This window comes from Manis pentadactyla, chromosome 12, assembly GCF_030020395.1.
Source record: "Manis pentadactyla isolate mManPen7 chromosome 12, mManPen7.hap1, whole genome shotgun sequence".
In the NCBI taxonomy this organism is placed as follows: Eukaryota; Metazoa; Chordata; class Mammalia; order Pholidota; family Manidae; genus Manis; species Manis pentadactyla.
In genome coordinates, this window is record NC_080030.1 from 35,858,698 (window position 1) to 35,930,583 (window position 71,886).

The following is a 71,886-nucleotide window of genomic DNA, read 5'->3' on the forward strand; positions in this document are numbered from 1 at the left end:
AAGCTTCAATGTTGGGACAAGCAGAAGAGGTGGTACAGGAGAGAATTTGTGATGATGAACTGATCTTGATCAAAAAGTAAGAGCTACTTTATAAATTACAAAGCTATACAGATTTTATTAGATACCCTCCCATTCATTTGCTGCCGTTGTCTTTCAGTAATACGAGCAGTTATACGCATGGGATAAAGTAGCCTTGGGCCATTGTAAATTGAGCTGGAGTGACTTTTTCATCTCTTCTACATGGTCTAGACATTGCTTTCATGTCTAAATGTGGCACTTACATTGATTTCTATGTAGACTTAACAAAAGTACTAATTTAAGAATTTTGCTTTATTTTTAATAGCACTAAGGCTCGTACATCTGCATCAGTTATCTTACGTGGGGCAAATGATTTCATGTGTGATGAAATGGAGCGTTCTTTACATGATGCTCTTTGTGTGGTGAAGAGAGTTTTGGAGTCAAAATCTGTGGTTCCAGGTGGGGGTGCTGTAGAAGCTGCCCTCTCCATATACCTTGAAAACTATGCGACCAGCATGGTAAGAATACCTAGAGACCCATTTTTTCTTTTCTGGAAGGCTGTGGGATATAATGTAACCGTGGGCAATTTGTTAATGTACGTCTGAGACCTAATTGCTCTGGTGGGTTCTCTGAAGTCGTCTCATTGTCTGTCCTCTTAGGGGTCTCGGGAACAGCTTGCCATTGCAGAGTTTGCAAGATCTCTTCTTGTCATTCCTAATACACTGGCTGTTAATGCTGCCCAAGACTCTACTGATCTGGTTGCAAAGTTAAGAGCTTTTCATAATGAGGCTCAGGTTAACCCAGAACGCAAAAACCTAAAATGGTAAGCATACAGGTTCCCTGTCTGCTGTTGTCTCCTGTGTATCATATATGATAATTCAGTTTTTATATTCATGAAGGATGACTAGTGATTCTATGAGCATTGGTGTGCAAACTTGATGTCCCAACTCTCCCTGCTGGGTAGTCCCTTTACCTATAGTAGTGTCCCACAGAGGTTGAGGGGAGATTATTTTCGGGTGACCTGTATCCATTTTTAAACAACCTCTGTTGTATAAGCTGTTAAATGATATTTGAAGTAATTTATTACTTTATACAACTCTTTCAGAGCTGAATTTGTTATTCATAATCAACTACTTTAGTTTTACCAAAGGGACCTACCCTAAGATTCCAACATTTCCCAAGAGTAACATTGGAGTGGAATAGCTGGGATCAGTGAGCCACCTAATCAACCTGTATGTACAGGGATGGAGTGGGTGTGTGTTGTGGAGGAAGCTAATTAATCGTTTTTTTCCCTTTATTACAGGATTGGCCTTGATTTGGTCAATGGTAAGCCTCGAGACAACAAGCAGGCAGGGGTGTTTGAACCCACCATAGTTAAAGTTAAGAGTTTGAAATTTGCAACAGAAGCTGCAATTACCATTCTTCGAATTGATGACCTTATTAAGTTACACCCAGAAAACAAAGATGATAAACACGGGGGTTATGAAAATGCTGTTCACTCGGGAGCCCTTGGTGACTGATTTATTTATAAATTGTTAAGATGTAATCATCTTGTACCTTGAGTATTACTCATTAAAATACAACAAGCTGTTGAGCCTTGAGTTCTTAGAAAATGGGACATGGTTTCCATCCTCACTTGGTCCTCTGATAATCATGTATTATAACTTAGTAAAGAGATGAGATTCATACTTAGTATAGGCATGATTAATTGTTAAGATTTCATCCTCTCTGAACACACACTGCTATTCCCATCCCGCCCCCAATGCACAGGGCAGCAACACCACGCTGTCCGCCCTTTCGCTCCATGGCATGTAACAGGGTAACGAGAATTCGGCAACCAGATGCTCCAATAGGGTGGCCCAAGGCTATAGCTCCTCCTTGAATGTTGACCTAAAGGAAAGAAGATTTACACCATTTATTCTGGACATAGGGTCAAAATGAACTGGCTTAGACCCCTGAAAGATCCATCCTGCCTGCCTCCCATGCTCCATGTCAGTCTGACAGATATTAAATGTCTTGTTTAAGTAAAAAGAAAAATAACAAGGTTCTTTGCTTTGGGAAGCAACAAAATACGTGAACTTCCAAGGCTGAGCAAGAATTTACCCATGTCCACCCATTGCTACATGGCCAATACTTGGGGATGATATGTCCTTTCACCATGACTTCATTTGCAAGCTCCATACAGGATTTATTTTGCTCATATTTACCTTCTCAGGGTTTAATCCAAGTTCTTTAGCTATTACAACAGAGAGGGCTGCAAAGGCTTCATTGATTTCAAATATGTCAACGTCCTCCAGGGACCAACCTGCTTTTGCAACCTAAAGAAAAGATTAATGGGACAGAGGTCTAAAAATTCAGTGGAACCCTTATTCATTGTAGATACAAAAGCAGAATGTACTCTGACATGGGTCTCTAGAAACTGCCACTTTGGCTTCTGCCATTAGCCTAGTGATAAATCATTTTGCCTTGGTGACACCAATTCTAAAAGATTAGGGTAAAGCCTCGGAAATTTTAAACTGGTAACAGCTAGGTGTAGATGAAGTGGTAGAGCAGAATCCAAAGGGCATATGATCCAAATGTTCATGGCTGCTCTGTATTCAAGTAGACTAGAGAGAGCTAAGGTTATGTAAGGCTAATGGGAAGACTGTTTAAAGAAATGAAGCAAATGAAACCTGATAGGATTAAGCAAGAATCAGTCATCCTCAACTCAGCATTTTGGATTGGAAAGAACCTACGAGGCTTAAAGACGGCAGAAGTTAATACAGGTTTACAGGTTACTGGTCTGGTTCAAAAGAGGTTTTATCAACAGCAGTGGACAGGCACGCACAAACTCACAGCTTGCTTGATGGCGGGGATCGGTCCTGTGCCCATGATGGAGGGCTCCACACCGACTTGTGACCACGAAACTATCTTTGCTAAAGGTGTCAGCCCACGCCGACCAGCTTCTGACTTCTTCATAAGAACCACAGCTGCGGCACCATCATTTATTCCTATAAAATATGAATGTCTTGATTTCAAATAATACTTGCTAACCTCAACTATATGCTGTGTCTACCTCCTCTAGCGCCTGAAGACACGAGTTAAATTATTATTAAACCATCTTGGCAAAGTCATTTGCCATAATTCACATTCTACAGTATAATTTGAAGAGGTTAAGTTTGGTAATAAGACACAATGAACCACAGAACATTCAAAAGAGAAATATTTGTGGGGGGGTGGAGGTTGATTAATGAAAAATGGAAGAAACAGCCCAGGCCTCACAGGAGGTATTGAGAATTTCTGGTTTTGGAAAAGTACAAAGGTGATATATAAACTTGGGGGTTCCCTAATTTGCTTTTTCATCTGTATGTTAAATTAGGTTGTTGGGAAACCAAATCCATTCTTTCAGTATATATAGATAAGGTCAATGATCAAATAATAGTTACACTTTTCCCTAAAGCAACTAAAACAAGGCTGTAGAATAACTATAATGAAATTGAAGTAACTGGGCAGACCTAGCAGAAAGTGGTAGTGCCCCAGCTGCCCTCCAGAAACTGACCTGAAGCATTAGCGGGGGTGACTGTTCCTGTTCCATCTGTAAGAAAGTAAGGCTTTAGCTTAGACATGGCTTCTATGTTGCTGCCATGGCGAGGAAATTCATCTGTTTTAACTTCAGTAAGACCTGAAAAGAAAAAAATTAACCCAAGATTAGTAGAGAGATGGCAGCAGTGTGCTGGGAATGGTGAATCCCTCAGGATACGTGAGGTTACATACTTGGGAGAAAGGTTTAATGAAACTCATTCCAACAGGAAAGTACATACTAATAAAAATGACTGTGTGTTAAAATGTAATGAGCCTTGTGTTTTCCATATCCATTGCCCTTTCTGAGGCAATTCTTGTGCAAAATGTTGCTATGTTGGGGGCACAAGACTTGGCTGGTTACAGCTGTCTGGGTCAGGGAGTGTCAAAGCCAACTGAAAGGGCTGAACAAATGAGAGGTCAGTTATCAATAACAGCACTTGACCGGAGCATTCCATCACCATAACAGAGACCCGAAAAGATCCACACTCAAGAAATAGGAAATGCACACAGAAGCAGCAAGTAATGGATGTTCACTCTGGAGATTAGCCTGAAGGGGTGAAAGGTCAACTGCTGCCTGACAACCACGAGCCAATACCCAGTTTCTCATGAAACCTGCTGTATCTACACAGTATGTGGACATTGGGGCCAGGAGGGTCTGAATGGTGGCACAGCTTCCCATTTCCTCACCACATGCAAAGCTCCCCCACCCTACTCTACTACCATGTTCAGAAGTAGCCAGGACCTACCTGTCCTTTTCAATCTAAGAGAAACCTCAGACAACTTACCAACGTTGTTATTTTTTGGATACTATGCTTATCTAAAAACAGCTATGTTGATGTTTAAACCTTATGATTTATATACCCACCTTTTCTAGAAGATACAAAAACTGGTACAATCTCTTTGTCAAAATGGCCAGCTTTCTGTGCGCTCTCCGTCCTTTTCTGGGACAGAACTGCAAACTTGTCCTGATCTTCTCTACTCACTTGCCATTTTTTGGCTACATTTTCAGCTGTGCAAGAAAAAAAAAACGTAAGGCAAAACCCAAACATTTTCAGGACCTGGCTTTTGATAGCTCAAGTTTTTACATTCACACCAGCACTGAACGCCCACCAGCAGGCTCTCTGGTGGGCTACAACGCACCTTGTGGCAATCTTGCCTCCCACAGGCAATGAATTTGGAAATGCCGCAGTGACTCTTCAGAAGCTATTTTCTTTCTTTGCTTCCTTCTCTTTTCCTTTCTTTATCATTTTAAACTTTCAGAAATTTCCTTTCTGCAGATTTCACCAATTTTTTAGTCTTTGCTCCATTTGCTTTATCATTCTCTTTCTGAACCATTTGAAAAACTAGATAGCATGTCTCCTTCTCTCTCAATTTTAATGTGTGTGTATCTCTCCTAACAAAGCAACTTTCTCACGTAACCACAGTTATCAAAATTAGGAAATTTAACATTGGTACAATTCTATCATCTAATTTTTGGCGCATATTATCCACATTTCCCCTAGTGATGTCCTGTGTAGCCAGATCATCGGTCAGCCCAGGATCCAACCCAGGATCAAGCAGTGCACTTCGCTGTCAACCTCTGTAGTTTTCATTTTACTTGGAACAGTTCCTCAGGCCATGTTTGTGTTTCTTGACCTTGATATTGTGGAATAGGGGGGCCAGTTCTTTTGTCAATGTCCCCAGCTTGGTTGGTTTGATGTCTCCTCAAGATTAGACTAGATTATGTGGAAAAGCAGGTATGCCACTGAATGATATGATCTTGGGAAATCTTACCAGGATACACATGATAGCAGTTTAGCGAAGGTGATGTTAGATCAGATCATTTGGTTAAAGTGGTATCCACCATGTTTCCACACTGTAATATTACTATTTTTCCATTTATAATTAATCAGAAATTTATGGGAAGTTATTTTGAGATTATGAAACTATCTTTCTCCTCAACAAATTCTACCCATTAATTTCAGCATTCCTTCATGATTTTCTTACTCCAACATTCCTTCTATATGTATTAACTAGCATCCTATTATAAAGAGCATTTCCTTCTCCATTTATTTACATCAGTATGTACTCATATATTTTAACTTTGTTTAATAAGTTATAACCCACTATAACATTATTTATTTTGAGCTCTAAATGTTCAAGATTTGGGCAGTGGAGTCCTCTAAACTGGCTCCTGTGTCCTTTTGACATTTTCCCATGTGCTCTATGCACTTCCTTATTTTTTTTGCACTTTTCTCCTAACCCTGGAATAAGGCATTTCTCAAAAGAGTCCTAGTTCTTTTCGATGGAGAAAAGCATTTAGAAACCTAAGATCTGGGTGGTAGGACCCCTTATTGTTACTAGCATGTCGCTGTTTATGTGCCTATTCATTAGCAACCTATATATACATATACAATTTACAAATGTCCATATATACACATTCATGGTGATCCCTTGAGTTCCCACTGATATGTCTGAATGCAATCTAACACCAACTACATTCTTCTCCCTTTCCATACTTGAAAGTCCCTTCTACAGTAGCAAGAAGCCTGGCTCCCACTGTCTTCAATATATCTACTCATTTGCCCAAACCTAGAATATATAGAAGGTAATTTTAAAATCTGTTAACCTCTAACCTCTGGGAAAACCAAACCTAATAACTAGAGCTCAATATTTGTTTACAGTTCTTCTTTCTTTTTTTAGTAAAATTTACACAGAGCATAATACAAAAACCTTAAGATTAAAATTCAGTAAGTTTTGGTAAATGCATACAGCCATATATCCCATATATATATATATATAACATTTCCATCACACATTTGTAATGAGTAGAAAAGTACAAATCTTTTGCTCAACATTATGTTTGTCATATTCATCCACGTTGTTGAGTTTATCATTGTTCCTTTTTATTGCTGAGTAATATTCCATGATATGACTATACAACTATTTGTTACACATTCTCCTGTTGATGGACACTTGAATTGTTTCCAGGTTTTGGCTATTGTGTATAAAGCTGCTATGAACATGCTGCACAAAGCTTTTACTGATCAATGCTGTCATTTCTCTTGGGTAAAGAAACTGACAAATCTTTTTCCAAAATAGTTGTGCCATTCTATATTCATGACTGCAGTGTATGAGAGTTCTAGGTGTTCCACATCCTTTGGTGGTGTCAGTCATTTTAATTTTTATCATTCTAGCAGGTGTTGGGTGGCATCTTATTGTAGTTTTCACTTGCATTTCCCTAATAAGTAATGGTGAGCACCTTCTCATGGGCTTATTATATGAGCCATCCATATATCTTTCTTTATGAAATGTCATTTTTTGATTGGGTTTTTAATCTTTTTATTGTTGTTATAGTCCTTTTTATATTCTAGAGACAAGTCCTTTGTCAAATATATATATTGTGAACATTTTCTCCCAATTTGTAGCTTGCTTATTCATTTTAACAGTGCCTTTGAAGATGGGCAGAAATTTAATTTATTAAATCTTTAAGGTTATTGTCTTCTGAGTCTTGTCTTTACTTATCCCCAGTTTTAGAAGCTATTCTCTTATGTTGACTTCTAGAAGCTTTATAGCTTTAGCTTTTGTTTTTAGGCCATGATTTATCTCAAATTAATACTGGTATACAGTGTAAGGTAGATTAGGGTCATCTTTTCCACGAGTAATCTATTGTTGCAACATCATTAGTTGAAAAAGCTTTCTTTCCTTTTCCCATTTCATTACACTGATACCTCCACTGAAAATCAGTGTAAGTCTAGACCTATTTCTGAACTCTATTCTGCTTCAATGGTTTACTTGCCAGTCTTTATGCCAAAACCACACTGTCTTGGTTACCACAGCTTTACAGTGTGAAAATCCAACAGTGTAAGTCCTTCTATTTTCTGCTTTGTCAAAATTGTTTCAACTACTCTAGGTCCTTTGCATTTCCAAGTATACACTTTAGAGTCACCTTGTCAATCTCTAAGAAAAAGTCTGCTGCAATTATGATGGAACTGTGCTGGGGCCATAATTCTTTGCACGCGTTAGTGATTGTCTAGGGATGACAATATGTATCTTTAACTTACCATAGTCTACTTAGAGCTAATACTATTTCAAAATTTAAGAATCTTGGGACAGTACAGTTCTGTGCTCCCCAATCCTTAGTTCTACTCCAACTACCTATGTTGTAAACCCTACAATACAGTGTTATGCCTTTTGCTGTAAACAGCCACATCTTTTTTTAAAAGTAATCTTTTATATTTACTTGCATAGTTACAATTTGTGGTACTCCTCATCCCTTCCTGTAGATCCAGGTTTCTGTCTGGTGTCAGTTCCCTCCAGTCTCCAGAACTTCCTTTAACATTTCCTATAGTGTAGGAGTGCTGGCAACACATACCGTTCCCCACATCGCCAAACCCTTCCTTCCCTCCTTGCATTTGCAAACACTGTTTCCTCTGCCTTTTCCCTCCTCATCCTTTTTGATATGATATACAGCTCCCACAGAACCACAGTGATTGCCACACACACTTAAGCAAGGTGCTTAACCTCTCAGGGTTTGTTTCTTTCACACTAAAAGTAAATGTCCCTTCTCTGTTCCCAAGTTTTACATTTATATATGGTAGAGACATGAGTTATTTTGATCTTCCAGTTGCTTTGCCAGTAAACCTAGACCACAGGTGCCTTCTAAATGGATGACTAATGAAGATCTGAGTATTTACAAAGAACAGAGTCAGGTGTAGAAGTACTAATGTGTCTGATATTGCCTCTGCCACAGGACCAGTATTTGTGGGCCCTTGTTTCTGCAGATGGTAAAATGGAAGACTGATGCCTCCCACCTCAAAATTCACTCATAATCCAGGAGTCACAAAGGAGAGAGGGGATGTTTCCTCAGTTCAGTCCATCCCAGAGAACTACCCCTGTTGTCCGAGGTACAAAATGATTAGTAGGATACACTCCCTGCCTTGAAGGAGAAGGCACCTGTGAAGCCAATAATCATGTGATCTTTTTTAGCCCCGCTTACATCTGACGGCAACTCCAGCAGCTCACCTGTGATGCCCATATGATAGCTGTGAAATGCATCTGTGAGCCCGTCACAGAGTATACTGTCACTTAGCGGAGTCTCCCCAAGCCCGACTCCTGTCCTCAAGTGAACCAAGTGGGGTGCCTGGAAACAAGAAACAGAAACGTATTTAAGGCTTCCTTGTAACTAGTCTTCTCCTCTGGATCCCACTGAAAACTATCCAGCGCTTCACCTGCTCCTTCCTGTGACTCTTCCTCAGTTCTGGACCATCCTCCTCACCCAGGGCCCAGGGTCTGGAGACCCCGGATAGCAGCAGACCACTCCACCCTGCCGACTCTTGGGAACCCATTACTCTCCTATCTATGCATTTCTTTTTCCATCAAACCTATCTATTCTGTGTCCTATTTCCTTAAATAGCTCATTTATCCTTTCCAAAGAGGCAGCTAGTTATCTGTTCAATGAGGAGCTCCTCTAAGAGCTTAAGTGATGCTAACAATGTGCCCCCCACTTCAATGGGAGACACCATGCCTACAGGAGCACAATCAGGATGCCTAATTAACAATGGAGAGTGATTGCTGGGTAGGAATCCTCTTAACTCCTACCAACTCATCAGCAGGTATACTAGAATGGAAACACTTGGAGTCACAAGATCTGGATTTGAATCCAGGCTCTGGGCCTCAGTTTCCTTGCCTGTAAATTGGGAATGATACCATCTTTCCTCCAAAAGCTGTTGGTGATGACACACATAGGCACACCTCGTAAACCACTATAGGTATGTGTGGTCCCATCAGAGTGACTCTGGTGTTTGTGGCCTTGAATGCACCCATCCTGGGCCTCAACAATGGCCTCTGCTTGGGGATCCCCAGGTCAGCCCCTGAATTGCCCATGGGAAGCAGGGGATATACTCTCTCCTTTCCACTGCTACGCCCATTTGAAGGCTGGGGCTCAAGGAAACAAAGCCCACCGGGCAGACCTCTGCAGAAGGGCTATCTCAGCATGACTCTTCTGCATATGCCCTAACTCTGAAAGGCCAACAATATCTGGTCTCTGGGGTCTTCAAGTACTGGAAGGTAAATGGCAACATGTGTTTCTGACTTTTCCTCACAATGAGAAAGAAATATAAGACCAAGGATATCAGCCAACTAATGTTATCAGTTTAATTCAGGAAATACTTTATGCTTCAGTAACATTTTAGAAAAAAAATGTATTCTGTTCCAATCACACTGACTGACAGACTTTTTCTTCAAGCTGATTTCCCACCCAATCTGAAGAATGATTAACATTTGGGTGGGTAGGAACCAGGGCTGAAACCATTTTTTGTTTACCGTTTGGTTTCAGCTGATATGCATCTATTTTCACCACAAGGGCCTGTCCCTGAGTTTACCAGTGAGATGTTAGAGCACCAACTCCTCAGAGGCCTTACCTTGCTCATGTTTTCCATGCCTCCTGCGACCACAATGCTGGAGTCTCCCATCCCTACTGACTGGGCTGCCAGGCACACGGCTTTCAGGCCTGACCCACAGACCATCTGGCAGCTCCATGCTGGAACAGAGTAGGGGATTCCCGCACCCACACTGGCTCGTCGAACAGGATTCTGCCCGCAACCTGGAAGAAGGAACACAGAGGCCTCTCAGCACTCAAAGAGAAAAATAAAATGTTTGGGGCAAAGTACATGCAGAATCAGGTGACTGCCAACTGGGTGTCCAGCTACTTCCCAGACAAGGCAAGTTCCCACCAGAGGCAAAAAGACCTGTGTACACTCTACACCTGTCAGTCTAGCCCTGGAATATGCATTATCTGATACATTCTACAGATATTTCATGAATATAAGCTTTCTTCTCCACAAAGAAGGAACTGTCTTGTTGAGCTTCCAATAGGGCTTGAATGAGCACACGCAGCCTTACAAACGTAGGGCAGAACTTGGGCATCATGCATGTTTCTAACGAGGGTTCCTTGGTTCCATGATCATGGCCTAAGACACCTGAGTATATAAGAGGATTATTTTAAGAAGAAAACCTCTGATAAGATGTACTTCTTTTCTTGCTTCATTCTCATTATACCAGGGTTAACTGGTCATGCAACAAGACGTGTATTGTATCAGAACTGACAAATAGCTTTCTCTAATTCAACTATGGGGACTTCCTTCAGGGAATGGGAATATAGCACAAACCTAATTCAATCAAAGTAGCAGAGAAGGGGGTGCAGCTGAACGTTTCAAGTATTCTCTTTCCCCAGTGTCTGTGATCAATGGATCAATGTTTATACAGTGGTCACTCTACTGCGAATTTCAGATATACCCATACCTAGGCACCTTTCCTTGGTGAGTTTGTTGGAAAAAAATAGCAAGTGGGTCATTGACAAAAATTTTTAAATTATACTCACATCACAGTGTTATTAATCTGGGACTATGCTGAAGGCTAAAAACTTGAGACTGAAAATAGATGCAGGAAAAATTATGAAAAAGCAGTATCAAAATATTCTCTGAATTAAACTCACAGAACACTAGTTAATAAAAAAGACATTAACGTTATTTAAGGCTCCTGGTTTTTAAAGCTACAACAAATTACATACGCATTTAAATAAATAACTCCTTTAAAAAAAATTTATGTATTTATTCATAGTTCCCACCCTCTGGTACTTAAGAGTTAATAAGTGAGTTTTGAACATAATTAACAGTCTATCATTTAGCAGAATATGAGCTCTGTGAGAATGCAGATTTCTAACCGATAGGAACATGACTTCTCCCAGCTGACAGAAGAGTGCCTGCTCCACAGCAGGTGCTCTGTAAATATTTGCTACATGATTGTGGAGGGAACCAGGCTTAAGAAGTAGGACAGATGTGGGTTCAAGGGCTACTTCCACTTCAAACTTGACCTCTCAAAATCTCACTTACTTATTTGTGAGAGTATGCCCCAAAGGGCTCGCTGAGAGGATTAAATGAAGTAATGAAAGGAAATCACTAAGCACAGGGCTTTAAAGGCCCTCAAGAAGCACCACTATTATTTGCACTATGATCACGTGGAGAAAGTATAGACAGTGGAGACGTAGAGACAGTATAGAGGTGAGGCGTGCAAGGCAAAGCAGAGGAACCGGCAGTGAAGTATCTCTGGCGTGTGAGTGAGTGAGTTCCGGGTTTGGGAAGGAAAAAAGGAGGGAGTGACCCGAAGGTGGCCAGTCTGAGGGTGTCACAGATTTTAAAGCCTTGGAGAGTCCCGAGAAGGACGGTAAGACAAGGAGAATTAGGAAGAAGAACCACAAAACTAGGAAGGAAATCCACAGAAAAAAGGGCCGGGTCTCAGGGTAATGACAAAAGATAGCTGTAAGAGAGCATTACCAATTATTACAAGTAATGAGAATTTATGCCGAGTGGAATTTCATGCTCATGAAATTCGTTATCAACAACTCGTTAGGAATTGTCAGTGATCACTGGTCTATAAACCAGGTGGCAATCGGAAGCACCCTGGTGGCTCGCCTGTGCCCACCCGGGGAGTGACGGGCCCTCGCTGGGAGGAGCAGAAGTGTGACCTCCCTTGCCAGCTCAGAAGGGAGCCCCGTGAGGCATGGCCCCTACCTGTGTCGGCGCGGTGGCCCCGCACCTGGAGCAGTGCAGGGCACAAGGGGGGAATTCAATCCGTGTTTAGCGAATGTGTGACACTTTGGGGTTATACGGAGGGCCGTGCACACTGTCCCACGCGTTGGGCTGGCCCTGCTTCTACGGAATGAAAAATGGTGGAGGACGGAGGTTTAGGTCCACTCGGTAAAAGCCCATTAAAGACGCAGCATGCTCAGCTGAGAGAAGCAACCTGAAGGGCTGGGCGGGGGGCGACAGGAAAAACTCCACAGGGAACTCCGCGAGCAAACACATGGACACAAGACCCTGGGCGTGGGTGTGTGGGTGTGGGTGTGTGTCGGGGGCGCGGGGGGAGGGGCGCTGATGGACTGCGTCGAATAAGCCTGACCTCTGCCAGGGCCACTGAGGAGTTACCTGCTGCCAAAACGTGCCCGAATATGACCTCCGACACCTCTTCGGGCGCCACAGCGGCCCTCTTCAGGACCTCTCTGATGACAGTAGAGCCCAGGTCGTGGACGGGGACGGTGGATAAGGCACCATTGAAGGAGCCTGGAACAGAGGCGCGCGAGGGTGGTGAAGGCGGGCGCCCTGGGCGCTGGGGAGCCGCACCCCGCCGCACCTGCAAACTCTCCCCAGGTCCGAGACACTGTCCACGCTTCCCAACAACAGGGCGACGCTTCCACGCGTCCCAGGGCTTTGAAGTCTCCGCAGCACTCCGGCCACGGGGGCAGTCCTCACTAACCCCCGCGGGCGCAGCTCAGCTCCCGCCCCGCGCGGAGCTCGCACGACCCGCCGAACCGCCCCTGCGGCCGCGGTGCTGCGACGGCTCCGCCCAGAACGGGCCCGTCAGGGGCCTCGCGCGAGAGCGCCTCTCCCCTCCAGCCAATGGGAAAGCCGGGAGGCGCGGTGGTTCTACCCGGAAAGCCAATCGGAGCACGGGGAGCGGAGGGGGCCAAACCGGGTGAGGAGGAGGGCGAGGCTGCCCGCCCGGCCGGGAAAAGGGCGAGGCGCCGGGTTCCGAGGTCCTACGGTTCCCGGGTTCTTCGCGGCTCGGATCCCCCACTGAGCCCGCCAGCCACTCACCTATGACGGTCCGCGCCGCCGAGACGATGACCACGGGGTCCGAGCCTGCATTCATCCTGTCGTACAACCACTTCTCGCAGTACTGAGCTCCGCGCCGCGAGCAAGTGAAGCAAAGACCCGGTTGCCGTTAACAAGCAGCGCCGGGGGGCGGAGCCGAAGGCAGCCCCGCCCACCACCTCCGCGGGTGCCGGTGCGCAGGCGCAGAGGCGAGTGCGTAGGGACCGGTGAACGGGGGCCACGGTCAGGGCGAGACCTCGGACTGCAGCCCTCTCACCCTGCCGCCACCTCACACCCTGTCTCAACATCCCGGGGTTGTAGTTTCCGAGTTGACGTTTTTATTTTCGGGTGCTGGGAAATGGGTTTTTGAAATTAGTGTTTTGGGGATCAATGAAAAGTGGGGGTGACAGTATCCCGCATGCAGCCCAGAACTCGAATCCCAGTGGTGAAATGTCGGGGCGAATCCCGGCACTGGGAGCTCGTGGCGTGCGCGTTTACCCTCGTGGCCTCCACAGATCCTCTGGGTGTGCCTGGGCCCCAGGAGCCATTCATTAAGTTAACAAGAGTTCTGCTGCAAGTCCGAGGGAAGGCTCCGCGCCTTGCTGTGCGGTCCCCCAGCCTGCCTCGCCGATCCCGGGAGCTCAGCTCAGTGGGGAATGTGTGAGGAAGGCCGAGTACCGAGTACCTTAGTATGTCCAGCGGTCAGAAGGATTTCCGCCGATTGGCAGTTTGGACCATCTGAAAGGAGAGTAGATGTTTCATGGCTATTTGGAATAGACTTGATACTTTTCACCTCCTTCCATGAATCCACTTTGACTGATTCCCAACATCCATTTTACTCTGAATAGTCTTAGCAGTGGCCAGTGGTTTCAGAATGGACATGTGACCTAGTCTGGGCCACAAAAATGTGAAACAATGCTTGCTGGATGGGTCTCGGGAAAGACAAGTCTCACGTCTAAGAAACAAAGATGAATCCTATTCCCTTTGCGGTGTCAGGACGTGAGGCCTGGAACCGCTGCACCCACCTTTTGAGTATGAGGGGGACCTGCATGGTTGCCAGGTCAACATGCCAGGGCAGAGATGTAAAGAATTATGGCCTTTGGGGGCATTTTGAGGTCAAATATAGAGTCCTTTCAACATCTGATCTTCCAATTATGTGAGAGCAATCTTACTGCTCAAGCAGTTGTTGGGCAGTCCCGTCCAGGGATGTCTCCCTGCTGGCGATGTCAGCGAGGTGTGACCTCAACCAGGAGAGGGTTCTTGGCTCTGATCAAGAAAGAATTCATGAGCAGTCTGAGCAGGTGCAAGCAGACAGGAGTTTATTAAGGCAAAAGTACACACTCAAGAAAGAAGTGCAGGCATGCGTGAGACTGAGCAGCCCAGTGAGGTTCTAGTCGGGTAGTCTTACAGCTGGACTGTAAGCAGGGGATGGCATATTCAGTGGGATAGGATTTTCTCCAAATAGGGAGGGTTAGGGGTTATGCCCTCTTTTTGCCCTGATAAGGTCAGCCTCAGAACTGTCATGGCACCAACAGATGTGATTTTTTGTTAGTAAGCATATAATGAACTTCGGGGTACCTGTGGGCTACCTTTGTTCCCCATCTAGAACCTAGCTGGTTTGCTTTCACTTAACCTGTTTTACTAGCTGGCCACATGAACTAGCTTCAAGCTAGTATCTGTGGTTTCTTGACTCACCCAGGGCCTCTCTTCCTGAAATACATCAAAGCCGGCTTGCGTTAGGTAAGCTGTGCTGTTACATGAACTGAAAGCATTCTGATTCATCCCGGCTGACATCCTGGTGGAAGTGAAGGATTTTAGATGTCCAGGAAGTCAGAGGAACAGTCGTGGATGCTAGGAAGGAGAAGGTTCCTAGGCAGGCTGTGCAGCTTGTTGAGAACACTGGAGCAAGAGAATTTTGTCCCAAGGTTGTAGAGGGAAAACTATTGCCAAGCTTGGGGAATTCTGAAAAGCTTTGGAGCAGACTGAACTGGTGAGGCGCTGGGAACCTACATTAACATTTTGCAGAGATTGGGATGGGGCAAATGAACCAGATAGCCAGAGCACAAGCCCCATTGGTGGGGTGGTAAAGAAGGAAAAGCTTGGTAACTGTTTCCCTTGGGAGAGATCATAGGGTCTGGAATAGTGATAAAATCAGCAGTCCTCCCTAAAAACTCAGCAGCACACTGAGATTCTTCTGTCTGGAATGTGTTCCCTCTCCTGAAACATGAGAGTCCAGATAATTTAAGGAACTTGTCCCTTGGCTTAATGCTCTATTCTATCCCAGTGTCCCTTTATGTCTGACCACTCCTGTCTTCTGGGCATACTTTGTCCTTTAATATATTCCCGGTTTTTACTTTGCACCAGTATCTGGGTAATACCAGTCACTCCCACAGCTTCTCTGAAATCTCTCTCGTTTTCTCCAGAGCAGACAAGCCCTGTCTACTGTTTCCTGTAAGCACATCACATTTGTCACATTTAAACCAAATTTATATCTACCTCTTCCAGCCTTGTTTCTTCTCTATTCAAAATCTCATTGTACCATTTGACCCAGGAATTGCACTCCTAGGAATTTACCCTAAGAATGCAGCAATCAAGTATGAGAAAGATCAGTGCACCCCTATGTTTATCGCAGCACTATTTACAATAGCCAAGAATTGGAAGCAACCTAAATGTCCATCGATAGATGAATGGATAAAGAAGATGTGGTACATATACACAATGGAATACTACTCAGCCATAAGAAAAGGGCAAATCCAACCATTTGCAGCAACATGGATGGAGCTGGAGGGTATTTTGCTCAGTGAAACAAGCCAAGCAGAGAAAGAGAAATACCAAATGATTTCACTCATCTGTGGAATATAAGAACAAAGGAAAAACTGAAGGAACAAAACAGCAGCAGAATCACAGAACTCAAGAATGGACTAACAGGTACCAAAGGGAAAGGGACTGGGGAGGATGGGTGGGTAGGGAGGGATAAGGGGGGGAGAAGTAGGGGGGTATTAAGATTAGCATCCATAGCGGGGTGGGAGAAAGGGGAGGGCTGTACAACACAGAGAAGACAAGTAGTGATTCTACAACAGGTTGCTACGCTGATGGACAGTGACTGTAAAGGAGTATATAGGGGGGACCTGGTATAGGGGAGAGCCTAGTAAACAAAGTATTCGTCATGTAAGTGTAGATTAATGATTAAAAAAAAAAAATGCAGTTCCTATGTGGTGACCTCTAATGAGTTCTACACAATGATATAAAGGACATATAAAAGTGTAGGCAAAGGGTCTGTTTGTGTTTATACAGAGGATCAAAGCCTAATTTGGCTACCCCGAAAATGAACTAAGATACAATATGAAAGAGAACTTCCAACATCAGCACTCTCGGGAAGACTCATGCCAGAAGATGATCATCAAAAAACCCCAACAAAGATCCACGCACTGCTACAGCTGTAGATGCACTCATCCCACCAGCTCCTGGACTTGCCATGGGAATGAAGGAGATATCTAAGCTGGCCTGTGCATACAGTAAAACAACAAATTTGACTGGATCTATACTGTTGGAACTCAACCAAGAATTAGGAGAAGTGCAAATTGTAGCGCTCCAAAATCTTACAACTACAGACTATTTACTGTTAAAAGAACATATGGGATGTGAACAGTGCCCAGGAATGGGTTGTTTTAATTTGTCTGATTTTTCTCAAACTACTCAAATTCAGTTAGATAATAACCATCATATCATTGATAAGTTTTCACAAATGCCTAGGGTGCCTAACTGGTTTTCTTGGTTTCACTGGAGATGGCTGGTAATTACAGGTATGCTTTGGTTATGTAACTATACTCCTATTATGTTAATGTGTGTGCGCAATTTAAGTAGTAGCTTAAAATCTATACATGCTGAAGTTACTCTACAAGAAGATATGTCAAAGAAATAATCAATCTTCCCATGTTTTCTCCCGCCTGCTACTTCTATAGCTTTTCTTCTTCCTTCCTAATTACAACGAATTCTTAAATAGAATTCGTGCCTCATATCAAATTTACCGAGTATCATAACTCCTCCAAGTGGTAAAGATACCTCAAGACAAATGCTGGGCATAGAAGCCACAGGGCATAAATATGCAAAGAAATAAAAAGCTAACCATTTCAAACAATAAGGCTTCTCTCTCACTTACCAACTTAACATTTCCCTGTATGGCCCCGGAAGATGACTGGTTAGCCAGAGACGGGTAAGATTCCTGAAGGGAGGAACAACCTAAGACAGGCACAGTCGCAGGGGGGTCATCAGGTGAGAAATTGGGGATCAACAGAGGTGAGGCTTAGAACCTCACCCCCCCCGTTCTGAGAGAAATCTTCTGCATATGTGGATGTTTTATTGCCCTGGTCTAGCTTGGATTAACACATAGTCTACAGGCACACCTGATCATCTACATTTGCTCTCTTACAACACTAAACTATGTTTTCTACCTTTATGTTGTATCTACCTACCACTTCAGCATTTTATTAAAAATAATAGAGAAATGTGGTATCCACATATAAATCAAGTATAAAAATCAAATGTGTATTCATATTTGAACTGTTTATAGTTCATAATGCATGAGCAAAACCAAAAGTTTCTGTGATGACTGCCCTTGTACTGTTCACCATGTAACTTAGTCACTATGTAAGAATTTGTTCTCCATGTAAGAACTTGTTCGTTATGCTTCAGAAGATTGGAGACTGACGAAAATTAGGCTTGGGGTGGATTAATGATTGTGCATTGAGCATTGACTCCCCTATACAGAATTTTATTGTTGTTAACAACCATTTGATCAATAAATATGAGATGCCCTAACAACAACAACCAAAAAAAAGTACACACTTCCAATTGTAAAATAAATAAGTAACCGGGATGTAATGTATAGCATAAGGAATATAGTCAAAATATTGTAACAACTTGGTATGGTGATAGCTGGTACCTAGAATTATCATGTATATAAATGTTGAATCACTGTGTTGTACACCTGAAACTAATGTAATGTAATACTGTGTGTCAACTACCCTTCAATAAAAAATAATTATCTAAAAAAAAAAAAAAAAAAATCTCATTGAGCTGTGTAATCTTCTGTTAACCAAGCTACCATGCAGCATCCTCTTCGACACCACTTCCTCCAGGAAGCCTTCCTGTCTTCTGCATTTGGTACCTCTTGGCATATTCTGACTTTATTTTCCTACTTACCATGTCAAAATTTCGAATTCCGTCTCTTTTACTAGACTATATAAGCTTTGCACGACCACCTTGTTATACTGCTTTATGCACAGCTCCTAGCATATCATAGTTGTAAATGAATACCAACATATTCTTTATGCCCAGTGCCTAGTACATGAGTGACCATTAATATATTCTTCTGGATGCAAGGAATGTATTCACTTGTTTCCTACACGGAGGCTCTAGCCAGAACCCACCTAAAAAACCAAAGAGCAAAAGTTGAGATCATTGCTTTTGTTGGATGGCTACCCAGCAGGTGTCCTCAGGAGAGTTCTCATTATAGTCACTCATCAGTATCTACTCAGAATGAGCAGGCAAGAGAAGAGGAAGAGAAGCACTTTATAAATCACTTCTCCATCTAGGACTGTATGCTACTTGGGCTGGTGAGGAGAGGATGGGTAGCCACCAGTCTCCAAGTACGAACAAGGGCATCTATTATAGCAGCACTACTGAGCCAGTTTCTCTTGAAGGGGCCTTGCAACACTTCCTGGCTAAGCTTCACAAGTAAGTGTTGCAGGAGCCCAGGCCAGGTTTTAGCCAGAAGGCAGAATTCACCAACGTCCCAGGAAGCAAACTCCATTGTTGGTGTGAAGGGAGCAATGAGTCAACAAAGTGGACTTACCACAGCTGGAGTTTGCTCAACACTTCCTTGGCACGACTCCCCTGGTGGTGGGTCCAGGTGAAAGGTAATGCCATTACCCAGGATTGTAATGTGTTAATTATAACCACAAGAACAAATAAACTCCCAAGAGAAGTGTCACCAGAGAAGAGCAGTAGGCAAGGATTGGGGACAGAGGACAAACTATTAATGAGAAATAAGGAGTATCTGGAGATAAAATTGTCAGAAAGAATGCTTTTGCATTGTTTGCGAAAGTGTCCTAGAAACAAGTTATCAGTTGCAACAATACAGCTGAGAGGCCAAGGGAAGCTCTATCAAGCTTTGTTGTTTTTGTTCTCATTAAAATCTTCCCAGCAGTGGTATGCATTCAACCTTATGTGAAAAGATGGCAACTGGTACACCCTCCAATAATGCCAGGTCTTTACAAATTCATTCCTGTTCTCCACAAACCGGTTATCATTTCTTTCAACGGCCAAATTAACCACTTTTAAGGAGACTGTCCTTAACTAAGTGTTCCTACCTTAGCCAGCATCTTGAACAATATAAAATCTTCAGGATGTCTATCTTCCTTCACTGCATTGCCATTGTTTCTAATGCCTACGTATTTAGCACAGCAACCATTCTGACTGCTTGCTGAGATGTCACCCTCAGCAGCCCAGGTGCAGGTCTGTCTGTTCCCAAGGATGATGATGGGAGGCAGAAAGACAGTGCCAAGAGTGGGTTCTTGGAATCAGAGGTGGTTCAGCTGCTAGCTTTGGGGTGGGTTCTGTCCAGGAAGCCTTAACAGGAGCATACTGGAGGCAGCTCCAAAGCTTACTAACCCCTTGGTACTTAATCCTTCGAAGCTCACTTCCTTTTCTGTAAGTAGAAAAAAAAAATTAACCCTCTCTGGCAGTATTTATCCTGCTTTTGCCAAAGCCTGGGTTTCTCCAGTTCCAGGAGTCTTTTAAAGAATGCTACAGCACCTCCAACCTGTCCTGCTTAAGAGGTAATACACTCTTAACAGAGGAAGTAAACATAGGCAGCTTTTTCCCTTTACATCAAAGCCATTACAATCTGTTTAATCAAAGCTTTAACTACCAGTTCTTTCAGTAGAAACTATCCCCCCCAAATTCTTATCTGGAGTAGTCTGATCAAGGATGGTCTGTCATCAGGACTGGAACTTAATTTCTAGATAATAATAGCAATGGCTAACATTTACTGAGCACTCATAATGTGCTTGGTACTGTCATAGGCACTTTCCATGGGGTACTCATCTAATGCTCTCTGCAGAGAAAAACTGAGCCATGGGGAGGTAAGATGGTTTTCCCAAGCCATGAAGCAGTTAAGAGGTAAAGCCAGGATTCAAACCCATCAGCTTGAGGTCACTCTTAACCAGGATTATGATTCACCACCTCTTTTCAGTCATACAGGTAAAGTATCAAATTCCAGAAGTGAAGAATACTGACTCCACAATCTGAAGTTCTCTCTGCCCAAGTTATTCAGCAATTAAGGTACGTGAAAATCAGTAACCACACATAATATGTCTGTATTGTTTAGCCATTGATCACCAGTTGAAAATTTTAATTTCCTACTGTACACCAATGATTATATAACACCAAAAGGAAAAGAGAAGCTTCATTTTTGGTTAAATTGGGCAAGTTAAAAGGACACACATTAACAAAAACCAAAACCAAAAAACTTGATAAATCAAGGCATTACTTAGTATTTTAGCACACACAAAAATGATTATCATAAGCACATTTAAAACTGTGTAAGATTTTTTACTTACTGGAAGACTGCACAAAAGGCTAATCAGAAGATAGAAAGTGCATTATTTTAAATATACCACTTAAGACCAGATGTACTTGTATGCCAGTTAAACAAGCAAAAAACCCAGCATTATTCTCAAATAAGTGGTGCCTGTTTCTAGTGTTAACTCCACTTGTGAGGTTCCTTGACTATTACAAGTTGTATCTAAAACCGAATATTTTGCATTCAGCAAAAATCACATTTCATGTCAGCCACGTACATGAAGTTAGAGATGTTAAAGCCATTCAATACCACAGAACTTGGTACTTAATGTTTAAGACAGAAAACAAAGCAAACCAAGTCTTACATCTTAAAATCATTTTCTCTCTCAAAATTCCCCACACAGCTTTTACTATGTAGTATCAGATGTTATTTGTATAAATCAGTAGTGGCAGCCAGTGTTTCATTCATCACTGACTACAGATGCCCTAATTACCTGAAATCATTTCACAATGTCTGCTTTTCAATCAAAACCTAACAAATACTTTAGGTCACTATTTTCTTCTTTATAAAACGTCTCTATTTTCAATATTATATAACAATTACTTTTACAAGCCAGGAAAAACACTTATCATCCTAAACTCCAAGTTCATCATATTATAAAACAAGCCATCAATTATTAAAAAATTAAGTTGCACAATCAAAACTTAGCATGGACTCCAGCTTCACCTTTGTGGTATGTTGAAGGATATTGAGCAGAAATTCCGCAATTCAATGAAAATAAATGCAAATGCTAAACACACATAAAAACAAAAAACGATTAATAAAAGGAGTTACAATAAAAATCTTTATTTAGGTTTGGTCAGTACAGATAAGATATACTGGAGTCACAGAGCAATATGCATTAACAGGATACAACAGTTCATAAAAACTGAGTAACTATGCACACAAATTTCTTAAACATTCAGTCACCTAAAGAGAAAATACACAGATGTATGGTGGAAAAAACTGTATCTAACACTGAAACTATTACAGGACTCCATCAGCAAGTCCAACTTTTAGTGATAAAACTACTGTACTGGGCAAACTTGGCAGTCATAAACCCACATCTACACTAACAGGTCTGAATGGTGCGTAAGTATAGGAACAGCATGAGTAAGAATGCCCTCACACAGCACAGCTTCTAGGATAGACACGGATTTATACAGACATCATTGTGTTATATTTAAGGAAAGATTTCCATTTACAACTTCACATTGACTCATATAAAAATAACTTGACCCTACACAAAATGTCCTTTTATCAACATTCAAAGTAATTAACTGTTATAATTTCCAAAGTAGCAGAGGTATTAAAGCAAAGAAAAAAAAAATAGGAAAGGGGAGAAAAAAAAAAACACACCCACAAAAAAGGCAGATTGTGACAAAAGTATGTGTTAATTTTCTGGACAGTTTCCCCTCCCAAATTAAATGACACTGTATAAAAATTTGCTGGAAAAACTATTACAAAACTGAACCCTGTACATTTACACTTGAGTCCAAGCCATTCTGAACGTGGCGGGAACCCGCAGTTCGGTTACCTTTCCCACTCACTGTCTTCTCCTCTTGAGGGTCATGATTGGAGTCTGTGTCATTTGACTGGTGTGTGAGAGAGTTCTCACTGCCCGTGGGAGAGTCTACACTTTCATACCCCGCACTGAGTTGGTTTATGTAACTACCACCTCCTCTGCCAGTTCTCTCCTCTGAGCTGTTGGAGGCCTTATTACCACTCCCTGGAGAAGGAGGGAAGTCATCTTCGGTTGGGTCCCCCTCCCTGTGAAATCCAGACCCAGACGTCCTCTGCCGGGAGGAACTGCCATTACTTGGTCCGTTGACCAGACGACTGCAGTCTTTACCTGTGGCCTCTGCCTGTGCTGCCGGCTCCAAAGACGCAGTCCTGCTGGCACTCGGGGCTGGGGCCTGAGACTGCTGCTGTTGGTACTGGGCCAGCTGCTGGCGTGTCTCCTTCAGCTGCTGCTGAAGGACTAGAATGGTACTCTGCATACCCTCTACTTCTTCGTCAAGTTGAATGATGAAGTCATTCAGCTCTGTGCAAAGGAGAGTCAAACCTACTTTATTATCTCTTAAAATACACTTTCAAAATATAAAATATATCTTAGTGCCTGCCACAAAGCCAGGCAGTCATAAATGTTTAAGTGAACAAATACAAATTCACAAAACAGTATTTTTAAATGCTGCTTGGAACAGCCATGCACGAATGAGCTTGTTTTGTTTTTGGTGGGGGAGAGACACATGCTAAAACTAGACATATTAAAACAACTAAGTTCAAATTGAATAATACCATTCAACCATATACAACTGATTACAGCCTGTGAAACCCACCCCATGACATCTACCTGTGGGATCGCATGGTTGGACCCCCTCGCCAGGGTCTGTCTCCACCGGGCAACAGGCTTAGCTACCAGGGAACTGTGCACAACTCTAACGCTCCAAGAGGCCTATGCTGTCACTACGGACTAGTCCACATTCCAGAACAAAAATTGGAGGAAATGACTCTTGAAACTGACAAAATACACATCTATTAAATCCTAAAAAGGCTTTGGGGGCTCTAAGTCTTTCACTACTTTACAAAATTTCCTACTGTATGTTTGTAAATGGTAAGAGCTAAGATTGATCACTTTGAACTGTTAATTTTTAAAGACACTACTTGACTACCAATCTGCTTTGCAATTAACGGTCAGAAATACTAATTCTCAATTTTCAGTTTGGATAGTTTCCTTACTTTAGTCTTGCTGACAGAGGAGAAAACAGCATAGATGCAGCTACACTTGCACCAACCCCTATGGTGGCTGACGATTAAGCTTGGTTTGGCTCAGCAAACTTAGGTACTTCATCTTATTCACTAAAAAGGACCTTAACAGGTACAATCAATTATTCATTTTTAAACCACTGGAAATAGCTAAATACCTCCAAGATTTACATTAAAAAAATCGGTAATACAACAGCTTTTCTCTCACCAAATCCCACCCCTGAAAAACAAAAACTTATGAAACTGCATAATAAACAATTGGGGGGGGGGGGAAATCACTAAAATTAAATGGCTTTGCTTGCTGACTTAACTTTCATTCACGTTACAGAACCATTGGCAGAGATTTGCGAGTACAAAACCTAATCGCTAATATTCATGCCTGGCAGTTTTTAAAAGCCAGTGCAAAGTTAACCAAACTTTTCAAAAAACCCCTTACCATCCTGACTGCTTTTAAGCTCCTCACTATATTTCTTCTGTAAAGCCAACTCTGCTTCAAGTTGTGCAATACGTCCCTGGGACAGCTGCCTTCCAAGCTCTTGATTCTCCTGGATAAGCATTCGACACTTCGCCATTAACTTTTTGCCTGTTTGGCTGCAAAGGAAAGAGCCATCCATCATAAAATGAAGACAAACTCTCTACAACCTTCTTTGCTTGCAATTATTACAGTGACAGATGTAACATACAGAACAGAACTATGTCACAGCAGATGCCTCCCTGTCATTACCATCTTCTTTTCTGGATCACATCCGTCTTCTGCATTTAGATTATTTTGTCAATATAGCAGCAAAACCAAACAAACCCTAAACAAAAAGTACCCAAATGGCCACTTTTTGTTTCTATTACATTAATAATTCTGAAACCTATTTTTATCCCAAATTATAATTTGAAATAGAAACAAGCCAGTTAATTAACACACACCTTAGATGTAACAATATTAATAAAACACTAAGGTACTTGGCTTTATAGAACAGAAAAATTCATGAAAGGTAAATGAAACATCAATCACAAATGTACACTCCTTGGAAACAATATATGAACATCAGTACCTATAAGTGAATGAGTATATTTATTGTTAGAACAGCATTCAATAATTAGGATGCCTCTTAAAGGAGGTTCTCACAAGAATGTTTATTGCATTGAGGCATGTTCAGTAACTGTTTTTAAAGAGCTTTTAAAAAAGAGCCTAAGGCTATTTGTTTATCAAATCTTCATTTAACTTCTTCATATAATATATATACTTTCGAGCTGTCTTAAACTGTGACATAATTTTAAAAAATTTTAATGTTGATATGTGGTTGAGACTTTATTCATGTTATTGAAAGATTTCTTTAGGACACAAAAATAAGATTGGGGTTGCTTACACAAATAATGCAAATATATAACTTATCTGCCAAACTAGGAATGCATACTTCCAATAAAGTAGTTACCAAGTGCTAGCACAACATACTACAGAAACTACATGTATACAGCAGACGCAAAATGCAAAGGCCCTAAGAGTCACAATAAAACTACCTTTCTTTAGCTTCAGCAATAATAGAAATGATCACTTTTAAAGGGACCTGATTTAAGTATATAATTACTTTGAGACTTGGACACGTAGTCTGATATTCTTGTGATTAGTTATATTCAGAATGAACCTTATTGGCTAAAAATATTTTTTGCTGACACTCTGCTTTCCTTCTTTTAGTGGGGCTTTCACTTGCCTCTTTTAAAATGGAAGCACTTTGTAAATGATCGTCATTCCTCGACTCAGTGTTGCAAGGTTCTTTAATTATGAACACCTGTTCTAATTTAATTCAAACAGAAGTTTGTAATTTCAGGTTCCTTACACAAATCTGTGGTATGGTAAAACTTCGGCTACTACCACTCAAAGCAGCTTCAGGCTAAAGCCAGTCATTAACCTGTGGTAAGGATTTTATTCTTTACACGGCAACTTTTATTGGCTGATGCTCTGTTCATCCCCACTGTAGCTACAGAGATGCCCCATTTCCCATTAGCACCCTCAGACTTAATTCTTCACTGAGCAAAGGGCTTACTAATCAAATCAGGAAGGAAGGGACAGGCCCCACTGTCAGACATACTCCTCTCACTTCACTGCTTATGCTCCGACATGTTTTCTTAAGTCTGTGGTATCAGTGTTTCCTGACTAACCTGTAAATCTCCTAATGAACTTATTAATAAAAATCCAAAAAAATCCAGATGACTGCAAAATCAATAATTTGTGACCTAACTTAATCTTATATAAGGTACCACAAACTCTAATGCAATAAAAAGCTTCATTTATAAAGTCATACCTTTTTATAAATGCTTGTTCTGAGACAATCTGATCTCTTCTAAAATTAGTCATTAAAACAAGTCTTGTTCTTTCAACATCTTCACTTTCTGTCATTTTACTATGTGTTGTGTTTACCACATCACAAAAAGGTTAAGAATGCAATTACAAATAACTGTCTTTGGAATAATTTTTAATTACAAAAAAAAATTCAAACCCATTCCCTAAAATCAAATAACCCACAAATAAAAACAATAGATTATAGATCAAGAGAAGGATTTATAACAAAGAACAGACACTATGCATTGCTTTGTTATCAAAGGGGACTCAAGGGTATTTTGGAAAGGTGTACAAACTACCTAAATGATTAAATGCAAACTGAGAACTGTCAAAATACTGAAATATATCCCTACGACATACTCTAAAATATAATGTGCATCATCACACATGAAATATCTTACCTAAAGTGGACAAGATAATTCAGGGAATTGTTCTCTCTCACAATTAAAACAGAATAGCAAAGTAAAAAATAAAAACAAAGTAAACCCATAACCCTATTTGAGTTACTCCAGACAGAGTACTGATTGAGCACAATTTGTTTCAAAGTAATGATGTATTTATAGGACCTGGTATAATCTGGTTTACAACCTAATTTTTTTTTACAGAATAAAAATTCACTTATAGGTGATTAAAATTATGAATCATTAATACAATGGAAATATTATGTAACCATTAAAAAGTAATTAAGTATACTAAAAAATGGGGAGGTGCCCAAGGGATAGTTAAAAAAAAAGGGGAGGGGGCCCAACTGCAGAACATCTTGTGTGCATGTTCACACTGGTTTAAAACCAATATATATATATATGTAACATGACTGTATATGCATATTATTATCTTCATGATACCTGAGAATTAACTGCTCCTGGAGAACAGAATGGGGAATGGCAAGGTCACATCCAGGAGTGACTCTCCACCTTTTTTCATGCTGTTTCAATTTTATACATAAGCACATATTATTTTATTATTTTTTTAACAATAAGAAAATTCCATAGACCTCTAAGTGACTGTTGGCTAAGTGGCAAAGATGCTGGTTAAATGTGAGTACATGTTAATATTACACTTTATGAATTTTTTTTCTGACCTACTAAACACATGCCATTTCTTTGTGATCTTAAATGGCATAAAGTATATACAAAAGCCTTAATGCAGGCACAATAAGCTAATTTCAAACATTTGGTTACTTACCCTCCAAACCCCACAAATAGAATTTTAGAAGCAAATTTCTTGCTGTAAAGTCACACAAATCACTTCTTCAACCCACCCTCTGCCCCACAATCAATTCCCTAAAGCACAAACATACAAGATACTTACAATTGATTTGAATGATTAAGAGAACTTAAGTCACCCTTGTTAAAACTGCACTTAAACGCTGGGACAATCTGGAACATTTATCTTCCACTCATCTTAGACTCCATTATCACCAAGTGAAAATTCGAATTGGTGACTTTTAGAATGATCTGACGAAAAAAATTCACCTCCAGGATTGGATGAAAGCATGAAGAAAATAATGCCTCATTTATCTACATGAGCAAATGAATTTGCTAGAAATGATGACTATACCTTTTTTTTAATTCACAAAATTTCTCCCTGAAGCCAGCCCACAGTTCCCATACATTATTTCCCCAATCTTCAGGCAGGCAACCTGTGAAGCTGTCCCACATTCATTTCTACTGCAATATCCTGGGACAAGGTGTCAAAAAGTAACAAGTGTCAGGTCTCCTTGCCTTGTCTTTTATGATATCAGCTGGAAAAAAGTAGGTCTTTTAAAAATGAGACAGAGCCTTTTCCTTCACTTTGAAGAGCACAGCAACAGTTTTTCCAAAATCAATCTGCTCTCCATAACCCCCCAAAATTAAAATAATAAAAGTACAACAAAATCATCATAATATTCCTTGAACTTAAAAAAAAAAAAACAACTATTGCAAGGCACATTTAATTTAATATCAAGAGTGCAATACAAAAGGCCCAAATACAATGAAGGAAACACATTCCCCCATTAACACCAACAATGCTCTTTCAACATGTGCCTGTTGAATGGAATGGGGATTTAATAAATTTCACTACTGAAAAAAACGCAGTCTCATCACAGCTAATATCCTTATACAATCTAGTTGTGAAATGAATGTTTATAATGCTTCAAACAGTTTCAACCTGAAGTTTGATACCACACCTTTATGTTTGTACAGTCCTCAATAAGATTCTCTACAGCATTAGCAACCATTCAAAGAACAAACCATTGATTAAAACCACATTGATTTAGGCTTCAATCAAGTAATATAGAGCCCCAAACTAAATGGGTAAATATATGAACTACTTGTACTGACATCTATTATTTGATCCTCTCATGACTATTGAGTTGGTTCTTAGCAAATAAAACCTTTATAGGCAAAATTAACCTCATTTGAGTTTTGACCCAGAAGTTCAACAATCATGAAATCCACAGTCTTATTGGCAAAACTGATATACAGTGTCTCTAAGTCACTATGCTCATGGTTAAGAGCGATGCATATTCCATTTTTACATTTTACTGGAATTTTACATGTTCAATTCATGGTTTTAAATCTCTAGGTTTTCATTCCTCCAAACTGTCTGAAGACACAGTGTGCCACAGACTTAAGACTTCTGTTTCTCCCTCTATTTTCTTCAACAGAAACACTTCTCAAGTGTCTACATGTTCTAGAAGGGGAATTTTTCGGAGGTGGCCACTTCTTCGGAATAGTCCGACGCCATCAGGCCTCTGAAGCAAGGGGAAGGGGAAGAGAAAAAAGCTGAAACACAAGGTTCATCTGGTAAGTTTTACATTAACCATTACAAGCTGGATAGTATAAGAATGTGGCTTTTTTTGGCTCAAAAAGTCTGAGTCTTGGTGTGGAAACGAGTACTTGGCTGTCCCACCACAGCTTTCTCGTAGTGGGACTGTCAGGGAAGTCTTGACTGGGGAGTATGATTTGTTTACCTATCAGGCGTAAACTTCCAGGCACTCAGTTCATTTTGGGCTTGTTCCAGTTTGTCTTTAGTCTGTTCCAGTTCACCTTTCATTTTTAGGAAAAACAAGTTGATCGCTGGGTCTACCATTGTTGATCTCAGTTGGGCAACACTAGGCTGCTGGACTTGCTTGAGGTACTGGATTTGAGTCTGTGCAAAGCAAAAGAAACAATTACTACTTAATCAAAGGAAACATACATAAAGGTAGGGTAAAATCCCTTTCATTCATTTACTTGATTAATAGGACCCTCCCCCTTTGATCTTAAATTCCTCTAGAAATAAAGTACAAATTAGAAACAAACTTAAGATTACCCATGTAGAAATTCAGGCCATCTGATTACATTTCCGTATTTGGAACATTTAAATAAAGAGGCTACTTCTTTACAACCAAAACAGTATGAAAATCTTCAATGTTATAGTTACTAAAACTGTTGGCACCCACTGGAAAAAAGCCAATTTAAAATATATTAAGAGTACAGTGGTTTACTCTTTGAAATTTGTGCCTATGGAAATTATTTCATGTACAAGTTGTCCATAAGATTACAATTTAAAACACACTATCTGCATTTCTAAACTTAAAAATATATAGTACTTATATTTACAAGTTGGCATCACAGCTTTCTAAATAGCACCTTAAGCCAAAATAAAGTACATACTCAGTTTCCTTTCTGAATACATCTGAATCACAGAATGATAAAGTTGGAAGGTGATTAACTCAGTCCAAACTGCTTATATTTGAGAGATTAAATAAGCTAACTATCCAAGGATACAGTTAATTCAGTGCCAGACCTGGGACTAGAATTCTAGTTCTCAAGTTGCCTGACTCCCAGCTGAGGGCTTTTCCACCATACCAGAACCCCTCTACTTACATATGAAACCTTCAATTTCAACTTCAGTGGTATTATCTACTAGCACACTAAAAATACATTTCTAAAATATGAAATACAGTTTATTAGCATTAAATGCAGCACTTTCTTCACACCCAAGCTAGGTCTGGTTCAAGATCCTGCTCTACATTAAGGCTTAAACAGGATTAAAGCCAACACTTCATAAGCAGCTATTTTCTACCATAAAGTCAGCAAAAGATACATATATATGCTAAGTAGATTAGGAATATATTTAATTACCATTTCATTGTATAAATAAAACTATTTAGCTTAGGGAGATTTTTAAAAGTAAGTCATTTTAAACACAAAAGTACAACTGCTTATTCAATGTAAGACCAGCTGATAAGATGATTTAATAGGAATAAAGCATGTCATACAGCAGATACCACGTGCTGCTCTCATGAAAGGAAACACCACCTCTCCAACACTGACTACTGAGATTAACAAAGTGAACTGCCTTAATCTGCAACACATACATCATCTTGCCCTTTCCTTGTGTCTTTGGCTCTTGCTGCCATTTCTGCAAAACCTCACTCTGTATTCTAACTCAAAGAACAATGAGTTGTTGAGCTAGCCTCAGCAAGGAAAAGATGTATAAAATGTGGCTGGAAAGACTAGGTTCTAACTGAAATAATCTTAAAATCTAGTTGAGAAAACAAAAGGGTGATGAGGTTATCACCAAAGGCTTTGATCAGGCATGGTAAGATCAAAAACTGCCGGTGTACATAGGGTAGCTGGAGAATCACAGAGGTGAGTCAATACCACACACTGCGGAGGCATGTGCTAAGATGTACCTGAACTGGGATGTCAAGAGTGGGACTCAAAAGAAAGAAAGAATTCAAGACACACTGGTGTTATGAGATACTACCATAAGCACCATCAGTTCACACTCGATCGACAAGGTGTTAACACTTTGTAGGTTAAGATTCATCTTTGCATGTGTAAGCATCTAGCACATGCCATGGAAAGAGGGAGACATAAAACTACTAAATTGAGTAAATGGTAGAATCTGGAATCCTGAGTATCAGAAAAAAGAGGAAAGAATTATATGATTTTGAGACTGGGTGCTTGAATAGCAGTGCCCACTCCATTATATATGAAAATCATAGGGGAAAAAAATTTTCTTGGAGGGGTGGTGCGATGGGTGTTACATAGAAAAGAAATAAAAAATTATATTCAAATTATTGGTGAGATTTCTTAGAGTCCAGGTAAAAAAAATGGCGAAAGGTGGAGATGATCAGTACCTGAAATACAGAAAATGAAGGCATCTGAGTACTGACAAATTTGTAATTCATTAGTGACCTCAGAGAAAAATATTAGTGGTAGTTAAGATGGAAACTGAACTGGTAAAAACAAAAGGAGAAAAAGTATTGAGAAGGTCGAGAAAATGACAGAGGCTACTATTCCTTTAGCAAAGTAACAGATGAAGAGGTCATTTTGAAAAAGTGAAGGAGAAGAGATTGGAGACATTTGTGGACATGTGAACAATATGCACAGAAAGTAGAAGGATGGTGACTGAGCCTTAAAAAACATTTTATGGGTGAGAAAGAAACAGTAACAGGACCATACCCTATATATTATTAGAGTTTACATTACCACAATATTACCTTATACATAAGATTTTAATAAGTATGTATCAAATGAATGGAAAGTACACAGAGGAATTAAACTTCAAATTTTAAAGTTAGAAACAACAGGGATAGAGCTGCCTCTATTTATGTAACTTATATACACAAAAACTAAATAAAAATAAATGGCCGACTGTCAACACAGCATAAAACAATCTACATTCAACCAAAGCTAATCAAATATGTCACTCAATTTTAGAACTATGGAGACATGACAAATACTTCAACTGAAAGCTGTACCAATTGAAAAGGAGACATGGTTGAAATTACTGGTACTAAGAAAAAAGTTTTATGTACAGTGGAGTAGAGAGCAGAAGAGAAACTAATCAAACAGCTTGCTTAGTAAAGAGATGCTCCTTATATCCCCACAAGTATCAAGCTACTGAAAAATATCCAAATCAATATACTAATTCTCATAAATCATGGAGGTTTCAGAGAGTAACTTAAAACTTCTGACTTCTAGGCCACAAAATATATTTTAAATCCAATGGTGAGACACTATCACTATGAAAATCTTACATTTAGCATATATACAGCTTAACAAAATGGGCATTTATAATTACTGTTAAGTATGTACAATTAACTTAGTACCAGTTAATACATGTAATAATGCAGACTAAAACCCACTCCCTTAAGACTTAAATAACAAGTGTCAGTGAGGATGTAGAGTGAAGGGAACCCTTGTGAACTGCTGGTAGGAATGTAAACTGGTACAGCCTCCATGGAACAGTATGGAGGTTCCTCAAAAAATTAAAAATATAAATACCATATGCTCTAATAATCCCACTTCCAGGAACTTACCCAAAGAAAATAAAAACACTATTTAGAAAAGATATATGCACCCCTAGGTTCACTGCATCATTACTGACAATAGCCAAGACATAGAAGCACCCTACGTGTCTAGTGTGGATGAATGGATAAAGAAGAGATAGTATAAAATGGACTATTACTAAGCCATAAAAAGAAGGAAATCTTGCCATTTGTGACAACACAGATGGATGTAGAGCTAAGTGAAATAAGTCAAAGACACACTGTATGATTTCACATGTGTTATCTACAAAACAAAACAAACGCACAAAAAATCATGAGAAGACTCACATATACAGTAAACTGGTAGCGAGCTGCCACAAGGGAGAGGGGGTGGGAAGATGTGAGCAATAGGTGAGGGGGATCAAGAGGTACAAACTTCCAGCTGTAACATTAAGTATGTCACAGGGATGAAAGGTACAGCATAGGGAATACAGTCAGTAGAATTGTTAATAATTTGGTATGGTGACAGATGGTAACTACACTTATCACGGAGCATTTTTTTGCATTAGTAATTTGAAATTACTATGTGGTACACCTGAAACTAATAAACTGTCAACCATATTTCAATTAAAAAATTTTTTTAAAACCTAAAACATTTGAAATACTTACGGTACACTCCTGCATCTCTTGCTCCTTCGTTGCTAGTCGCATTACAAGGATGTTTTCCCTGCGTGCAGACTCCTGCTGCTGTTGCTTTAGTTTTTCTTCAGACTCCCTTAAGCCAGTCACATCATTAGCTGATTAAAAGAAAAAGAATTCCAAAACATTCATGTCATTTCAAAATCAAACAGGACCATCCAAAAGAAAGTTCTGATTATCTTTTGTCAAGGATAATAAAAACCAGGGTAAAAAAAAATTCATCTTATTTCCAGTTTCAATCCTGAATATTTCTATATTTTATAATAAAATCTGTTCCTGATTGTTAAGTGTTCTTTTAGGATGTAGCGGTATTACAGCCATCCATAACCACCTAATATTACATGGAATTGTTATAGTCTCACCTGTTCCCAACAGAACACAGAAAACTTCATTATTTGCATTTGTTTGCAATATATGTAGTATTTACAAATCAGTATTGTCTTTAACCTATTCAACATAAATATGCCAACAGTGGATAGTTATTACTTAAAGCACTCAAAATGGTCGTAACATCTATGGATTATAATATAGTTACAGAACAGGAGAAATTTCAAGATTTTAAGCCTTCAGACTTAGAAACCTATGCTGGTTTTTATATTCACAAATAGTATGCACCCTAACTCAGTGAAAAGTGACAAAGACTAAAATAGTTTGAAACTAATCTTTGTTGGTATTATTTTTAGCAGATGAGAAATCTGTAAATATATGGCTATATATATTAGAATTTAAGCTCTCACAAATGTATTACTGGTTGCTTCTGCCTAAGTTTCTTCTAGACTAGTAACTCATGCTTCACTTCAAATTCCCCTGTGGAAGGCGTTAGGGACAGATCAAAAGAAGTTTCAAGCACTTGTGAATTTCTCCGTCTCTCTCTCAGAACCCTGTATGTAATTCTGCTAAAAAACAGTCCTGCTATTATATGAAATAGTATGTCATTCTCCCCCAATGACTAGCAATTCCTCAAGAAAAGAGACCATGTCTCATTCATCTTTCTACTTCCTAGTACCCAGTACAGTGCCTGGATGTGGTTCTTTACAATGCTTGCATAAAAATCACATTCGCTTAGTAAAACCAGTTATCTAGGATCTACACCAACAATTTAAAGGAGATATTCATATGGTCATTTGGAAGCTAAAACTCAAACTTACAGTTCAGATCTGTGTACTTGCCCTCCAAAGCTTGGACATAGGCTTCATATTGTTTCCATCTAGTATAAAAATAAATCCATGAATTAGTTGTTATACTGAAATCGGTTTATTTAAATACACTAAAAAATCACACCACAAACTTATAAATTTAAGTGATACTGAGAATTCCATCTGCATGATTTTTAAGTTCTCTGCCATTTTGAGATAATCATACATCGAGTTTAACCAATAAAAAATTAGTCCCTTCATTATTCCTTCTTTCCTTATAGGAACTAGGTAAAAGGAAATACAGAGAAAAGTGTTGTCTGCAGAGACAATACCAAGTGTGCTCCTCTGAGTCAGATCATGTACCTTACAGGACTTTGTATCATTGATGCTCAGCATGCTGCCTGGATTATAGAAACTGAGTGAAAAACTACTTTCAGGTAAGCTGTCCACCTCAAACAAAAGGCATATAAGAAATGTGCCTAGTTACAAGGGAGCACAGGTTCTTTATCTTGGCTATTCTATGAAAACACCATGTGACTCTCTCAAAGTAGTTTTTATTTTGCCTGGGAAAAAAAGGGGTAAGAGAATATAGTATTTTCAAGACTACTTTTAAACCATACGCATAAATGCTGTATGTTATCACAGGATGAAGAAACCTTTCTTCCTTGTATTCCTCTACCTTCAAAATACAGGCTATATTATCTGCTCTTTGTAATTATTGCAGATAAGTAACAAAACTTTTCCCCAGTCCTGTTTAATCAACTACTATTGAAGAGTAACTTGCCCCAGATGACTGCTATCTTGCTTACTAAAGAGCTGTTTTCAAGATGCTCTTCTGTTACAGCTGTCAAAATTTAATTTAGAAAATCTGTTTATAAAACCTTAAAAACTTCGGCAGGTTTGCTATGAAATTTATTAATATTGCAACATACTGAACAAAAAATATTTCATAGTATCAAGTCAATCGACCTTCTACATAAAATGTACTGTTCAGCCAAGGGTAAGCTTATTTTTCATGGCCCCTAAGTAAGATCTACAACACAAACAGGAGTTCATTCAAAGTTTGGGGATAAATAAAGATCTTCTGTAGAGGCTACATTAATACTATTTATTCTAGAGGAACAGAAAGTATAAAAGTTCAACCAAGACATCCTTTAACAAGATGACAGAAAACAGACTAAATAAGCAACAGTTGATTTAAAACCACTGAGAATTAATGGAAAAAAAAAAACCTCAACTTACAAATCATAAATGAGATTTCCCTGAAGAAGTTAAACTGACCTCAAGAAAATAAATTACTTATGACATAAAAACCTTAAAGGTAACTTAATATAAAAAATTGCTGATTTTTAAATTAAGATAATAGTACTGATCCCCTTCAGTTAAATCAAGAAAAATATTGCACATACTAGCTAGAGGAATTATTAGTAAGAAAGGCTAAAAGGCAAGGCGTGCCCCCTATCAGAGAAAGAAAACACCAACATATGAATGGTTCTATATCACAAGCAAAGTGTATCTTGCTGAGTGTCTAACCTCAGCAAGAGAGGACAGATGTGTTTCAGAATACTAAGGACTTAAATTTTATGTGCAGGAAAATAAAGGTATGCAATGGAAAAACTGTCCTATGCCTAAGTCTATGGCAAAGGAAGACAAAGAGAGTGTCTTTGCTACATTAGAGTAGCAAAACAGGAGGAGGGTGGGAAATGATCAAACATTAGGGAACAATGAAACGCGTTATCTGTGCCTCCCTATTTTACAAAACATCTTTTCTCTCCCCCACTTCCAGCCTGCTAAATTTACCTAATCTAAGTAAACATCCTTGAAATTTCTAGAGAAAAACGTTCAATAATCTTGTAAAGGTTGCCCTGAAAAATACTGTTTTGTTTTTATCTAAAAGTTACTTAGCATTCAAAAAAATCTTACCGAATAAAATGTAGAAGGAATACATGTAAGTCCTAAAACACGAAACACATGTGGATCCCATTTTCTGATTTCTTACATTTAAAAAATATAACACTGCACTTGACGATCTGCTTTTGTATCACCTAAGATAACCGCAGAAATTCAGAGCTGGATGTAATCTTTAAAAGTAATTTAATCCAGCTTCAACTTGCAGATGAGAAAATGAAGGATATAAGGTTAAATAAGTGGACGAAGTTCAGTTATGAGAAAGAGTGACTTTGCCTCATTAGTAAAAATGTCTTTTTTCCATAATTAGAAATGTATCCATTAGGACAACAACTTTTTCCCATACTAAACAGAAAAGGAAAAAATACATGAAAATAGGCCTTTATATTTGTTAAACTGAAAGCTTCCTGAATCAAGGTCTTTCCCCAAAGAAACTCATACACATGAAGCACAAAGGTTTTTCAAGTTAAAATTCTGAGTATCTTTCCTCTGCAAGAAAAAACTCATGTAATCTATACAAGTTACCAGGCTAGTGCTTTAGTTCTTTGAAGTGCTGTGGTTTCCTCAATGTTTATGTAACAGAGAAACCGACCAACAGGAAATATGTTCAAAAAGTACATTTAATGATCTGAAGAGTCTATTAACATTAAAAACAAAACAATACCTGACATAAAGATAAACATTATAGTATAGAATCACAATATAATGTTCTACAGAAATATTTTCATATTTTTGATAGAACATTTTACCTTAGAATTAACTCATCTCGTGCCATAACTTTGAAGTCTGTTTCACTCAGTCGAACCTATGAAGAGAAAACATATGAACTGAGTGCTTTTCATAGAAAATTTAAATATTAAACACCACTGGTACCTGTGCTTGCCATACATATTTTTATGAACACAGGATCCTAACTTTTAACCTCAGTTGCTAGTTTCTGTTATTAGAAAAGCCCTTATTACTAAGACATACAAAGCCCCCCAACAAGTTATTATACACCTATAAGGTTAAATAAAAAACAGTGGTAACACCAAACGCTGGGTGAAGATGCAGAGAAACTGAACTTTCATACATTGCAGGTATGAATGTAAAATCAGAGCTGCTCTGGAAAACAGTTCTGTGGTTCCTTTTTAAACTAAAAAAATGGATGAACTAGAGGGCTGGGGTGATGGTTGAAAAGGGGAGGATAAAGAGGTACAAACTGCAAATTATAAAGTAAGTTACAGGAATGGAAATATAAGAGAATATAACCATAATATTGTACTATCTTAGTATGGTAATGGAGTAACTACACTTATCCTGGCAAGCATCTAGTAATGTATATAATTATTGAGTCACTATGTTGTACAACTGAAACCAATATAATATTGTTTATCAACTTTATTCCAACAAAAAAGAAAAATGAATGAGCCATATAACCATATAACCCAGTAGTTGCACTTTTAGCACATAATCCAAAGAAATTAAAATGATCACACAGAAACTTACACGAATGTTCACAGCAGATTTGTAATAGCCCCAAACTGGAAATCATTCAAATGTCCTTCAGGTTAAACTATGATACACCATGCTATGGAATACTATTTAGCAATAAAAAGAATCAGACTATTGATAGATGAAACAACTTGGATATATGTCAAGAAAATTATAGTAAGTGAAAAAAACCAATCTCAAAAGGATATTGCATGATTTCATTTATATGACATTTGTGAAATAGTGTAATTACAGAACTGGAGAACTGATTAGTTGCCACAGGATGGAGAGGGACAGGATGGATGCGACTATATAGGAGTGGCACACTGTAGGCTTTGGTTCACTATTTTAGTTGTGGTGGTTACACTAAGCTACATGTGATAAAACTGCAGAGACAGACACACATACATAGAATCATGTATAACCGCAAAATCTAAGCTCCATAATGGTACCAATGTCAAATTCCTGGTTTTGATACTGTTATGCAAGATGTTAGTTAACACTGAAGGAGGCTGAATGAAGAATGCATAAAAACTCCTGTATTATTTCTTGGCAATGTCCCATGAACCAGTAATTATTTCAAAATTAAATCTTTCTTCAAAGGGCATAATATTCTACCTAGATAAAACTGTTTTGTAAATTGAGAAATAGTGTTTTCTCTATACCAAATGAGGATTGTAAAGATGAGGCACCTCTTCTACTTTAGCATAAACTTCAGGCTTTATTAGTTTCCCTTATAAAACACTTAAAATTCTCTTCTTTATGTGTTTTGAATTGTAACATTAACCAGTAACATACTACAATTATAAAATGGAAGGGCAAGTCCTTATACCAGATTTTATGAAGTCTTTCACTGAAAACACACAGTAATTCTAAATTATTAAAAAGCACAATTATTTTTTCATGAATAGACTTCAAAATTGTAAGACAAATTTCCATAACACTTATTATCTAAACTGTTCACTTAAATATTTACTGGTTAGTAAGCACACACAGTACTTTCCAACTGGATTATAAATTATCTTTGCAAGCCACCTAGTAATGCATTTCATTGAATATATAATATTCTTCTGTAACCTCATGTATGTATTTAACAGTGACTAAATTGAATTTGGGTAGAAATATAACACAGGAAGAAAATGAGACCAGAAAACAAAACTTCGGAGGAATAGATAGAACCTAAGAATTAACTAGCTGTAACGTTTTCTGGAAAAATACAGTAGTTTTACATTACAGCCAAAGTTATTTAAATGAGGAAAAAAAGTAAGTAACTAACTATAGGAATTTTTGAAGGTATCCTTTTTGACATTACTTGTAGTTATATAACTAGAAATATTCATGTAATAAAGGCTAAGAGTGGACCAAGGGGATATCACTGTTAACAAAAGTTTTCCAAAAGCTGAAAATATTCTAAAAATACATTACATATAAGATACAATTTCTAGACAAAAACTCTATAGCATCTTACTGCGCTGATGGACAATGACTGCAATGGGGGGAGGGGGGACTTGATAATATGGGTGAATGTTGTAACCACAATGTTGCACATGTGAAATGTTCGTAAGATTGTATATCAATGATACCTTAATAAAAAAAAGTCAAATACATGCTTCTTATAACAAGCCAAATAATATAGAGATATATAAAGAAGGAGGTTAAAAAAAACTTTCCTTCTTCATATTATAACCCCACTAAAGCAATCAACATTAAGAATCAGGAGTGTATATACATATTTATAAAAAGATATGAAAACAAAATAGGGATCAAAAAAACAAGATAGTTTCTAGCACATGATATATCCACAATGCTTTTATTGCTATAAGGCAAGGGAGTGAACAATAAGCAAGCAATACAGAGTCCCTTCAACTCTATAATCAACAACAAAAAAAGTGCTTAAAAACTGATGAAAAAACACACCTTTTTGGGAAGAGGTTCCTCGTTGGTCATCTTGAACCCTAAAAAAAGGGGCAGAGAGAAGAGGTTGAATTTTCTTTCAGTTAAGGTAGAAGAAAAAATACTGGCTTTTACAAACCAATTTACTAGTGAACTGTTTTGATCAAATCATGTGGTTACTTTAAAAAAATTAAAAATTTTTTTGGAATAGTTTTTTGGAACTTATTTTGGAATAGTTTTAGATTTACAGAGAAGTTAAAAAGATATTCCAGGGTGTTCCCAGATAGAGTATATCCAGTTTCTCCTTTGCTAACTAACACCTTACATTACTGTTGTTACTATGTTATTTTTAAAAATTCTTCAACAAAAAAGGCTTTTTTTTGGTATTGCCATAAAGGACTGAGAGAATTTGCGGTGCATTCTCACAACTGCCTGATGAAAGACAAATCTTGTAGAAGTGACAGTTCAGTGCTCCTCAGATACTGACCCCAGACAGGTTCCCAGGCATCTCATGATACAGAAGGTAGTGCCAGTTGCTTTCTTTTCACAGTATTGAGACAGAACCAATCGTCACCACAGTTCCCTATTGTACAAAAATGCTTATCTACGTTTGTAAATACCTTAGTAAAAATATTCCTATACTGTTTAATTTCATCACAGAGTTCCTATTAGTTTCTTTATATGAATTTATACAAAATTCACTTAATTTTTTTGCAAAAATAGGTTGAGAACTCTCATTGATTTTACTATGCTTACTGAAAACACTTCTGCTACTTCCTAATACTCAAATTTAATGATACAAGTTAATTTTAAATTATTGAGGTATGATTTCTAACAGCATCATTGTGAATTTTCCCTTATAAATTTTGATATTAATTTTACTTAGCCATAGTTATTACAAATCCAAAATTAAAAATTTACCTATTAAAAAATTAACCAAAGAGAAATAAATTAAGTCATGGAAATGTAATGTACAGCATAGTGACTATAGTTAATAATACTGTTTTGCATATTTGGAAGTTGCTTAGAGAGTAAATCTTAAGTCTTTATTGCAAGAGAAACAAAATTTTATAACTATGTATGGTGATGGATGATAACTAGACATTGTGATCATCTTACAAAGTATACAAATATAGAACCATGTTGTACACCTGAAACTGTATGTCAATTATACAAATCAGAAAAGAAATTTAACTGAAGTTTATAGTGTAAAATTGAGTTTTTAAAAGCAACTCAACTTCTCAGTGACTGTTTCAGAGTTCTTAAAAGATGATGTTCCAATGCCACTTTTTATATCATATACAACCCCAACTCTGTAAGTCAGATACTTTATTCATAGCGTCATTAAGCCCTGACTTTCAGATTAGGAACACTGTAGATTGAAGAATCAGGACATTTTAGAAAAAAATCATAAACTGATCATATAAATACTGGTTTAATTCGTCCCTTTAATAATCTTATCGTTGGGGGATTGTGGGGTATAATGATTAGTGCACATGGTGTGTGTGGGGTCACAGGGAAGACAGTGTAGCACAGAGAAGACAAGTAAGGACTCTGTGGCATCTTAATACACTAATGGACAGTGACTGCAATGGGTATGGGGGGGACTCCATAATATGGGTGAATGTAGTAAACACAGTTTTTCTTGTGAAACCTTCGTAAGAGTGTATATCAATGATACCTTAATTTAAAAATTTTTTTAAATATGAGCACATGATGCTCTTAAAAAGTTTAGGATAAAAACAGCTTGAAAAAAATAATCTTATCATTGGATGTAGCAAGCAAAAACCTAACTATCATTTGTTTCTGAGCAAAGTTGTTCAAGTCTGACTAATACCTATGAAGACACAACCATACTTCTACAATTTAAAGTCTGTGTATTTTCCTTTTTTTTTTCTTTAGATTGGTCTCTGCCTGCTTCAGGGCCCTTGTTGCCCAGTTTAAAACCTCTCTTACAAGTTATATAGATATCTATTTAGTGTCTCTCCTATTATACTGCTGATTCCAATCATTTGGGAATCAAATCCTCACCATGTTTATCTCCACAGAGGTCTGACTACTATTTAACATGATTAACATACATTCACATCACCAGACTAACCTATTGGAACCCAAATACCCAAGTCTGGCATTTCCTTAGAATTCCCCTTTTGTCCAGAGCTAAACATAGTAGGTAAAAATAATCTAATTTTTTAAAAAGTGTAAGAAATTTTAGCCATTTGAACATTTACCCAGATATAACCAGTATATAAATGTGTACATTATGTATGTTACTATTCTGGAGAAATCCTTCTAAAGGCTTCCCATCTCACTCAAAATATGTGTATGCCAATTCTCTTGCTATTTCCTATTACTGGGCTTTATTTTTCTTTATAGCTCTTTTGGCAACCTGACTTTTTATGTACTTATCTGTTTCTCCCAGTCATAAAATAAGCTCCATGAGACAATGGTTTCATTCACTGCTAATGGAGCAGTACATAGTATGCACTTAGAAAGTATGACCAAATGAATTTGCTTCAGTTACCATTAAAATAATGAGTAAGCTAAATAAGCTCATCTAATTTTTTTCCAAAATCAATCAAGATGACCAACCATACTGTAAAATTTGGAGAATGTGGAACTTAATACAGGGTACTGGGATAGAATTCTTAGTGACAGTTTTAAAACTGCTAAATTTACCAATGCAGATACAGTGTCTAACTGTTATCTAATTACTGGGCACCACAGCTACTCAGAATTTTAGTTACAAAATTTAAGTATCATGATGTTCTTCAATACAGATTAAATTCTGATTGATGAACTAGTGTATGTTTCTACAACTACTTTCCCCAAGTATATTTGTTCATTCTTTTCATAATAGTTATTCAGACCCTTTTTCCATTAAAGTAATATTAATCACAAGCTCAATTAGCAATAGGCTAAACTGTTTTTTTAAATTAATTAATTTTGTTGTCATTAATCTACAATTACATGAAGAATATTGTTTACTAGGGTCCCCCCTTCACCAAATCCCCCCGACAAACTCCATTACTGTACTGTCCACCAGCATAGTAAGATGCTGTAGAATCACTACGTCTTCTGTGTTGCACAGCCCTCCCCATGCCCCCCCCACATTATACATGCTAATTAATCATAATGCCCCCTTTCTTTTTCCCCACCCTTATCCCTCCCTTCCCTCCCTTTCTCCCCAGTCCCTTTCCCATTGGTAACTGTTAGTCCATTCTTAGGTTCTATGATTCTGCTGCTGTTTTGTTACTTCAGTCTTTCTTTGTTCCTATAGTGTTTAGGTTTGAGGTGAGTCTTTTGTAAGCAGCATAGAGATGGGTCTTGCTTTTTTATCCATTCCATTATTCTGTGTCTTTTGATTGGTGCATTCAGTCCATTTACATTTAGGGTGATTATTGAAAGATATGTGCTTATTGCCATTGCAGGCTTTAGATTCATGGTTGCCAAAGGTTCAAGGTTAGCTTCTTTAGTATCTTACTGCCTAACTTAGCTCGCTTATTCAGCTGTTATATACACCGTCTGGAGATTCTTTTCTTCTCTCCCTTCTTATTCCTCCTCCTCCATTCTTTATATGTTGGTTGTTTAATTCTGTGCTCTTTTGTGCTTCCTTTAACTGCTTTTGTGGGTAGTTGATTTTATTTTTTGCCTTTAGTATTTGCTTGGTCTGCTTTCTTTGCTGTGATTTTATTTTCTCTGGTGACATCTATTTAGTCTTAGGAGTGCTCCCATCTAGAGCAGTCCCTCTAAAATACCCTGTAGAGGTAGTTTGTGGGAGGCAAATTCCCTCAACTTTTGCTTATCTGGGAATTGTTTAATTCCTCCTTCATATTTAAATGATAGTCGTGCTGGATACAGTATTCTTGGTTCAAGGCCCTTCTCTTTCATTGCATTAAATATATCATGCCATTCTCTTCTGGCCTGTATTGTTTCTGTTGAGAAGTCTGATGATAGCCTGATGGGTTTTCCTTTGTAGGTGACCCTTTTCCTCTCTCTAGCTGCCTTTAAAACTCTTTCCTTGTCCTTGATCTTTGCCATTTTAATTATTATGTGTCTTGGTGTTGTCCTCCTTGGGTCCTTTCTGTTGGGAGTTCTGTACACTTCCATGGTCTGATCAATTATTTCCTCCCCCAGTTTGGGGAAGTTTTCAGCAATCATTTCTTCAAATACACTTTCTATCCCTTTCTCTCTCTGTTCTTCTTCTGGTACCCCTATAATGTGGATATTGTTCCTTTTGGATTGGTCACACAGTTCTCTTAATACTGTTTCATTCCTGGAGTCCCTTTTCTCTCTCTCTGTGTCAGCTTCTATGCGTTCCTGTTCTCTGGTTTCTATTCCATCAATGGCCTCTTGCATCTTATCCATTCTGCTTATAAATCCTTCCAGAGATTGTTTCATTTCTGTAATCTCCTTCTGGACATCATCCCTTAGCTCTTGCGTATTTCTCTGCAGCTCCATCATCATGGTTATGAACTTTATTTTTAATTCTTTTTCAGGAAGACTGGTTAGGTCTATCTCCTTCTCAGGGTTTGCCTCTGTGACTTTGGTCTGTATCAATTTATTCTGCCTTTTCATGGCGATAGATATATTTGTGGGGAGCTGGTGCATGTGTTGGGTAAGAGAAAGTCCCTTCTTGCCAGTTTGTGGCCTTCCTCTCCTGGGAGAACAGTGGCCTCTAGCGGCGTGTGCTGGGCAGCTGCGTGCAGACAGGGCTTCTAATCTTGCCTGGCAGCTATGGAGTTCAGCGTTGCAGTTGCTGTGGGCGTTGCCTGCCTCAGGCTTCTGCTCCAATATGGCGGAGCCGCTTTGGCAGGGGAACAGGCAGGAGGCTGTTTATCGCGGTGAGGGGCCTCCACACTGCGCTGCGGGGGTTTGGGTGCCCAGAGTTCCCCGTGATTCCCAGCTGCTGGGCTAAGTGTCCTCGGGCACTTCCGTCCAGCTGTGGGGTCCCTGTCCCTTTAAGACTTTCAAAAAGCACTCGCTTTTCTTTGTCCTGGGTGCACCCGCTGCAGGAACCCACTCACAGGTCTTACTGCCCTGTTTCCCTAGTTTCCAACACCCCACGCATGTACTGTGTGTCTGCGCTCTGGTGCGGATGGCTGGGGCTAAGTGTTTAGCAGTCCTGGGCTCCCTCTCCCTGCCTGCTCTGACTCCTCTCCGCCCGCTGGGAGCCAGGGTGAGGGTCGCTTGGGCCCTGCCGGGCTGCGGCTTTTATCTTACCCCCTTCGCGAGGCACTGGATTCTCGTGGGTGTGGATGTGGTCTGGCTACTGTCCTGTGTCTTCTGGTCTCTCTTTTAGGATTAGTTGTATTTGTTGTTATTTTCAAAAATATATGTGGTTTTGGGAGGAGATTTCCGCTGCTCTACTCACGCCACCATCTTGGTTCCCCATCTAAACTGTTTTTAAAGGGCATTTAAAGGACTGGGAAACATGAATATGTTCTCATAACCCTGTTTTTCTAAAAGAGACTGGCAAGGTTTGAAAATAAAAAAAAAAACAGAACGTCTGACCCTCAGGTTCCCCATCTCAAAAAGGAGTACCACCAACAAGGCTCAAAATTATTGTGCTATTTTTGAAGATAAACATTGTTCTTCAGCAATGGCGAAGGGCACAAAGTAAGCATTTAATTAACAGTTTCCTTCTCCCCACAAAAAAAACAAAGACTCTCAATCACTATTTGAAGAACCTGGAGGGAGAATGCACCAGTTGAGGCTAACAATCAAAACATACTCCAGGCTTTGTTTCTAAGCCCCACCCCAGAATTCTTGGACATCTCCAATTTTCATAATTCTAAACAAGATACCTAAATTTCTAACATTGGCCTTTGTTCTCTTTCAACAACTTTGATGATGGGTAGATCTTAATTACACATTAGAGGTACCTGTATTTTCTTTAAAAAATGACTTTCTAAATTTGTAATGTTACGTCAGGGATAAATACAGGTTTTGCATAATGCTTGTGTTTCATAGTCACAGGGCATTCTACATGTTATGGAATACATGACTTGAGAAAGCACAAGCATTTAGAAAGAAATTCTTTATCTTTAACAGTTGAAAAGTCAACTTTATGGACATACAATGGCGAAATGACAGTCTCTTCAACAGATGGTGCTGGCAAAACTGGACAGCTACATGATGTAGGAGAATGAAACTAGACCATTGTCTAACCCCATACACAAAAGTAAATTCAAAATGGATCAAAGACCCGAATGTAAGTCATGAAACCATAAAACCCTTAGAAAAAAACATAGGCAAAAACCTTTTAGACATAAACATGAGTGACCTCTTCTTGAACATATCTCCCCGGGCAAGAAAAACAACAGCAAAAATGAACAAGTGGGACTATATTAAGCTGAAAAGCTTCTGTACAGCAAAAGACACCATCAATAGAACAAAAAGGAACCCTACAGTATGGGAGAATATATTTGAAAATGACACATCCGATAAAGGCTTGACGTCCAGAATATATAAAGAGCTCACCCACCTCAACAAACAAAAAACAAACAATCCACTTAAAAAATGGGCAGAGGAACTGAACAGACAGTTCTCCAAAAAAGAAATACAGATGGCCAACAGACACATGAAAAGATGCTCCACATCACTAATTACCAGAGAAATGCAAATTAAAATTACAATGAGATATCACCTCACACCAGTAAGGATGGCTACCATCCGAAAGACAAACAACAACAAATGTTGGCAAGGCTGTGGAGAAAGGGGAACCCTCCTACACTGCTGGTGGGAATGTAAGTTAGTTCAACCATTGTGGAAAGCAGTATGGAGGTTCCTCAAAATGCTCAAAATAAACTTACCATTTGACCCAGGAATTCCACTCCTAGGAATTTACCCTAAGAACGCAGCACCCAAGTTTGAAAAAGACAGATGCACCCCTATGTTTATCGCAGCACTATTTACAATAGTCAAGAATTGGAAGCAACCTAAGGGTCCATCAGTAGATGATTGGATAAAGAAGATGTGGTACATATACACAATGGAATATTACTCAGCCATAGGAAGAAAACAAATCCTACCATTTGCAGTAACATGGATGGAGCTAGAGGGTATTATGCTCAGTGAAATAAGCCAAGTGGAGAAAGAGAAATACCAAATGATTTCACTCATCTGTGGAATATAACAACAAAGGAAAAACTGAAGGAACAAAACAGCAGCAGAATCACAGAACGCAAGAATGGACTAACAGTTCCTGTGTGGTGACCTCCAAAAAGTTCTTCACAATGGTATAAAGGGCATATCAAAGTGTGGGCAAAGGGTTTGTTTGTGTTTATACAGAGGATCAAAGCCCAATTTGGCTACCCAGAAAACGAAATAAGATACGATATGAAGAAGAAGAAGTTCCAACATCAACATACTCTGGAAGAGTCATTCCAGAAGATGATCATCAAAAAACGTCAACAAAGATCCTGGCGCTGTTGCAGTTGTAGCTGCATTCATCCCACTGGTTCCTGGAATTGCCATTGGAATGAAGAAGGAGATATCTAAGCTGGTCTGTGCATACAATAAAATAACAAATGTGACTGGATCTATACTGTTGGAACTCAACCAAGAATTAGGAGAAGTGCAAGTTGCAGCACTCCAAAATCTTGAGACTACAGACTATCTACTGTCCCAGGAATGTGTTGTTTTAAATTGTCCGATTTTTCTCAAACTATTCAAATTCAGTTAGACAATATCCACCATATCATAGATAAGTTTTCACAAATGCTTAGGGTGCCTAACTGGTTTTCTTGGTTTCACTGGAGATAGCTGGTAATTGTAGGTCTGCTTTGGTTATGTAACTGTATTCCTATTATGTTAATGTGTGTGCGCAATTTAATTAGTAGTTTAAAACCTATACATGCTTAAGTTACTCTACAAGAATATATGTCAAAGAAATAACCAATCTTCACATGTTTTCTCCTGTCTGCTACTTCTATAGCTTTTCTTCTTCCTTCCTAATTACAACCCTTAAATAGAATTCGTGCCTCATATCGAATTTACCGAGTATCATAATTCTTCCAAGTGGTAAAGATACCTCAAGACAAATGCTGGGCATAAAACCCACAGGGCATAAATCTGCAAAGAAGTAAAAAGCTAACCTTTTCAAACAATATGGCTTCTTTCTCACTTACCAACTTTACATTTCCCTGTATGGCCCTGGAAGATGACTGGTTAGCCAGAGACGGGTAAGATTCCTCAAGGGAGGAACAACCTAAGACAGGCACAGTCGCAGGGGGGCCATCAGGTGAGAAATTGGGGATCAAGAGAGGTGAGGCTTAGAACCTCACCCCCCGTTTTGAGAGAAATCTGCATCCATGGATGTTTTGTTGCCCTTGTCTAGCTTGGATTAATACTTAGCCTATAGGCACACACCTGATCATCTATATTTGCTTTCTTACAGCACTAAACTATGTTTTCTACCTTTATCTTGCATCTACCTACCACTTCAGCATTTTATTAAAAATAATAATAATAATAAGGGAGAAATGTGGGATTCACATATAAATCAAGTATAAAAATCAAACGAATATTCATATCCGACCTGATTGTTTGTAGTTCATAATGCGTGATCAAAACCGAAAGTTTCTGTGATGACTGCCCTTGTACTGTTCACCATGTAAGAACTTAATCACTATGTAAGAATTTGTTCACCATGTAAGAACTTGTTCGTTGTGCTTCAGAAGATCAGAGACTGATGAGAATTAGGCTTGGGGTGGATTAATGATTGTGCATTGAGTCCCCTGTACAGAATTTTATTGTTGTTAACTGTTAACAACCATTTGATCAATAAATATGAGAGATGCCCTCTCAAAAAAAAAAAAGAAAAGTCAACTTTACTTGAGTGTCCATGGCATGTCCCAATAGCTAAATGGACAGTCTGGCGAAAAGCGAAATTAGAACAGATTTAAAACTTAGAAGCATCAACATTCAACCAGTCAAAATAGAAAGTGATTCTTACTTTCGACTTTCACATTACATGAAGAATATGCTAATAAGAAAAGTATTCAAGCATAATTGACAAGTCCAACAATGACCTAAAGTCAATTCTAGATCCATTAAGGACAATGGACATTCCGAGTTGTTAGAACAATCTATTCTTGTACGAGAAAAACAGAATGACTGAAATATAACTTGGAGTTGAACCTTGCATCTTGAAGGAAAAATATGAACATATACTCAGTACGACAAGCCATTTATTTAAGTCACACTTTTCAAAGTTTCCCCCATTTTCCAGATGATGAAAATGATCATGAATCATTAGGTGACACGCTCAGGTTAAAACAGCTATTGATTGATTGGCTGGGGGCAGGACTCCAATTTTGGTACCTCTCAGAAGTTGGTAACTGATGAAGATAGGTAATTGCCCCACTCTCCTATTCTCAATAATGATATTAAGCTTAGCTAGCTGAAGTAGAGAATGCAGAAAAGCAAAATAGAAAAAAGTTCAAAATAGGCTAATCTGGCTGCTTTTTAGTAGGTTTAAGATAGAAACACATTTTCAAACGATGTAACTATTTCACTTATTCACGTGGATAATTCAGACAGTCTTTTATGTATAGAAGGTCAGAACCACCATCCACTCTTGATGCATTAACACTGTGGAGAGTTCAGTTTTGGTTGGCAGGGCGCCTAGCTTCCCAGATCCCAGTACTTCCCTGGCTCTTACCATTATGATCCTAAATTGGGCAACTCAGTTCTCTTACCAGAGGGGCAAGCACCAGCCCACACAACTTAAGAAAGCATGTACCCTGCTGAAACTAGTAACAACACAAGAAACTAGTAATGCGATAGTGTGCTAGCCTTGGTGCTGTAGCAGAAAGTGTACTAGTCAGGAATTAGAAGACCACCTTTTCCTGTCTTCAGTACGTATTAGTCACGTCATCTTGAGCAAGTCACAACTCTTTGGGTTGCAGCCAAATCAGCAAAAAGAGGATAATAATTGTGCTTGCCTCACCAAGGGCTGCACAAATCTCACCACTTTGTGTCATAAAAATGCTATATAAAGAATTTTTCTAATAAAGTATCAACAGTAATGTAAGTTTAATATTCATATAGGAAATACTAAATTCCGCGAATTACATTTTTAAGAGTGAAGAATATTTATAGCACTGAGTTCTGGCCTGATGCACAACCATGACATCCAATGGAATAATACACTGTTATGGGAACACTCATAAGTTTTTCTATGGTAAGCTTAGAAACTGAAAATATTTATAGAGGTAGAGAAGTGGTAGGTAATTAAAAAAATAAAAACAATAAACCTAAATATTAGGTAGGTCTTGCTCTGCTAAAACACCCAACAAAATTTTAAGAGGAAGAAAAAATTGCTTTCAAGAAGATTGACATAAAAATGATCAAGACTGCTAAGAAAAGATATTTTCAAGGGGATTCTATACTACAAAACACAAGACTGTAAAGAGCTTTTAAAGTTGTAATAGATTGTACAATTATTACAAGTCTTTTCTCCACATCATAGGATTGCTACAGATTTTCATCATTATATATACCAACTCATTTCCAACAGAACAAAAAAATTTTGAGCGAACATGACTCAAAACTGAATGGGGAAAATTAGATACTATGAAGTCCTATAAATCAGATGAGCCAAGTAAATCATTAGCAGACACCGGGCCAAACTTATATTTTATCCTGTGGGACTTAAAAATTTAGGCAGTTTGCCTGAAGTTCGTTCCAACACCGACGAATAGGTAAAAATACAGACCGCTTAGCTATAGCTGTCTGTTTAAAACAATGTAAGATCAAAAGAACTCTAGAAATAAACCCACTCAAACTTTAACCTCATCCTCAACACAAGCCACCTTCTGGACTGTAACCTCTTTGCCCAAACTGCCTAATCAGATGCTACTGAATGACATAAGTAAAATTTAGCCATCTCGAAAAAATTTCGCACGGTTTTTCAACGGTATTTTAAATATCTACAATATATTCACCATACAAAATTTAATTTGGTCAAAACTGCAAATAGAAAAAACGGGTAGAACTTGTGATAGACCTGTGATTCTATTTACCCTCATAAGCAATGGAATTAACTAAATTCTGAGAGATGTAAAATTAGGCGGACAACTCACGCCTGTAATATGCTTATGGAATATTTTTGTACCTCGAGGAAAAGAATCACTTTTCACTCTATAAACATGGTTATTTAGGATTTTACCATAGTCCATTCGGATCAAACATCCAAGTGACTTCATCAAAACAAGAACTTGGACCTTTTCACTACGTGTTCCTGACTAGTAAAACACAGTAAGAACAAAGCTGTCAACAGCCCTACAGCGAACCAAAGGGAGGCTTTAAAATTTCACGAAAATCCCGAGGTAATTCCATAAACGACTTTTTTTGCTCAGAATGCATGCAATCCTTTTAAAATGGAAGTCTACGGGAGAACGCTGCTGTAACAAGCTACCGCGCGACGCAAAATCTGGTCAGCGAACGCGGCTTTCCCTCCTTTGCCGAACTCGTTGGTGCCGCCAGCCCGCGGTCCCGCGAGGGGGGGGGGGGCGGCGACGCCAGGCGGGGACAGGAAGCGCCCCGGGAGGCGGCCTCCGGGTCTTGCCGGCCCGCGGGAGCGCCCACCTCTTTCCCCGGTCCAGGGAACAGAGGTAAAATGGCCTCAGGGCGGCGGAAGTGTCCCCGCAGGCGGGAAAGCGGAGCGGCTAACGGAGGCCGGCAGGCCCGGGAGCCCCGAATCGCCCTCCGAGCTCGGCTCACCCCTTCCTGGGCCGGGGCCGCCATGCCTCAGCCCTCGGGACCCGGAGATCCTCGCGGTCGCTCCCGCCGGAGGCCCGCACCTACCTCTTCGGACGGAGGCCGCGCCGGCGCCGCCCAGTCACATAGGCCGAGGCCGCGCTGCCCGCTCGCAGCCCAGGCCTCCGGACCGCGCTGCCGCCGGCCCCCGCGCTCCTCCTCCCGCCGCAACCCCGCCGCTCCCCTTTATTTGCGGGTCTTGCTGCCACAAAATGGCGCTGAGGGAGGAAGCGAGGCCCCGACGCCCCACCCCCCTCCCTGCCCCTCCTGACGCCCCGCCCCGGGCCGCCAGCCCGAACGCACCGCAGCCGCCGCCCGCTCCTTTCCCCCCCTCAGGTTCGCGTCCGGCCCACTCACCGACGAATTGCCTCCTGGTCGTGGCCGCAGCAACCGGCCCGCCACCGGGCCCCGCCGCGGGGAAGAAAGGCGAAAGGACGGCGCCCGACTGGGGCCTCGAGGCGTTGAGGGAGGAGCTGTGCCTCGGCGGCACGCCCTGCGGCCGCCGGAGAGCTGCCTGCTCCGCGGGGGCGCGAGGGAAGCGGGCCGCAGGGAAGGGCGGGCCTCGAGGTCGGAGGTCAACCGCGCGGCATTACGGGAAGGGCGGTGGAGGTCGCTATTGGCGGCGCAAGTGGACCGTCTCTCCTAGCCACCTGCAGCTGCGGCGCGACCTCTGGCGGAGGAATCTGGACGAAGCCGGCGCGTGATTGGTCTCTCTGAGGTCAGCGCTGATCTGGGAAGCTTCCGCTCGCCAGTGGGCCAGGTGCAGCCTCAGAAGTGAGGCTGTGGTTGGCGAGGTGGGGACGGTTTAGGCTTCGCTGAGCTTTAATGTTACTATTTGAGAACCTGGAAACCGACGCCGTTTCTGCCGTCGGGAAGTGCAGCTTCCCTCCTGGCCGCCTGGTTCGTCTCCGCCTTGACACGTCGAGACGAAACCGAAGAGCTACTGTTGCCTAGCAGCTGGAGGTTGTGCTTTGTCAGCCGCTCTCGGGGCACCTTGCTAACTCAGAAACTAGGGGAAGGCAAACCCCGTGAGATTTTAAGCATTTACTACCCCGATAAAGTAAGTTTTGATATTGGAATATACTCCCTTTACGCTAGACTGCGTCATGCGGACGGTCGCATAAGAACGATGGTGTCCCTGGCAAATGAATCGGTATCTCACACTAATTGCAGGGGTCAGGTAGTTCTGTCGCTTGGTCTGCCTGTGTAGGGCTCTACCTAATGTGTTTATCCCCGAAGGGTTCCTTGAATGTAGTAATTTATAGAGATAATATTTAAATATACTCCAAATGGGGGAGGAGATCATGGTATATTCCCAGTAGATCAGGTCAGGGTGGAGGAAATTTTTGCAGTTTACACCCCAGGAACTCTAAAAAACGGAAAGGAAAAAGACCAAAAGCCAAAGAAAAAAATGGGCAAGGAAATGAACAGACAATTCACAGAAAAGAGAAGCAGCGGTTCTTAAAAAAAGTTACTCGTCCTCGCTTATAATAGAAATGCACACTGAAATCACAAGTCTCTATAGAAACAGTGCTCATAGGTTTATTTCTTGATTGGAATAGGAAATTGATTCAAGACCTGTGGAGTACCAAAATTATATTCATCTATTCTTATATTGTGCAATTCTACTTCTAACCCTAACCTTCTGAAAATACACCTCCACAAATAAAAACAACATGTTGACAAGGTTATTTGTTGTAGTGTTATTGGCCACAACAAAAGTTTGGAAATAACTCAAACGTCCTTTTATAGGGAAGTGGTGGTGATCAGGCCATATAAGGAATACTACACAGCCATAAAAAAGAATTAGGACAATATTAATATGTTTCTTTGGAATGAGCCCCAGGTTATATGAAAAATGGGAAGGCTATCCTAGAAGCAATAAACATAGTTACCTACAAAGGGTGGAGGGGGAAGAAATAGAAGGAAGATTTCTCTGACTTTGAACTTTTAAAGTTTTAGGTTGCCAAAAAGTAAACTAAGAGGAAACAGTAAACCCAAAGTTGAAAGCAAATTGAAACAAATGAACTTAACTCTATGTCAAATTGGTAACAACATAACTATGTTATCCCACAGAAAAGGATTATTCCTCCCCAGCTTTTGAATAGGGTACTTGAAAGTATCTGTGGTGGGATATATTCTAAGAGTAAAAAAGAACTGCAAAGGAATTTTCATCTTCCTACAGTGACTTATAATTGATGGTAATATCCTTGTGGTTTTGAGACTACCTATGTTGTAAGGTAGCAAGTATTTTAGCGTTATAATGTACAAGACTTATTGTAAGACAAAATGAGATACAAATGTAAGATCAATGATGGTTCGGGAAAAACCTGTTAAAATTTTAAGTTGGGAATGTCAACTTGGGCACATGATTTTAAAAATAAACTTACTAGTTCTGTGCAGGAAAGGGCTTGGAAGCAGTAGGGTGACCAGTTGTCCCAGTTGGTCAGGGTCTGAGGGGATTCCCGGGATGCTGGACTTTCAGTGTTATAACTAGAACTGTCCCAGGCAAGCCAGGATGGTTGGTCACTTTACAGTAACAACTAGCATGTTTGTCACCCAGAGCATTGTTCCTAAATTCTGTTTGCCACCAATTAGATCCAAAGCTCTTTGGAGAATTGGCTGATTGCAATTCCAGGGCAGAGAAAGTACAAGAGGAGTCAGACATTTTATTGTGCCTGAATGTAAAAGAAGTGCTTGGCCTAATGATCTGTCAGCCACATTTAGAACAAGCCAAACTAATGTATAGTGATACAAGTTAGATTCCTGCTTGGCTGGAAGGGAGAAGGGGCAGGAATCAACAGGAAAAGAACATAGGGAACTTTTTAGGCATGATGAAAATATTCTACAGTATGATTGGGTGGTAGTTACCCACGTATATACGTTTGTCAGAACTTAACAAGCTGTACCACGAAAATATATACACTTAATATACAGTATGCCTCATACAATTTGTACATATACGTCATATATATTACACCTTCTTATGTATGTAGATTCTACCTCTAATGTGTGGAAATAAATGAAGACCAACCAAATGAGAAAAGCAAAGGCTCTCTGTTCAGAGCTGCTGTAGCAAGAGCCCCCATCACTTGCATTTTGGCAGAGACTCAAAGGCAGGCAGAGGGGTGGGGAAGCTTTGCAGTGAGGAAAGCAATGGTTTCAGGTGTCCCATGTAGCTCTTAAGTACACGGGGAAGCTGGAGGCGGCCAACTAGAAGAGGGGCATCCAGGTCAGAGCTTAGGGGTGTCTATTTCACCTTCTCTGAGTAGTTCTAAGTGGGAAATGGGGACAAAAATTAGGGAAGCTGTCGGTTTTCAATTAAGTTCTGGCCATTTTGAGCTGATTGTTATAGAAGTTATTGTTTTGCTTCCTGGATTGCTACTTGTGATAGCAACCTAACTTTCCCCAAGTTTGACCTACAGTAGGCTGGCTGCCAGACTGGCTATTGTAAAGAAGGGGGTTGATTTCCTGGACAGGTTGTTGCAGGTTGTGGGTCAGAATTCTATTTTTATATATGGTCTGGCCATGTCTGTTTATTCAGTCTTCAAAAGTAAAATTTGAAAAGACGTGGAGCCAGCTGAAGGGTATCCCACAGGCCAAACTTAGGTAATTTTAACATCTAAGTAAATGGCTGTAATTGAATGTAAATACTGAATAGATAAAAATCTGAGACTCTGCAGCTTTGCTTGATGAGAGGAAGGGGGCACTATTTTTCCATGATTGGAAATGATACCTCAACTTCTTACTCTGAAAATTAGTTATTAAAGGGCAAATTTTGCCCTGCCTTAAAAGGAGAGTGATAGTTCATTCTTGAATTGATGAGGAAAAACTCTTTTCATAAAATGTGGAAAAATGAGCAAAGAATGTAGGATTATCAGTGGACTTCAAAACTGGGAAGCGGGAGTATTCATGTGGTGCCAAAATATCACTCCACAGGTTCCTTATCTAATAGTAAAGGGAATTACTTGTATTGTGGTGTTATCCGGTGGTCATCACCTGAACCAAATGATCAAATTTAGAATCTGTAATAGTGTGACAATCTTCAATTCACAGAAAAAACAGAAGAAAGCAGAGTAGTGCAAATCTAACAATACTATCAGAATTAATTATTCCTCCCCAAAACTTTATGCAACTATAAGCAATATGTATATATATATATTTTTTTTTTATTAATTTTTTATTTTTTGGTATAATTAATCTACTGTTACATGAGGAACATTATGTTTACTAGACTCCCCCCATCACCAAGTTCCCCCACAAACCCCATTACAGTCACTGTCCATCAGCGTAGTAAAATTAAGCAATATATTTTCATGGAGCACCTGTTAGGTTTGGCAGCATCCCCAGAATCAATATCCACCCAGCTTCAAACAACAATTTCAAATGAGATGTTAAAGTATGATAAAAGCTACAGACATACTACTGTTTTAAGTAGCACATACTATTGAGTTAGATTGATGTTATGTAAATTGTCCACTTCTTTCCCACCAGCCCACTACTTAGCTTGTAATCTATATTCCTACTAATTTGATTTAGGGAATCACCTAACAAAATATTAATAGGGAGACTAGAGGAAAAAATTAAAAGGCATTTGCAGCAAGTCTACTGTTTGTCATTGGCAACCAAGAGGTGCAGGGAGCCTGGAGATGTGTAGAATTGGTGGCTGAAGACTTCAGTAGAGACATGGATGCTCTCCTGAGCGCAGAGCTGGTGTGGCCATGACCCTGAGCTTGTGCTTTTCCATGCGTCAGGACCTTTCTTGGTCCATCTTTTCTGTCTGAGATGCTCTTTCTACTCTTCTTCACCAGGTTATCTCTTATTCCTCATTAGCAATTAGCTTTAGAGACATTATTTATTTAGATTATTACATGTCAAACATAGAGATTTGTGGTTTTACAGCTATGGGAGTTTAACCAAGCTCCTAGACTAATGGTCTCTTTCTAAATGAATGGGTTTTGCACTGACTTTTTAACAAAATTTTTCTGTGAGCAATATAACAACACAATATATCTTTCAGATTTAGTTAACATTTAAATTTTTTACCCATAGTTAAAACTAATGACAGTCTTAATTTTCTTTGCAGACCACAAGGAACTCCACTGGCACTCTAAAATTTTTAAAAATATAATTAGATTTCTATCATAATTTTTATTGGTACTATTTTTTTAATTCTATGTCATTGTACCTATCTCCTTGAACATAATGCTGAATAATTTTTCAGACTTGGTTTCCTTGTATTGTTTTGAATCAATGTATCTGTCATAGGCCCAAGAAACATTTACTAACTACTTGCCACACTGTACTAAGTGCAGGATCTACAAAAATGATTTTATCCCCCTGCAGTTGGGTTTTAATCATCTGGGATCCTTGCTTGGGGCAGGGAGCAGAGCTAGAAATGTGGGGAACCTAGAGTCATTTGTTCTGGACAACAGCCTTGTCCAGTTAGTGGAAAATCCCTTCATTCAGGAAAACATAAAGGCAGCCCTTGGAGAAGATTTCCCTATCTGAGCTCTGTGATGTTTTTCCTTGTCACCCATTCAGTGCAAATAATAGCACTTTCTGAAAAGGATTCAATGTGTCAGCATGATTAAGCATTACTGCATTCCTTCCAGCTTCTACCAGGGTACCATGGTCTGTACCCCTGGGAGCCATGTTCTTCTTGCTGATGGGCCCCTGATTATGTCTGAATCAAAGCATCTTCAGACTGGGGGGTGAATTATGCCTAGTATGAGCCAGTGTTTCTCAACATGAAGCTATTGGTATTTTGGGTAGGAGGAATCTTTGTGTGTGTGAAGTTTTCTGTGCCGTTTAGGACATTGTGCATCCCTAGACCAACCAAATAACACCTCTATTTGTGTGACAACTGAAAATGCCCTCTCTATATTTCCAATAACCCTGGACATGCAGGATGCCTCTGATGAGAACCTCTGGTCAATTGTGGGTTTTGTGGTCATTTTTACCAAACAGTGATGCCCAGTCTTCTTGCAACAGAATTGGCCAGGTGACCACTTGTGGTCAGGACCAGAGGAAATCTTCTAGGGCTTCTGAGAAAGATTTTCCTCTCTGAGAAGAAAGATGTACACAAGAAGAAAGTGCTGTCCCCCCTCCCTTCCTTCTTGTTGCTTAATGGGCTGGGAGAGGCTTGTAACCTAGGAGCCATCTTATGACCATGAAGCCCCAAGTGGGGAGACAGGCCAGCCTGGTGAGAATGCAGAGCAGAGGTGGGAAGTCCCGGATCCCGGATGACATTGTCAAGCTTCCAGACCAACCCAGGGACTGGCAGTTATTTTTATGACATTAATGTCCTTGTATTTTAGCCCACTGTCCATCAGGATTCCTGTTACTCATCACCAAACACAATTTGACTTACACAGTTAGAGGAAAGGGGCATTTACCTGATAAACAAGTTACAGAAAATAGAATGATACCAGCAAAGCTAGGTTTTTCTCAGGAAAAAAAAAATAAAACAATTCACCTGCAGAGAGTTGAATATTTAGTATCAAGATATGAACCTTTACTGAACCCACACATCAAAATAATCATTCTTCCTGTGCTACTTGGCTTTACTGTTGTTTTTACATTATGTGTGATTTTAGCCTTCATTGTTTAGTGGTGTGATAAAGCAGAAATTTAAATACTGTTATTCACTTGCAGAAAGTCAAACTTTATAAGACATGGACCTAGCTACGTTAAAAATGTAAGGGGTTCAGAGAATCTTACTTTCAGAATTTTTTGAAATACAATTCTGTTTTTCCCTGGTTCTTTTGTGTTTAACCTGTGGGCCCAACAGGCCAGTTCTGCTGGGTTGAGCACTCAGGGAAACCTCTTCTACTTTTTAAAAAGCTCTTCTTTATTCCCCACCAATTAAAGACACATTAGCTCAGGAGACAGTCCATCCAGACCCATGTGCCTGCCTCACCCTTGACAAATTGCAGATCTGTGCTTGTGCCACAGATGAGTACTGGCAGTTCTCATCATGCTGACCTCCTGCTGCAGACATGTTAGGAACAACATAGGATTGATTTTCACTGCTTTTTCCTGCCTCAACCTCCTGAACATGTTCTTCTATGAAATGTTCATAGAGATAAGAGGGTCTCATCTGTGTCCAGTACTGCCCAGCAAGTCCGGGTGTTCATCTTGTCTCATGAATCATTGCAATGGCCTACTGGTTGGTCCCCTACTGTCCACCAAAACCATCTTCCATCCAGCAAGCAAGCCCTTTCCTAACCCAGTTCTGAGAAATTTCCACTTGTGTGGAAAGGGAGTAGACATACTGTTCCATGTTCTCCTTGCTAAGCACAACTGGGAAGCCTGGGCATTATATACAAAATAAGCACAAGAGGGCACACTGGCTAGGGATGTCAGGACCCAAGGACAACACTTGGCTAAGTTCCTGAGCTTTCTTTTTACTTCATAAATCCCAGAAGCAGGTAATCTGAAAACACCAACAGGCACAGACAAAACATGCCCCCCAAGGAAAGCCTGATTCCTGTAACCACAAGACTAGGGAAGGGGCAGCCCAGCAGGACAGAAAACATTTAGACAGCAACCACTCTCTCCAGCCAACACTCCCCTCATCCATGCCAGCACAGGCTTCCCATCAAAAGGACCAGGGAACCAGGATGTGGTAAGTTGGGAAGACACCGGAGGAGGATTATTTTACAACCTGGGCACTCAGCATTGGAGCCATCTGGTACACCCTTTCAACAGATTGCACAAGAGGAGGCACTTTATAGTATTCTGGAAAAGAAACCACCTAGTGAGGAAACAAAAGCTAAATACTGTGCGTCCTGTCCTGGGGTCAAATTCAAGTCAGTGTGGAGTCTTGGAAGGCAGTCACCCAGGTCCACCCTAGGGAGGGAAGTGAGGAGGGGGCTGTACACTCTGGAGAAGGCACTGATGAAGCCCAAATGGGATGTATTAGAATTAACAGATGAAAGCCAGGCTTATCCCACTTGAGGAGGGGAAAGTCTGTATGAGACTTGTCACCCAGTGGGGGACTCAGGGAAATCCGAGGATGTCCTGGGTTTTTGAGGAGGAAAAAGAATAGGGGAAGTATAGACAGAGAGATGGGAAATGACAGCTAATACTTGGCTGAGTGCTTTATGTCGTGTTCTTAGTCCTCACAGCTAGACATCTAGGCTCGTGTTAGTCCTGTTTGACACCTGGGACAGGTGAGGCACAGAGAGGTTAAATAACAGCACAGAGGAGTAAAGCCTCAATTGGGATGAAATTAAGCTAATTGCAGAGTCTTGTCTCAAACACACAACAAGCTTCCCTCAGGCACATGTGCAAAAATTGAAATTAGCAAAATAGTGGTACAACTACTGCAGAGAAGTGATTTAAAGTGTGGTTAATATCATCAGCCTGATAGGATAAAAGTATCTCTTTTTGGGGACACCCTTATTTTACGCCTGTAGACCCTTAAGCCAAATAACAAAGTCTCCCTCTCAGTAGGAGAAACTGTGGAAACAGTGGAAGAGGATGTCATTCTTGCTCCCTAGGAAGTAAAAGCTTAATAGAGCCGAGGAATCCAACGAGTTTGAGTAGTGTTTCTGCCCCAGAGGAATAGCCAAATGGCAATGAGGGCAGATGTGGGTAGGAGGCAAGCTGAAAGGGCTGCAAGTGGCCACAGAGTCCTCCTTAATAAGGAAAACTGGGCCGTCCAAGGCCATGTCCAGAAAGTGTGGAAACATTAGGTGTGTCAAGACAAACGAAAGGGCTGTAGTGGCCACAGGGTCCTCCTCAATAAGGAAAACTGGACCATCCAAGGCCATGTCCAGAAAGCGTGGAAACATTAGGTGTGTCAAGGCAAACAAATGTTTCCAGAGGCTGGTTCTCTGAGCAGGGCTCAATGTTAAGGGAGCCCTGGAGGGGAAGCTGTTGTGGTTATATTCCAAGTAAGATCCCAGGAGGAAGCCCAGATGCAGTGAAGGGTACTTAGCCCTAGAAGGACTGTGAGGGCCTGAAAGTGTTCCCAGGCCTCAGACATTGAAACCAGGGAATGAGCAAGATATAGAGGATAAATGCAGCAATAAGTGTGCTTGTTCTGTATAGGAATCTTACTAGAAGGCATTAAAAAGATAATACTAAGTGGCTAATATTTAATAACACATGTGGAGGGGTAAACAAATATTTAATAATAAATGTGGCCATGTGCTAAGTTTCTGAATTTTTTAAGGATAAACCAATGCAGGGATTTGACCTAGGTTATTTTCCCAAAATCCACTATGTATGTGGCTTCAGCCTTGGCTTTTGAAAAGCTGGAGTCGAGTGTTTGCTTCCTGTCACTTGGGCCATCCCTGATATTGTGCTGGACAAGCGATTGTGAAATAGCTTTGTTTACTCCCATGTTCAACAGGGTAACGTTAGTCATATGAGCAAGGCATTCATTGCTCAGAGTATTTTCAATAGACAGTCACTAGGTGGAGCATGAGGTGGAATCTTGGGTTCTGTGTTCATTGAAATTCTATCAGTTACTTGTATAAATATATGTTCTTTATATAAGAACTTTAAAAGAGCTAAGGACATCTCTCTTATTCTATTTAACATCATTATTTAAATTCTCAAACATCTATTGACTCAATATAATGGTACTCTTAAAGCTGTCTATGTAATGTTTAGTGTTCTCATTAACTTTCAACCTATCTTCAAATGTTTTTAGCATCTTAAAAAGTTCTTAGGGATTATCTTTGTACACAAATTCATTATTAAAATTGATTTTCACACTCACCACTAAATATGGGATTTGACCATTGAAATATTGAATATACTCTTATATTTCAACTGATAATGGCAGTTGTCATGAGGTACAACAATGACTTCAGCAGTAATCTTGCAGCTCAGAATTACATCAAGAATTTGTAATTAACTTAACTTTAAACTACTAGTACTGTTTTAACAGAATAATTTTATTTATTTTGAATAAAACTTCAGATATATTCTGGAATTTCAAAAGTACCATCCTATGATGATGCTGTTTTACCAAATATTGATCATAATGATCGGCCATTAAGCATTCAGCTAAAGTGTACATTTATTACATTTCTAAATTTTTTAGAAAGTGACTAATAGAATTATATCATCACATTTCTTGGTATCTGTGAATATGAATTTACATTTTAACATTTATTACAATTACCAGTTATAGAGTTCTTTACATATATATTCCACTATATATGTGTGCGTATATGTATATGGTACATGGTCTTATATTAGATGGTCCCACTTCTCTTGCAGGCATATGTGGCCATGTGGCTGCATTCCAGATGCTGGTGTGTTGGCAGAATGGAGACATGGCATTTCCAGGCTGTACCATGACAGCTTTTCTCACTCTCTTCCCCTCTGCCAGCTGATGGAGAGGAAGGCAGGGGGTGAGTCCCCTGGGCAGTGTAAGCCCTGAAGGAAGTGGTTACCTGGCAGCTGGTCTTAATCTTAACCAATACTCTTCTAAAGGAACTCCAAGGAACACTTGAAAATAACTCAGGAAGTAATAAATGTCTAGAAGAATTTAAATTGTAACTTTGCATATTGCTTTCTAAATTAGTGGTCACATTTGGCCTGACTGGGGATGGGTGCTCCATAGATGGTGACATGAGCACAGGCTCTCCTTAAAATCCTCCCCAAAATGACCTATGGGACAGGCTCAAGGGGAAGAAAAAGCCACATTAGCTGGAAATCTGGAGTGCTACTCAAACGCTGGATGTATGGGAGAATTTCTGGTAAGACACAATATTGATGTGTTACTGTCATATTGAGTAACAGTGACCATGAGATGTGATCATCAAGTGACTTCCCTTTGTCACACACTGTGTCATTACATTGGTCTGGTGAGCTTGTTTTTTTCTTTGCCCCTGGACCAAACAGCTGGTCCCATGACCTTTTTTTTCTTTTTAACTATTAGATAATTACAAGTTATATAGTTAGTTTAAATCAGTGCAGAGGCTCACTCTTAAATGCCCAGTCCTATATAATGAAACTCTGACACTGATTTAAAGTGGAGACTTCCCCTCCTTCAGCGCAGGTCTATAGCAAGCTGGCCACAGACAGTAGGAGAAGGAGGTGGGAAGCTGGGTGGCATCTTCTAGGTTCCTGTCTTGTTCTTCTGCTCCTTCTTTTTTAGCATAAAATCATGGTTTTTGACCTCTCCAGGGATTGATCTGCAGGAGGTGCGAGGCTAGGGTTCAGGGTGGTGGAGTACAGGAGCATGTGGAGGGATCGTAGTTGACTACTGTCTTGCCTGGCAGTTGTTTAAAGCAGATTCTTTCTCTTGTGGTTTTGGAGGCCACCCCATCCCCGTGGATTTCTCACCTAAACTTCAGTCTAGAAACTGAGAGAGTATATTGTGTTCCAGGGAAACATAAGAAAAAAAAACCCAAACCTCTGCCTTGGACTCAAAAAGTTTACGCTGAACCAGAAATACAAGTAGGCCAACTGAAAGTCAAATTTTAATGCAAATAGACATCACATCCAAGGACCAGATATTTAGACACAACTTCCAAAGTGAGTTCATAGGAATACTTGATCTTCATTTAGCATTAAGAGATCAAGTCTTCTTATTCCATGTGATCAAAACAGTTGGAGTTAAGAGTAAAATGTCACATGCTTACCGTAACAGTTTATTTTCACTTAAAACATGCAAACACATATGTATTCAATACTTTACAGATAAAGAGCCAGAAAATATTGGGGCTACCCATCACCACACTCATAGTGCATTGTCTGTGATTTCTGTTTTCAGCCTCAATGTCTGTAGCGGAGTGGGTGCTTAGAGACAGCTGTAAAGCAATCGGCTCCTTTAACTGTTCACTGAGCTTCCCAACCTTAGATGTTTGTTTTGTCCACATCTAATGGAACAGCAATTATTTTCATTGAACTTTTACAAAGCATTTGGTTTTTGTTTTCATAAAAATAACTTGCTTTTTGCGCTGATTTTATTAGTATTATTTATTTTTTTATTAAGGTATCATTGATACACAATCTTATGAAGGTTTCACATTACAACATTCACCCATATTATCGAGTCCCCACACACAAACCATTTCGCACTCAATTTATTAGTTCACATAATTTCAATAAGTAGTAAATAAGTAAAACTAGCCATAAATCTGTTTGGGAGCAAACCCGCTTGACTCTTGGTAAGTATACAACTCAACTGTTGGGGGCAGTAGTGAGTGATCTGGCCCCGATCACTCAGGGCTATGGGCAGCTGTCAGCAAGCTCTGCAGAGGAACAGAAGGGTGCCCGTTAATCTGGAAAGTTGTTGAAGTGGACTGTGTACTAAGAAGCATCTACCACATTTATTCTGCTTGGAATAGCATGGTATCGTGGAAAGAGCATGGGCCCTGGGGTTTAAACAGAGCTAGGTTTAAATTCTAAAGTATTTTTTTCTAGCTCAGTGACTTAGGGAAAATTACTTCATCTTTCTGAATCTCAACTTCGTTATTTGTAAAACTTGGTAAACTATTTATGAGAATTAAAACCAAATAGTGAAGATTCTGACATGTAGTTGGTCAATAAACAATAGCTGTTAATATTATCATTATTATTGGGTGTGGTTGTTTTCTTGCTGGTCTTCCCCCAGTTAAAAATCTGGTTCTCTGTCCTGTTTCCCTCTTCACACAATACCCCAGTGTTTTGCACACAGCTGTTCAAATAATGCCTGCCAAATGACATTAGTGATTTTTCACAACTGCATTCACCCTTTTAACTCAGAAACTTGTGAGTGATGCTGTACATGTCTTTTTCTTTCTTCTTTTTTTCTTCAGGCACACAAATTCTTTTCCAGATTGTTGTCATCCTTCTGCCTAACTTGGCTCTAATACACTGATTTTTAACCAACTATTTTTTAAAATAGTAGAACCTAAGAACCTCTGTTCTTTCTTAGACATTTCTTCCTACTAATCACGAGGTCTTCAGACCAAGCTTCAGTCCAGGACTGTATTGAGGCAGAGAAAAAGTGAACTTGAAGGAGCTGGGGCATCAAGCAAACTCCACAGGCGAGGAGTGAACTGGGCCCCATGCGTCGCCTGCCTGGCATCTCAAGGTGGGGCCCACACACCTCAGGCTTTCTTGGTCCCTCTGGCCCCTCATTCTACTCAGCTTTGCCTCCCATGGTCTGGCATCTTTTGCTGACAACTCATTTGGTTTGACGTTTTCATAATTGTTTTACCTCTAGGACAGTGGTTCTCAATCAGGGGTGATTTGGCCCCAGGGGACTTTTGGCAATATTGAGACATTTTTGGTTGTCATACCTGGAGGTGGGTGAGTGCTGCTGGCATCTAGTGGCAGAGGCCAGGGAAGCAGATAAAAGTCCTGTAATACAGAGGACAGTCCCTGTAACAGTGTTGTCTCATCCAAAGTGTCAACAGTACTGAGGTTGAGCAACCCTGCTTTTGGGGTTCTGGCCTTTGACCCCAGACTCCAATTTTGGGTAACCCCAGGACTTCCTGTCAACACTCCCAGATACCACTGTCGTTCCTGGGCGACAGGCTCTCCAAATCTGGGACAAAGCTCCTAAATGAATGGCTGGTTCTACACCCAACTCATAGTAGGCTTAGCACCCAGAGGACAGTGAGTGTGTCATTGTTCAATGAATAACAATAGGACATAAAGGGTAAAGCTCCATTTGAAGCCCTTTCTCCTCCATCCTTCAACTCCAGCTAATGGAGTCACCTGCTACTAAAAGCAAGGTTATGAATTCCTCAAAGCCTGGCTTAACGGTGGACAGGCTCATGTTCTGGACAGGCTCTGCGGGTTTGGCAGCTTTTCCCATTGGGAAATGTAGAAGGAGGACTGGGGAGAAATAAGAGCTGCCTTAGGTTTTCACAGAGTGCTGAGCTTGATCCTTCCCACTTTGTTCCCTTGGAGAAAGGAAGTCGCAGGAACTATGCACCCAAGCTGGGGGTGAACTCAGACACTGCTGCCCACCTTTCATCAGAGCATTTCTGAAGGTTGGAGGCACCAGTTGGTCTTAAAAGGTGAGGTAGCACGAACCAGGCTGCTCTGGTGGCCGCACGACTGATCAAAGGAACATTCACCCAGAAAAGGGGCAGGGGGGCAAACAGAGGCATGGGCACACCTGGGTGGGGGCAGGGGTCTATGAGACAGAGAACCAGTTGGGGGGAGGGTGGAGTTGAACCAGACATGTTGCCTGTACAAAAACTCCCACATATGGGGGCTGGGGGGGTAAAAAGTGAAGTGGAGCCAGACCGAGACAGAACATACCTCTTCTCTCTCAGCCCCTAACTGCGACTGGAGCTGGTGTCACTACCACCTGGGGCCAGATGGCACCAAAGACGGAGCACTGAGAAGAGCCATCTTTCCTGAATGCAGACCCCCTTCTCCTCCCTGCAGGTGGGGCCCAGGAAGTCCTCAGCCCAGGCGGGCAGGGAGGGGAGGGCAGTGCACGAAGGAGAGTCCCAGGTGGGGAGGAGGCCCTGTGATTGCTGACATTGTGATAACCAGACTGGGTTGTAGAAATGGTGGTTTCTTTGTCAGCTTTATTTGTCAGCTTGGGCTGCCATGGCAAAATACCACAGGCTGGGCAACTTCAGCAGACATTTGTTTTCTCATAGTTCGGGAGGCTGGACATCTGGGTCCAAGGTTGGCAGGACTGGATTCTCCATAGGTCTCTCTCGGTGTCCCATGGCTGCCTTCCTACTATGGCCTCATATGGTCACCCCTTGACTAGGCCTGTGTGTCTGTTTTAAGTCCTCTTCTTGTGAGGACACCAGTCGCACTGGTTTCGGGCCTACTTAAATGCTCTCATTTTACTTTAATTACCTTTTTTAAAGGCCCTGTCTCCTTTCTAAAGTCATATTATGAGGTACTGAAGGTTAGGACTTCAACATATGAATTTTGGGGACACACTATAGCCCATAACAACTGGATTCATTCTAAACTGGTCTGGGACAAAACTAAGATGTCTGCACAAGGGAGATTGGAGTGTCCAGGGTCGCAGTGAGATTAAGAGAGCTTCTGGTTTGTGTATACCACTGAAAGGCCACTCTTCAAACCCAACACAAGAATAATTGATCAGCCTTCTTCATAATTAATCAGAGTATCTTGCATTAACATAGAGCTGACTGGTTCCTTAAACTAAATTCATATTCTTAGGGTGAAAACACTTACAGGCTTATTTTACATGCTTTTATCCAATTTATTGCCAAAGGGCCAGTGCAGATATCAGCCAGCACCAGAAAAGAGTGATACAGGCCAGGATGGGTAGTGTTCTGAGACATGCCTGAGGTGGCACACCATGCCCATTCTGTTCCCAGTGGACCCAGTTCTGGCATGAACATCCAAGATGTATGAGGCCCTGCTCCTGCACACCTGCTCTGTTCCTCGGAGTAGACCTCATGGTGTGGGCTGCAGCCCCTGGCATATGCTGGCCAGGAGATGGAGCTACCCCAGGTCCTTATGCATGGCCACTGCCCTGAGAGGTCTGGGTCTTTTCATCTCAGGTCACTCTTAAGATGTGTTCTTAGAACTGTCCCTATGAATTCAATCTTGTTCCATGATAAATCCTAGGACATGAATTGGATTTGGGGGTATGGTGGCTGACAGGTCCCCCCACCCCTTACACAGATCATGTTTTTTGCACTGGTCATGTTTTTTATCTAGTGTGTTGGTTAATTTTCTGTGTCAGCTTAAAGGGTGTTTTTGGATGAGATTAACAATTAAACTGGTGAATTTGGGGTAAAGCAGCTTGCCCTCCATAATGTGGGTGGGCCTCATTCAGTCAGCTGAAGGCCTAAATAGAACAAACACTGATCTCCCCCAGGTGAGCAGGCATTTTCCATTAGATTGCCTTTGCGCTGGATGTGCGCCATTGGCCCCCCCTGGGTCTCCAGCCTTGGGGTTCACACTGTGGTTTTAGAACTTGCCAGCCTCCATGACTGCAGGAGCCAGTTCCTTATAAGACATCTCTTTCTCTCTCTATATATACATCTTATTGGTTCTGTTTCTCTGGAGAACCCTAATACACCTGGAGCAGTGAGTTGGTGGGTTGTTCATTCCCCTAAAGGGGCAGATGTTGCATAGTTTTTATGGCGGGATCTGCTGGAGTCTAAATACGGGGCAATCTGTCTCTTCACTTTTCCTCTATTTGCTTCCAGTTTTCCAAGTTCATGTTCTGCAAGTCTGATTCTCTCCATAGACTAGGGTGGGAAAAGTCAGGGGGTTGGTGCCAAGGGAAGCTCCAGAGAGCTGGGTCTTCACTGAAGCTAAGAAGCAAATTACTGAAGGGGCAAATGGCCCAAGGTGAGAACTGAGTCGCAGTGTCAAGCTCCAGGTCCAAGGGTTTTGACCTGAGTTGTACATAAGAGATGAGGCCAGAGATCAGTAGTACCTGAGAAGACAGGAGTAAGTTGGGAAGCAGCACAGGAGGGGGAAGTTTCAAAACTTGGGCTATGCACAAACAAGATAGAGTTGAGCCAATTTTATTGGGTGCAGTGAATTTGGAAGCTGTTGTGGTAACCACTCACAGACACAGAGTTGTATCAATGTTGATAGAGGAGTACATTCAAAGGCCTACTTTACTACTTACATCCTCTGTGTATGACCTTGGTCAAGTCAATCTTTGCTCAAAAGAGGAATAACGAGCCACTTCACAGAGATGTTGTATGAATTAAGAGACAGTGTAGAGCATTTGACCTAGTACTTACCACATGTTGAGGATCTGCTCAGTAAGGTTGGTTCCCTCTCCCTCTATGGATACAATCAACTCACCACACATTTTGTTCAATAACACACTTCCATTCTGAGCCAAGCTTCCCCTTTCCTTTCCAGAAGTTAATGTATTCTTTGAGGACACAATCTAATTATAATTAGTCTGGAAATGGGGTATGTGGGGGTGGGGGGAAGCTAACTTTGAAACCTTTGTTAATGATGCCATATCTCTATCATCATTTTCTCTTTTAGCTTGGACCACTGATTTCATTTTAGCAATTTAAGTCCTACTCTTGGTCCTATTAACAATCCCATTATGCAAAGGGGAAGTGGTAAAGCAATTCTTACTTAGATTCCTGCCTGGGTGAGATCAGTGATACAGGGTGAAAAGGAAAAGAAAAACAAGGGAATGCAGCTGAGGTTGTTCCATAGTGGTCACAGTTCACATCCAACCATGTAGAAACAGTGCAGAAGGATATGTTGCAAAGATTGCTATTTTCCAATCCATTGCTCATTTTCCCATTAGCCACAGAATTCTGTTTTTTCAGACTGGAAGTGTGCAATTAAATGACTATGTTTCCCAACCTCCTCTCTAGCTAGGTGTAGCTTTGTACCTAAATTCCTGGGTGAATCTTCCACAATGGATCCTTAAAAGGGAAACAGTTGGGGCCCAAACTTTTGTCCTTCCCTCTGCATGGAAAGAAGATGAGGTGACTGGTGCTGTAGAAGCCATAATGAATCATGAGGCAACTCAGAGGACAGAGGAGCCTGGGTGCTTAATGATTTCATGCCTCTGTCATCCTGGCCCTGGACTACTTACTCCAGATCTCTTTTTACTTGAGGGAATACACCCTCTGTCTCTGAGACACTGTGGCTGGACCCCTTTACCAGAATATGAATACAATTAGTAACTGAATCACAATGATTTAATCTCAACCCACATTTTGCCTCCTTCAGCCAATGTTGGCCTAGACTGTGGTGGGTCTTGAGCATGGCTTTGAAGCAGTCTTGGGAAGTTTATGCAAGAAAAATCCACAATTATGGTGCCCTGTTGTGGCAGAGGACATAATGGCTACAGCAATTTAGGACAGATCCCACTCAACTGGAATCTAACTCCTTGGGCCAATATTGAATGAGTACTTCATACAGTGGCCAGCTAAAAATGGGAAAGAGGCCTGTTTATTGGATGTGGTAGGCAAGGACTGTAATAAAGTTATTATCTCCCATCCCCCACAAAATCCTTAGTCGCAATCCTGGATTCTCTCACAGTTGGGGTTGTCTTCTGGAAGGATGTAGCTGATGGGACAGATATGATGTTAGAGACACTTCTACTTGACTGCTAATGTCACTTCCCCACCCCACAGTCTTTGTTGCTGGCTCAAAAGATCTTGTCCTGGAGGGTCAGTTTAAGCCTCAAAGTATCATCATCTGTACAAACAAGAAGTACATCTCTGCAGCCTGACTGGGCTTATTCTTGTAGTGATATTTTGTTCTTACTAGAACAAGCCTTTTTATTAGTGAGTGATCTGCCACTGGATTCTGCTGTTTTATTCTTCAAAACGCCATTTTCTTCCAGTTCCCATGGCTAGTACCTCATGCTAGGATTCATGCAACAGCTTCCTAACTAGTTTACCCCTCATGAAATCAGTGCCAGACTACCTTGCCTGAAAAACATTCAAAGTGCCTCACTTCTGCTAAAATGCTGCTCAATTTCCTGTTGCCAACCGTTTGCTTGCGTTTTAAGGACAGGTATAACCTGCTCCTGACCTGAGTTTCTCCCTTCACGGAGTCACGTACCTTGGTTACATTCCCCGGACTGTCAGCAAGCCCCAGCCCTCTTGCTGAGAAGCCACACTCAGTGGTTCCCATTTGCTATTCCCGGAACCCAAAGCCTAGTCATCCTTGTGGGGGGGAGGAGGGAAGGGAGGAGTGGAGTGTGAAAGAAGGTAACAGACTCTTTATTCAGCATCTAATCTTTGCTTCCTTTTATATTCTGTTGAATACGGCCAAGAACAATGACTTGGGCCAATAACTGTAAAACTTTCCTGACTTCTATATGGGGGGGATTTATACAATTCAGGATTTAAGAAAAATCTTTTTGAGAAAGCATTTTATACAGCTTATCAGACTATAAGACAATGTAGCAAAGAATCCTCTGTTGAACTTTTATGCACTCTCCCGCGGTTGGTTCATGGAGGTCACTCCAAACACTTCAGACCTTACTGGTGAGGCTTCCTAATGAAGAAAATATGAACTTTGGGTTCCAAACCTGTTTTACTAATTAACTGTGTGACCAGGGCAACCTGCCTAACCTGTGAGCCCATTAACTGTCACCTGGAGTCAAGATCCCTTCCCTGGGGGTGAAATAAAGATACAGTTATGTAAACCCTGCAGCGCAGTCCCTGGCACAGGGCAAGGTGTTCAGTAACAGTATTATCAGGCCGCCGTCTGCCGGGCTCTGGCTTGGCGGAGGTCCCACGGTCTGTACACTCATAAAGAAAGGTCACTCCCGGCACTGGGGCGCGCCAAGGCCGCTCAGGGAAACAGGCGTCCTTCCTGGGGCCGGGGGCCTGGAGTGAGAGGGTTGAGGGCACCAGACCCCATGACCCAAGCGCGCGCGGGGAGAAGGGGCGGGGCCGCAGCCGCGCGGCGACACCTTGCCCGCCGGTCCGCAGGGCGGGGCGGCCGGGGGGCTGAGCTTGGGCCGTACCAACTCCTAAGGGGGGAAGAGCGGCCTTCCCTGCTCGACGCTCCCAGAAGCACAGCGGGTGGGCGCCCCGACTCTCAAAGGCCCTCTGGACAGGTCTCTGGGTCCCCCATTCTCGCATGCCCTAGGCCCTGGGGAGGGGCCCGGCGCTGGCGGGGAGGACCCGAGGCCTGGCACCCCCCCACCTCCTGAATGGGAGCGGCAGGCGCAGGGGGCGGAGCCCGCGGGGGCAGCGGTGTCCTTGGCGGTGCGGCCCCGGTTGTGTGTTTACTCTCGGCGGTCGGCGCGGTGGCTGCAGTTTGCGAGTCAGTCCGGCGCCTGCTCCCGTCATGTTGTCCCGTGCGGCGTGCAGGTGAGGCGTGAGGGAGATGCGGGTCTGCCCAAGGGGAAGGGCGCCGCGGGGACGGAGGCCCGAGGCGGGTACCGAGCCCCCACCCACCCGGCCCGGCGGGCAGAGCGCGCCTTCGGGGCCCGGCGTCGGGCGGCCATGCCTGAGGGCAGGTGTGCGCCGAGCGCGTCCCGGTGCTGCCCCGGCCCCGGAGTGCGGCTCTAGTTTAGCTCTTCCGAGAGCAGGACTGTGGGCGGACGGGCGGGGGCCCAGGTGAGCCGCGGCTCCTGCAGCCTGGCCTGCGCGGGCGGCGCGCTTTGAAGGGACGGCCGCGGGATCGGATCGGACTGTGCTGCTCTCTTCCAGCACGAGCAGGAGGCTGCTGCCAGCCTTGGGGTCCCTGGGCTCCAGGCAGAAGCATAGCCTGCCCGACTTGTCCTACGACTACGGCGCCCTGGAGCCTCACATCAACGCGCAGATCATGCAGCTGCATCACAGCAAGCACCACGCGGCCTACGTGAACAACCTGAACACCGCCGAGGAGAAGTACCAGGAGGCGCTGGCCAAGGGTAGGCGCCGCGCGTCCCCACGCACAAGTGCCCCTCTAGTCACTAGGTCCACTTCACTGCTCTTCCGTCCACTCAGGGCCAAGATAAAGAAGAAAATGATCCATTTTGTGGGAAACTTGAAACAGGCTTCAATTTATTTGTTAATATTTAGAATTCAGTGTTACAGTGTAATGTGGAGGCTCTGTGTGGTGAAGGAGCTTAGCTGAGGAACCCAGTAGTGTGTGGATTTGATGTGTATGGGTCTGGAGGTGTGTATGGAAGCACTGTCAGTGTCTCTATACGGAACAGTATTGTTGTTTTCAAACTAGTAGTCAGTGGCTTGGACAAGCAAAAAGTTATGTCTTGTTTGCAGACTATATGCATTGCTTAATAAGCAACACAGGTAAAAACATTCAGGATGTTTCTGAAATATATGTTTATATTGAATGTCAGTCCTGTGAAATTGTTGAGTAAATTTTAGACAGTGACATCTTGTTGACTGGGGGCATCTAGTGGGAAAATGCAGTATTTCAGCCTGATTGTGCCTGAGATAATTGAGTCATTTTGGAAATGA

General features: G+C 40.9%; 4 protein-coding genes and 1 non-coding gene across 8 annotated transcripts in view; 3 read left to right on the plus strand and 2 right to left on the minus strand.

Annotated features, from left to right (window-relative positions):
* TCP1 (t-complex 1) overlaps positions 1-1,636 on the plus strand; it is a 9,636-nt gene extending 8,000 nt beyond the window's left edge. The window contains exons 9-12 of the mRNA XM_036886703.2: positions 1-76; positions 344-536; positions 678-841; positions 1,322-1,636. The exon at positions 1-76 is cut by the window's left edge and continues 48 nt beyond it. Of these exons, the coding sequence (XP_036742598.1) occupies positions 1-76; positions 344-536; positions 678-841; positions 1,322-1,538 (650 nt within the window). The 3' untranslated portion in view covers positions 1,539-1,636. The remainder of the gene's footprint in view (positions 77-343; positions 537-677; positions 842-1,321) is intronic.
* Positions 126-255, plus strand: LOC118913103 (small nucleolar RNA SNORA20). The gene has a single exon (XR_005025083.1). It is a non-coding gene; the product is annotated as a small nucleolar RNA SNORA20 (small nucleolar RNA).
* Positions 1,637-1,661: 25 nt separating the features above from the next.
* On the minus strand, positions 1,662-13,369 carry ACAT2 (acetyl-CoA acetyltransferase 2). The gene is made up of 9 exons (XM_036886705.2): positions 13,212-13,369; positions 12,543-12,677; positions 9,981-10,162; positions 8,584-8,701; positions 4,445-4,588; positions 3,557-3,679; positions 2,854-3,008; positions 2,226-2,336; positions 1,662-1,908 (listed from the first exon to the last, which is right to left on the minus strand). The coding sequence occupies exons 1-9, from the start codon at positions 13,264-13,266 to the stop codon at positions 1,738-1,740; spliced, it is 1,194 nt and encodes a 397-aa protein (XP_036742600.2). The 5' UTR covers positions 13,267-13,369; the 3' UTR covers positions 1,662-1,737.
* An 8,250-nt stretch (positions 13,370-21,619) lies between these two features.
* On the minus strand, positions 21,620-51,547 carry WTAP (WT1 associated protein). 4 transcript variants are annotated; one of them, XM_036886785.2, is made up of 8 exons: positions 51,413-51,547; positions 39,314-39,351; positions 36,673-36,728; positions 34,028-34,086; positions 32,850-32,977; positions 28,887-29,065; positions 24,035-24,189; positions 21,620-22,876 (listed from the first exon to the last, which is right to left on the minus strand). In XM_036886785.2, exons 2-8 carry the CDS (start codon positions 39,341-39,343, stop codon positions 22,293-22,295), a joined length of 1,191 nt encoding a protein of 396 aa, XP_036742680.1. In that variant the 5' UTR covers positions 39,344-39,351; positions 51,413-51,547; the 3' UTR covers positions 21,620-22,292. The 4 variants fall into 4 exon arrangements, with proteins under 4 accessions (XP_036742680.1, XP_036742679.1, XP_057345047.1 ...); XM_036886784.2 differs by lacking the exon at positions 51,413-51,547 and adding an exon at positions 51,104-51,276; XM_057489064.1 differs by lacking the exon at positions 51,413-51,547 and adding an exon at positions 51,020-51,042.
* Positions 51,548-70,629: 19,082 nt separating this feature from the next.
* The window catches only part of SOD2 (superoxide dismutase 2), a 10,377-nt gene continuing 9,120 nt past the window's right edge, over positions 70,630-71,886 (plus strand). The window contains exons 1-2 of the mRNA XM_036886688.2: positions 70,630-70,788; positions 71,131-71,333. Coding sequence (XP_036742583.1) covers positions 70,766-70,788; positions 71,131-71,333 — 226 coding nt within the window. The 5' untranslated portion in view covers positions 70,630-70,765. The remainder of the gene's footprint in view (positions 70,789-71,130; positions 71,334-71,886) is intronic.

Bases quoted from the DNA above. Each gene is read 5' to 3' on its own strand.
- ACAT2 (XM_036886705.2), bottom strand. From the start codon at position 13,266: ATGAATGCAGGCTCGGACCCCGTGGTCATCGTCTCGGCGGCGCGGACC. The intron at 10,163-12,542 runs GTAACTCCTCAG...TCCTTCTTCCAG, and splicing joins CGGGCACGTTTTGGCAGCAG to GTTGCGGGCAGAATCCTGTT. The intron at 4,589-8,583 runs GTGAGCTGCTGG...TTTCTTGCACAG, and splicing joins CTATCATATGGGCATCACAG to CTGAAAATGTAGCCAAAAAA.
- WTAP (XM_036886785.2), bottom strand. From the start codon at position 39,343: ATGACCAACGAGGAACCTCTTCCCAAAAAG. The intron at 34,087-36,672 runs GTAAAATGTTCT...TTTTTATACTAG, and splicing joins CGAGATGAGTTAATTCTAAG to ATGGAAACAATATGAAGCCT. The intron at 32,978-34,027 runs GTAAGTTTGAGT...TCTTTTAATCAG, and splicing joins CAAGTACACAGATCTGAACT to CTAATGATGTGACTGGCTTA.